This window comes from Protomyctophum bolini (assembly GCF_963924005.1).
Source record: "Protomyctophum bolini genome assembly, chromosome: 7".
Taxonomy (NCBI): Eukaryota; Metazoa; Chordata; class Actinopteri; order Myctophiformes; family Myctophidae; genus Protomyctophum; species Protomyctophum bolini.
Window position 1 is genome coordinate 50,137,145 of NC_137868.1, and position 72,089 is coordinate 50,209,233.

General features: G+C 45.2%; 2 protein-coding genes across 2 annotated transcripts in view; one reads left to right on the forward strand and one right to left on the reverse strand.

Moving 5' to 3' along the window:
- Positions 1 to 21,294: 21,294 nt before the first annotated feature.
- LOC308318786 (uncharacterized protein) lies at positions 21,295 to 53,553 on the forward strand (the record flags this gene model as incomplete). The annotated part of the gene is made up of 5 exons (XM_080768417.1): positions 21,295 to 21,325; positions 22,137 to 22,454; positions 52,002 to 52,156; positions 52,759 to 52,833; positions 53,377 to 53,553. The coding sequence occupies 5 exons, from the start codon at positions 21,295 to 21,297 to the stop codon at positions 53,551 to 53,553; spliced, it is 756 nt and encodes a 251-aa protein (XP_080624543.1).
- Positions 53,554 to 59,777: 6,224 nt separating this feature from the next.
- The window catches only part of LOC308319183 (F-box/WD repeat-containing protein 12-like), a 17,709-nt gene continuing 5,397 nt past the window's right edge, over positions 59,778 to 72,089 (reverse strand). Inside the window, exons 2-10 of the mRNA XM_080769098.1 lie at positions 71,081 to 71,118; positions 70,364 to 70,530; positions 68,151 to 68,275; positions 67,692 to 67,898; positions 67,076 to 67,252; positions 66,624 to 66,828; positions 64,550 to 64,719; positions 62,736 to 62,860; positions 59,778 to 60,528 (exon numbers count right to left, since the gene is read on the reverse strand). Of these exons, the coding sequence (XP_080625224.1) occupies positions 60,420 to 60,528; positions 62,736 to 62,860; positions 64,550 to 64,719; positions 66,624 to 66,828; positions 67,076 to 67,252; positions 67,692 to 67,898; positions 68,151 to 68,275; positions 70,364 to 70,530; positions 71,081 to 71,118 (1,323 nt within the window). The 3' untranslated portion in view covers positions 59,778 to 60,419. The remainder of the gene's footprint in view (positions 60,529 to 62,735; positions 62,861 to 64,549; positions 64,720 to 66,623; positions 66,829 to 67,075; positions 67,253 to 67,691; positions 67,899 to 68,150; positions 68,276 to 70,363; positions 70,531 to 71,080; positions 71,119 to 72,089) is intronic.

Sequence of the window (72,089 nt, forward strand, 5' to 3'; positions counted from 1 at the left end):
AGATTGACTTGTAACCTTTTCTAATAAACCATGGTTACTGAAGAGACGTTACGACTTGAGTCTCCCTGTTTCTCATTCTGCAATATCGCATCAAGATCCTACAGTACAATATTTGGAGTATAAGTGAAAGTATAATATACACACACTGCCATACTGGGGGCAGTATCAAACTATATGAAAATTGCAGATCTACAAGCTCACAAAGCATGTATTTTTGCACGTGCTGTGAGCTTGCAGATCAGCTTGGGTCCATTTGGTTCCATTTGTAACACTTGCAGAGTTACAGACTCAGTCATTCAGGGCTATCTCTTCATGTGTATTATTGTCCACTCACACCTACAGTATAGGCCATATCATGTTCAGTTATACCATGTGGGGTCTCCGGGGGGTCCCCGGAACATCCAGACCCACAGGAACGTACCCAGGGTGCCGGCCCGGTTCCGGCATGCTACCCGTGTCCGAAACAGTTGAGGAATTACATAGTTACAGTGTGGGGGTCCCTGTACTGTACTGTACTGTCACACCCAAAATCATCATATATACAGTTAATATGTGCGTGTGTGTGTTGCGCACGAATGGTGAAAAACAACCATGCTGTTTTCGTGCTCAGACCCAGCCAGCCAGCCACCCAGCCACACACATAGCTCCGTAAGGGTTGCACCACTCAAAAACAGGGAATAATTTCATTCGGAACAGGTCATTATAATCAGTTACACTGCTAGAGAGTATATGAAGAGTGGACGGCATACAGCTAAATACTGAATAGGTTCAATGTGACATTTAAGCAAGGTGATCTAAGAATGGCTTCCAGGGTAAGAAAAGCAACGTACATCCTCCATTGGTGTTGAGCCAAAACTGTAGAAACAGTGAACAATGAAAAGAAAAGCAACGGCTCGCAACTCACTTTATGATGCTCCAAACTTTATTTAGCGACAGGCAGGCAAAGAAATACAACGTTTCGACCTTGCAGGTTTTGTCAAGTATAGACGAGATAACAGGACATTGCGTCTTATATACATTGTGTGAACAAAAGGCTATTAGGTGACCTGGGGTGACACCAATAAATACATGTGAACAAGATTGAATAAGATTAAATACATGATTTGCATGATTAGAGGCAATGCCAAAGATTATTTACAACATGATATGACGATTATAAGAATAGAGAAAAGTAGAATCATCATAAAGTGAGTTGAGAGCCTCTGCTTTTCTTTTCGATATAAGAATGGCTGCCATATGATATAGAACTTGCTTGAATTGTCCATCATATCATAGCAAATTTTCTCCATATGTAATATACAAGTAAGTTCAGTTAACCAAGTCTTGAAGTGAGGTACAGAGGTTTCAGACTCTTAGAATATATATATATATTTTTTTTGCAATTATTTTGTACAGAAACATTGTGATTTCAGTTTTCACAGTATTTGAGAAGAACCAAAAAGCCATGGTTTCTATTCAGTCATTTAGAAGCCATGGTGTCTAAATAATCAGTCATCGCCGTGAACAATGAGCTGCATTGTTTCAGCATCCACAGCAGAGGCATGTTGTCTGGGTTTCGGAAAACAAGATGCCAGCTAAAAAAAAATAACACACACAGGCTATTCTTAAGAATACCCTGTAGGCCAGGAGTCACCAACCTGGGGTTCGCGAGCTACCAGTAGCTCGCCGAGACCTTTCAGGTCGATCGCGAGGTGTCAGCCAGCCATCACTGCCTATACAGAGCAGTACCTGTATAACGTGTATTTACAATAGCGCGCAGTGATGGCCCGCGACACACCCACTGCCGTATGCAGAGTTCTTTTGTTCCATTGTTTCACTGCTATCTCCGGTAAGCGGTTACGCCCGTGTTGTGCATAATAGACATGCATATCAAAACATTACAAACAGTATAAAGACCCACAGAGCTAAATGGCCTCACTCACTCAGTCACTACTAGACCTGCACAGGCGAACAGTGACTACTCTCTTACTATGGAAGGTCCAGCGAAAAAGAAAACCAAAACCTATCATTTCAACCAGGAATGGGATCATGATTTTTTTTTCACATCAGCAAATGGGAACACTATATGCCTCGTATGCCAAAAGTCGTTGTCTATGCCGAAACGTGGAAACCTGGAACGCCATCATTCTACCACGCATCCTCAATTCAAAGACCTTTTTCCACTGAACAGTCCATTAAGATCCAAACGAATTGATGAACTGAAAGGTGGACTACGAAAACAACAGCTGCTTTTCACGGCACCGCCGACAACAGCAAGAAGCAAGCTGGCGACAGAGACATCCTTCCGAATTAGCCATGCTTTGGCTCAGCGCAAGAAACCATTTACGGACGGGGACATGGTTAAAGACATCATGAATCTCGCGGCGGACTGCTTGTTTTCTAACCTTAAAAACAAGTCGGAAATCAAAGATTTGATCCAGTCGTTGTCGCTTGGTGCACCTACTGTAGCCAGGAGAGTGGAATCCCTGTCTGAAGATGTATCCCAGCAAGTTTTCAAAGACTTGTCAAACTGTGAATACTTTTCACTTCAGTTTGACGAGTCCACTGATGTGACGGACACCGCGCAGCTAATTGTATTTGTCCGAATGGTTTTCGCTGATTTCACCGTGAAAGAGGACTTTCTCACCCTTATTCCATTGAAACAACGTACCCGGGGTGTGGATGTGTACAATGCATTCAAGGATTACGTGCGTGAGTACAAGATTCCTCTTCGTAAAATCGTGTCAATGACAACAGACGGGGCCCCCGCCATGCTTGGTGTTCATTCTGGATTTGTTTCACTGTGCAGAAAAGACGAAGACTTTCCGCCGTTTGTAAACTACCACTGTGTGATACACCAGCAGGCACTGGCTGCTAAAGCAATTGAAAAGGGCTCTTGGGCTTGAAAAGGTTGGTTACCAAAACTGGTTAGCTGCTCTTGAAGAATAACCTAGGCTATAATGCATGGCAGGCAAGCAGGCAGGCAAGGCAGGCAGGCAGGCAGGCAGACAGACAGACAGACAGACAGACAGACAGACAGACAGACAGACAGACCTCACTCTACGCTTTTAGCTCTGAGATGAGGTTCTGTGTCAGGATATCCCTGCATCGGTCGAGCGGGGGTTGAGCCGTCCAAAAACATTGGTGAAAACCCTTTTTGCAGTATCGTTTCCAAAAAGGTATTTCTGGCTAGCTACAGATGATAAACTTAAGGCATGTGACAATTTTAGACAGTGGTGAAACAACCACTTATACAAAGCTTATGAAGTCAGTACCATGTTTTCCCCAATGCAATCTTACGCATGCGGATGGGGGTTGACTGGCCACAGGCTGACTAAATATGCAATTTAAGCGGTTGTTTCACCCCTGTTTAAAAATCTTGGAGCTAAGAGCATAGAGAGAGGTTCCAAATGGAGCTAACAGGCGGGCGGGCAGGCAGGCAGGCTAATATGAAAGCTTTGTGTGAAGGGATGGTACTAAGTGATACAACAAGGGAACATTGTCTGACAGATGACGACTTATTCATGCTGAACTCCTGCTTGTTTCTGTTCCAATAACTCTCTCTCTCTCTCTCTCTCTCTCTCTCTCTCTCTCTCTGTCTCTCTGTCTCTCTCTCTCTCTCTCTCTCTCTCTCTCTCTCTCTCTCCCTCCCTCCCAGACCATGCTTCCGTGGGTGTTGGTGTGTGCCGCTGGTGCTCGTTTTGGTATGTCTAGGCTGTAAGTAGTAATAATGATGTGTGTCAAAGGTCACCCCACGTCTCACCTATACACAGGATCCGATTGATCAGGATTCAATTTATCCCCTGAGCAAGCAGGCGGGCTCTGTGATTACAAAAAAAATTACTTGTCTGAGGGGTGCACTTATCATCATACGTACATCACATTCCGTGCTCAGCCAATCAAATCATCACAACAAAAGTCATTCCTGCCAATCACTTTTGGCGTCTTCACTTTTATGCCCTCACTTTTACCATATAACCAGGGCTGCACATAAGTGGTGCGCCAGCGCGCATGCGTCGCAAAAATTCAAAATGCGCTTTCAATCAAGCGCCGGGAAGCGCTTCTGCGTACCAACAGCTGGGGCCGCCTAGAATGATTATTATGGCCAGAATACTAGTCAATTCTGTGGCGAGAGCATTTTCCACCGACTGCCACTCAAAGTGGCTACTGGCCAATCACAGCACGTCTTGCACAAGTGCACTGGCCATTGTGGCCAATCACAGCGCGTCCTTACTCAAAAGGGGGAGGATTCAGCAGGAGGACAGGACTCGGAGTTTACTACTGAGAGAACCTGACACAAATAGTTTCGTCTTCTCTATTTAGATAGCAAACTACTGTAGTCCCCGGTGTAAAAGGGCATGCTCACTCTTCCCATTTGCCGCTATGCGTGTTTGTTTCCCGGGTGCTGGAGCAGCATGGTTGCTCGTGTGCTATGCCGTCTCTCACAGCCTAGGCACCGGCCACCGACTTTTTACGGGTACTAAGTGTTATGATATACTGTATTCTACGTATTGGACCCTCGTCTGGTTCTGGTGTGTGATGACCCGGTTGGCATTTCCATGGTTCGGCGGCGGACAGACAGACAGGCCGGCCCGGGAGAAGATTAACATGACACGAGACTTGGTCACATCAAAACGTTCACAAGGTTTATTCCACTTACAGCAGCATATATCTTGGATACTTCATGTCCTAATGACGTCACAGACTAGACATCACAATCATTGCCTGCCAGCAGCTCGGCCTTCAGCTCTAACACAGCTCCACTCTTATGTTACCATTTCAGGCAGGCAGTACACCATACATACAAGTACATATCCGAACACAGTACCAAGTATCAGAACACTATAATACAACAGCCCACTCTTTTGTCCTATAAGGACAACGTCATCTGATACTGTATTTATAATGCGGAAAAGTGTACAATCACGTATTGATACCAAAAAACCTGGCCTTAATGCCAGGGAAATTGTATCAAGCCTCTCGTTTATGTGATCTCTTTGCTTAATCAATAATCATTGATCAATCTCTGAGCAAGCACGCGCACGCCACCTGATTGTACACTTGAAACACAGACATAGGTGTAGAGAGAGAGAGAGAGAGAGAGAGATAAAATAGGAAACACAGAAAGAAAAGAGGAGGAGAAATCAACAATAAATACAATATATAATATATACTATATAATATACAACATATACACGTGGGGATAGGACAGGGTACATTAAAATATACACTCAACCTGAAATCATCCTGAAATCACTGATTATGTTTAAATTAGTTCATTTCTAACTAATGAATAATCACACTGAATAATGAATAATCACACTTAATTTCAACACCACAGGATTAGTTCATTCTAATCTATTCTCTCAGTCTAGCAGGCTTAGCCTGTATTACTCAACATTCTCTCCCAGTACATCTTGTCTCTCCTCAGTCGTCCTATCTGGCACATGTTGTTGATCTGTCTGGGACGGAAGTACAGCCTGTCTTTACCTGGACTGGAACAAGGCAACCATCTCTGACATTTATAACTGACCATTGCCCCTACATCTAACCACTCTTTTATACCACTCCACACTTGCATTATGCCTGCCTCCCTTATCTCTGGAGGCCCTCATTCCTACAGGGGAATGTGTGGGTGTCATGTATAGGGACAGTGTATACCAGTAAATAAACACATATTTGACATTGAGACACAAGAAACCAGTCATTAATCTAATAAAAAGAAAATGTTAGAACATATGTTCCCATCGTCCAGGAACTCCGTCCAAGAACCATCGCATGACAAAACTGAAAAGGTTCCAACCGTCCAAGAACCTACTCCCAAAATGTTCCCGAACTGGCTTACTCAACAGAAAATGTTCAAGACTTACTCCACCAGTCCACTCTTACGACCCTACTCCACTGGAACCGATATGGCACAGAGCCCAAGCAACAGTTCGCACAGAGCCCAGGCAACAGTTCTCCATTTTGGCGACCGCGCGCAATTGTCCCGTACCGCATCCATCAGATAGTGCGCCGATGCATATGGACTTGTCCGCGCCAGCCTGCGTCATATAGACCTGGCCGTGCATTGTTGATGATATAGCATCCCGCTTACTCCATAAACATCGCGCGCAAACAAATCTCGCGCTCATTCTGATCCAGGATCAGAATCCATGCTTGTCTCATATTGTCTGAGCAAAATAGGTCTTCGTCACAATGTGACTACTTCCTATTTCCTTCATGAGTTCAAGACCTGGAAAATGGTCATAGGACGTTGTTCAAATGGCACACTTGCGTCACTGCGGTCTAGGCCGACACAGACCCTCCTGGCCTGCCGACGTGTGACCTGTCAGATGCAGACCCTTGCAGGACGCGGCCTGCGTCCGGTGGCTGGTCTGGCCCTCTTGCAGACCTACCGGGGGTCTGCAGTACCGTCATGCTGGTCTGCTGTAGGCCGTAGTGGCGATGTGATGGTCCTGCTGTAGGCCGTGGTCTGGCCCTGCTGTAGGCCGTGCGCAGGCCCTTCTGTCAGACCCTTGGTCGTGTTCTATGCCCGAGGCGATCTCCCTTCCCCGGCTGAACGCTTAGGCCTTCTGGACCTGGTGATACACCAGTCCTGGGGCCGGAAACCCACTCAATTTCTGTATTTTCCCGTCTGCTGTCCGTCTCCTGTGGACAAAACTGAAAAGCACTGGGTTCCCCCCCCCCCAAACAGAACAAAGATACACACGCATACTGTGTGTGTGTGTGCGTGGGAGCTTCATATCCCATCCTCATACTATATTGATTTTACTTCATCAATATTCCGTCAATCAATCAATCACCCATCCAAGGGGAATAATAATACAATTAAAATTTCTAAATGTGTATTTTTGAGCATGTGATGTGTATAATACTTACATGAATGACCCCTGCTACTGGTGCTTCCTGCACCTCCGCCTCGTGTCTGCCCACCTGCTCTGTGTAAACAATTCCTACAGAGCTCTGTGTTCCCACCACAAGATAAGCCACTGGGCCTTGCTTTACCACAACAAGACACCAAGCACAGACACTCAATTGTTATGGGTTAATTGTTAATTCTTTCAGACCATTGCGTCACACTTGCACATGCAAATAAAATTTGTATTTGCCCTCTTGCAACACAATTAAACCAGACACATTTCATGAAAAATGGCGTTTGGGGAGATAGAAACATGAATGATAGTTATTCAGCCGACTCAGGTCCTGATTCAGCATGACTGCATTCCTGTGTGTTTCTGTGAAAATAGAAATATATTAGGGTTAGAATTGTCCACTCTTAACCACGCTTGCTAAACCATGGTGGAGCCCCCTAATATTACCAATGCCCAATTCACTCACACTAGTCAGACTCTTGACCATTATTTTTCCTCTCTGGTCCTTTATACCTTGACTGACCTGACACACTGTCGATTTTCTATCCTGAATAACATTCATTTAACTCCTTGTTTCGCTGCTATCAACACTGTCGCTATTTATCACTGCTATTTATTTATTTGAACTGCACGCGGCTTCTCCCAACTTCACAACCATGCGTCCATGTGTGAAAATGCAAAGAAACACCCGCCCAGCCAAAATCTAAAGACTTCTCTCAACTGAACTCTTCTTCTCTCACCCAACTGGGGTTTCCCTACTAATTTAGTGTTTAATACAAATTATTTCAGGCCTGTTGCCTAAATTAGTGCACTGACTATATTACTACACAAAACTTGCACCCCTATTTTGTCTAAACTTAATAACCTTGTCCCAAAACACCAAAACAAAATCGTCTGTCTCAAGATCGATTTATTCGTGAGCAGCTCTGCTCCTTAACAGGTGTATCTACTGACTGGGACCTACCGGTATCTGTTATATAAATATAGGGTGTGTGCTGTGCTGCAGCACCGCATTACATTTTAAAACACTGTCTATTGTCCACATGTTGTGGTCATAATTTAAACTTTTCTCACTTAGGTCCTTCGGACTTCCCTGATGAAGGGCGCTGTCCAGGGCTGGACCCCTTTCCGCCTGAGGTCTCCCCCCAGGCAACCCTGGACAGAGAACTCAAGCCTCCTTGCTTCCCGGCCCCTTCTTTTCAAAGGCAGCCGATCACAAAGAGCGCTGCTCGCCTACTAACTCATTCGCTTTCGGCTAACAAGCGGCTTGACTGTACATTGAGCGGAGCACGGAAGCCACCAGTTCTATCTTTCAAGCAACTGGCTTGGACTTAATTCCATTGTGACCCCACCGGCCAGAGACGCAGTCGATAGCGAGCTCCTTGGTCCCGTAGTGATGATTAGTCACCCAGGAGGAATCCGACGGTCTTATCCGAATCCCACGTTGCTATGGGCTATTCGAACTTTGACCGTTTTCACTGGCCTTGCCTATTCACAGAGGCCGTCTCGTACGAACCTCTGCTAGGTGTGGGCTGTCGCCCACGTACCACGCATCGCCTGCGAGTTACTGCCGACGAGTGCGCTGACTAGAGGATACCACGGTAGGGTGTACTCACCCTTCATCAGACACGGAGGCCTTCAGTAGATCTCCCCAGCACTATACTAAATATTTAACGTGCCCTCGGAACCTCACGATTCCACCGTCCCCTGTTGACAACTAGGTTTTAGGGAGCCCAATCCCCTTCCCTAATTGTCCTTAGTGTTCACATTTGCCCTTACTTATTCAGACTTTATAGGACTAAAGTTGGTCTAACCCAATGAGACACACTTACTTGTAATTCACTATTGACTGGGCCTAGGATCTATACAGTATTGGTTTTATATTTTATTTTATTATTGGAGTTCCCTTCCAAATGGATTACAGCTGAGCTTATAAATTGCATCAACACTTCTGGGCTAAAGAATGAATTAGCCCTTCCTTACTTGAGTCATAATATACTTGATTTATTGACTTTTAATACTGAAAATGTCAATTCTACCCTGATGCACACACGTACGCGCGTACCTCCCTTTGAACAGGCACTTCTTCCTAGACCAAACAACCCTGTTGTCTATCTTTCTGTGTGTGTGCGTGCGTGTGTGCGTGTGTGCACATTAGTATGCGCCTCTGAGCTGTTCTACCTCTAAATGTGAAAAATAACTTGCCACGTTTTTCCGAATTCCACATAAAACTGGTAAAATAAATATTTAGCATTCCCATTCCACATCGTACTTCGCTGTTGCTGTAGATATGACCCCAACACTTCCTGTAGTCACGTGATGGAAGTGACATGCAGAAGTGACATGCAAAAACACCAAATGTTCATTGTTCAATTTAGTGTGGTCTCAACACACAAAACGCATGACATCAATGTGTCCCCCCGACACAACACTTCCTGTAGTCACGTGATGGAAGTGACATGCAGAAGTGAGATGCAAAAACCCCAAATGTTCATTGTTCAATTTAGTGTGGTCTCAACACACAAAACGCATGACATCAATGTGTCCCCCCGACACAACACTTCCTGTAGTCACGTGATGGAAGTGACATGCAGAAGTGAGATGCAAAAACCCCAAATGTTCATTGTTCAATTTAGTGTGGTCTCAACACACAAAACGCATGACATCAATGTGTCCCCCGAACACCCATGTCCCCAAAGTTCAGTGCCAAAAACAAATGTTCAGTGGTAAAACTCCACAAAATGTCTTTCGGCATCCACTCTTAGGACAAAAAGTCATTGTCACTTAGGTCCTTCGGACTTCCCTGATGAAGGGCGCTGTCCAGGGCTGGACCCCTTTCCGCCCTGAGGTCTCCCCCCAGGCAACCCTGGACAGAGAACTCAAGCCTCCTTGCTTCCCGGCTCCTTCTTTTCAAAGGCAGCCGATCACAAAGAGCGCTGCTCGCCTACTAACTCATTCGCTTTCGGCTAACAACGGCTTGACTGTACATTGAGCGGAGCACGGAAGCCACCAGTTCTATCTTTCAAGCAACTGGCTTGGACTTAATTCCATTGTGACCCCACCGGCCAGAGACGCAGTCGATAGCGAGCTCCTTGATCCCGTAGTGACGGTTAGAAACCCAGGAGGAACCCGACGGTCTGATCCGAAGCCCACGTAGCTATGGGTTATTCGAACTTTGACCGTTTTCACTGGCCTTGCCTATTCACAGAGGCCGTCTCGTACGAACCCTCTGCTAGGTGTGGGCTGTCGCCCACGTACCACGCATCGCCTGCGAGTTACTGCCGACGAGTGCGCTGACTAGAGGATACCACGGTAGGGTGTACTCACCCTTCATCAGACACGGAGGCCTTCAGTAGCTCTCCCCAGCACTATAGAAAATCTTTAACGTGCCCTCGGAACCTCACGATTCCACCGTCCCCTGTTGACAACTAGGTTCAGGGGAGCCCAATCCCCCTCCCTAATTGTCTTTCTGGTTGAAGTTCACCCCCCCTTCGGCTGGGTGGGTGCTGGCTGGGTGCTGGTTGCATGGGCAGATGACGATTCAGCTTTTAGATGTGACAAAAAATGGGAACAATAAATATTTTTAATACACTGGGTATATTTTTGAATGTGGCAGTTTTACTAAAATGTTTTTTTTTAACATAAATGTTGACTACACTTACACTTCCTTTTAGTGTGTTTGTGTGTGTAGTTGTATGAGAAATGTACACACATGGCGTGCTTTGACTGCACCTATAATATGAACTGACCTACCAAGGCTGACTGTTGCCTCGAATATCCACTTAACAGGCTGAACTACACATAAGATATGACCTGACCTCCCTGAGTCATTTCCATTATGGTCTCTACTTAGGTTGATAAACTCCCTATCTGTTTCAGGCCTGTCTGATTCATATTCAACACACCCCCTTCCATATGGGACACTAAATTTGGGATCTTATTTGGTGCAACCTAAAAAGCTGTCTAATGATTGTATTTTGACTGGAACTCCACCACATTACTGCATTATAACGGAATAATTACTAATTTTCCTTCCTGTATTAGCTTACATTTCTTGATACATACTACTTAAACTTGAAGTAAATGTACTTAACCAGGCCAATTTTGAGCTATGACACTTAGTGAACGAGGCCCTACGGCCATTATCGAGCTTGTAGATCTGCTATTTTTTAGTTCTCTACTGATACCTCAGTTGGGTCCCTAATATGTTCTATCTACCGTGACTTTTTAATACAAATGATCAGAGTGTAACTGTTTGCTGTGAGAAAACACACCACAGGCTTAGTACGCACTCTGTGAATATCCCTGTATTACAGACGTACCCCGTTAGAAACATCTAACAGATTAAATGAACCAAACACAGCAGGGACAACTTTCAGCTGCTGTGCTATACCATATTGCTGCGTCAAACACAACGCAGTCTTCTTCCAAACTCTGTCAAGTCACAAGAACTACCATTCCAACTTTCTTTTACTGCAGATCTATTTTACTCCTTTTATTTGGTTGCTTCACTAATGTCCAGTGGATGATGTCTCATCCACTTCTGTTCTTTGGCCTAATGCCAATATATGTTATTTTTCCTGTCATGTCACAATACTCGTGCCTACGCATCTCAGCCCTATACATTTAAGGCGGGATCATTAATACTGTCACCTTATTCATGTTTATGGCTATAATGTGTTTTATTCTGTCCCATTTAATATCTTGACTGAATTCCATTCAGTCTCCTAACTTGGCATAATGAAGGGTCTATTATTGTCTGAGCCTACATGTATATGACCTTGGCTTAATGAGATAAGAGATAACACACTCCGTGAAGGGACTCATTTGATGTGTGTGGTGAGTTATAAACAGTTGGCTGCGTCAACGCTCTCCCGGCTTTTCTCTTGGCCCATTGAGAATTTCTCTTCTCACTGTGGGTCAGAGAAATGCTTGTCTCTGCTGATAAGGTCTCGACAAGTTACCATGGCTACGCCATCTTGAGCGCCCGAGGTGCGGGACAGAAAAGATGAGTTCTACGTCTCCGCTTCTATGCTACAGCGTTCATACTGAGTTGCAAACTTTTCTCAAAAAAACTTTATAGCACTTCTTATCCTTATTTTGAGGATCACTTTTTATTATTATATTATTTCACTATACGCACAATACATGTGCCCAATCATACCAGGCCTATATTTGCTTTTTTAGTGATTATTAGCTCTCATACTGAGAGCTACATATTGACCTTGGGCTTCGTGAGGGAGTGATTCTTACTAGCTGACTGCTGTGGGGGAGGTTTATAAACAAGTTCACAACACTGCTGTTTCGGCTTTCCTCCCTTGGCCCAGTGAGAAAAGAGATAGCTTCTCCTCTTCTGATAAGGCCAGTGTGCTGGTGAAAGAAATCACCAAGTTGCTATGGTTACGCAAGCCTCTGCGCTCTCCCGTCGCGAGAGTATGGCCCGTTGATCAGAAAAGATGAATACTCGTCTCTAACGGGCTCTACCAACCAAAAACGCTTACAGCTTTCTCAGAACTTTCTATGCGCTTCTGGTCCTTACTTTAAGGCCTTCCTTTTCTTTCGAGTACGTTTGGTGTACTGACTTTTCCAGCTCCCAGGGCAGGCTAAATAGACACTTTACACTAATCAAACATTAGATTACTATATTTCTGATCTTTCTTCCCACACAGATTTTGGCTATTTACATCTTGTAGATTTGCTATTTTGCACACTCATTTAAGTGAAATGAAACAGAAACTACTCATTGTCTCACTGAATACTGATTAATATTTAACTTATTCAATCCATCAGCCCCCTTAGGTTAGGGGTTGTTTTAAGTTTGTAATCGCTTAACATTCAACTCAATACACAGAGTGTAGCTCAGCAGCATGCCAGTGTTATATGAAAACCCCAGGGATAACACGTTAAACCACTCTTATATGCCCATTTCCTTGGCATATTTGGATGAATGTAGCAACTACTGTGTATTCTTAAAGCGTGACAGGGAAACACAACGTCACTTTACTTGCACATGTCCACCCCTCTTTCTGGGGGTATCTTAACTTTGACTGTCCATTTGCGACAAGACACAAAACACAAAACACAAAAGAATTGACAACCACATGGAATGCACAACGATGTCTGTTCACACACCAGCCCTTATCTCTGCTACCTTGAAATTGGTAGCTAAATCTAGCAGTGACTTTTGACTATGACCAGAGTGTAACTAAAGTTTGCTGTGGGAACCACACCACAGGCTTAGTACGCTTATCTCACAGACGTACCCTGTTAGACAACATCTAACAGATTTATAAAAACAACAGACTGCAGCGTATACTGCCAGCTGTTGTGCGGACGGAAGCATTCGTCCGGCTTTGTTAATCCTAGCATGAGGGCATGCACTAGGACCACTGACCTACTACAAGGAGAGTGTAATAAACCCTGCTGGCGTACCAAACGTCAGGCTGAATATGGACTCTAACCATATTGCTGCGCGTATCTAACTCTACGCAGTCTTTCTGCTAATGAACCTCATTAGGCTTATATATGGACTCTAACCATATTGCTGCTTGAACCCAAACAGTCTTATCTCTTAACTCTGTCACGTCACTAAAAAAAAAACACAAAAACTGTATAAGTCACTTAAATGTTAAATTACCACTTAGGGTCTATACCAATGAAATTTGGAAGCATGTAATCTTGTGGGAACGAAAAAAAAAAAAAAGACAAGGTTTAACTAAGGTAAACCCTGCATCATAACCTATATATTTCCAGGTAAGAGGAGAGACACTTTTCTCTAATGAAGAGTAAAATATGAAGTGACTCACCTCTTATCTGTCCCGTTTCTGACACCAACTGTTATGATATACTGTATTCTACGTATTGGACCCTCGTCTGGTTCTGGTGTGTGATGACCCGGTTGGCATTTCCATGGTTCGGCGGCGGACAGACAGACAGGCCGGCCCGGGAGAAGATTAACATGACACGAGACTTGGTCACATCAAAACGTTCACAAGGTTTATTCCACTTACAGCAGCATATATCTTGGATACTTCATGTCCTAATGACGTCACAGACTAGACATCACAATCATTGCCTGCCAGCAGCTCGGCCTTCAGCTCTAACACAGCTCCACTCTTATGTTACCATTTCAGGCAGGCAGTACACCATACATACAAGTACATATCCGAACACAGTACCAAGTATCAGAACACTATAATACAACACTAAGGTTTTAGTTCCGACATAGTGGAGTGGGAAGAGTTTAAAGCATTGCGGACTGGCACTGCTGCTGCCCAACATGAACACCGTGTCTCGACATACTGTCCCTTATTATCGTAAAGTCGGGTAGTGTTATGTACACTGTTTATTTTTGCACCGAGGAGCCATGTGTGTCTGACTGTCTGACTACGTCGCCTCAGCTAAAAACAAAGCCTTCGCCGTACGATGTGTCGCATGTTAAAAAAAAAATAGCTGATCTGTGATCTGCAAGCTCACAACATGTCGCAACACGTTGTGAGTAGTAGATCGGTAGATCCGCAATGGGCCCCCCTCCAAGTCAGCCCTTAGAAGCTTCCCCCAAAATGGTCAACAAATTTGTCTCCCACTTTGTGGAAAACATAGAGGGCATCAGGCTGAATATCTCCTCTGCACCCACAGTCTCCCCGGATTGTCCCCTATTAATGACCAAATTCCCCCAGTTTCAACAGATTTCCATGACAATCCTGGAAGATATAGTCTCTCACATGAGCGCCACCTCCTGCCAACTCGACACCACTGGATGTCAAATAACTTTTTACAACTGAACGAAACCAAATCAGAAATCATAATCTTCGGTCCCCCTAACTCCACTCAGCCATTCATCTCAGAACTCGGTAGCCTATCCTCTAATGTAAGGTGTGCTTTTTGCAGGTGGAGCGAGATCAATTCGTGGCGGTGGAGACTCGCCACGACCTATTGTTTTACGCCAAGGCGTATTCTTCATTATCCGCCATGGCAGAACAGAATCCGCCATGGCGAGTTGATCAATTCGTGGCGGCAGCGACTCGCCACGACCTATTGTTTTACGCCATGGCGTATTCTTCATTATCCGCCATGGCAGAACAGAATCCGCCATGGCGAGTTGATCAATTCGTGGCGGCAGCGACTCGCCACGACCTATTGTTTTACGCCATGGCGTATTCTTCATTATCCGCCATGGCAGAACAGAATCCGCCATGGCGAGTTCTTCATACGTCGCAGCGTTATAGGAGTTATAGGCGTAATAGTAGTTTTGTTTATTTTTTTTTGCGTGCCGTGGTGCAGGTTATTTGTCCTAGTAGTACAATTCTCGGAATTATTCCATCCTCTGCTAGCGTAACGGTTAGCGCTCTCGCCCCTATAGTCAAGGCACCGTGCGGACCCGGTTCGAACCTTGCAAATAGCAAACTATTTTTTTTTAAAGTTCTTTTTTTACCCGTACCGGTATGTATACAGTGTGTGTGCGTGCGTGCGTATACAGTGTGCGTGCGTGTATGCGTGCGTGCGTATACAGTGTGTGTGTGTGTGTGTGTGCGTGCGTGCGTGCGTGCGTGCTTCATCGTATTTATTATTATTACCTGCATATTAATAATAATAATAATAAATACGATGAAGCACGCACGCACACACACACACACACACACACACACACTGTATACGCACGCACGCATACACGCACGCACAATGTATACGCACGCACGCACGCACACACACTGTATACATACCGGTACGGCTAAAAAAATAACTTAAAAAAAATAAAAGTTTGCTAATTGCAAGGTTCGAACCGGGTCCGCACGGTGCCTTGACTATAGGGGCGAGAGCGCTAACCGTTACGCTAGCAGAGGATGGAATAATTCCGAGATCTGTGTGCGTGTATGTGTGTGTGTGTGCGCGCAACGTTTATAAGAAAGAGAGAGAGAGAGAGAGAGAGGGGGAAAGTATCGGTGTGGAGTGATTGATTAATTGATTGCGCGGTGGCGGCAGCCGGTCACTAACCCCCCCCCCCCCCCCCATCCCCTCTCTCTCTCTCTCTCTCTCTCTCTCTCTCTCTCTTTCTTATAAACGTTGCGCGCACACACACACACATACACACACACAGATCTCGGAATTATTCCATCCTCTGCTAGCGTAACGGTTAGCGCTCTCGCCCCTATAGTCAAGGCACCGTGCGGACCCGGTTCGAACCTTGCAAATAGCAAACTTTTATTTTTTTTAAGTTCTTTTTTTAGCCGTACCGGTATGTATACAGTGTGTGTGCGTGCGTGCGTATACATTGTGCGTGCGTGTATGCGTGCGTGCGTATACAGTGTGTGTGTGTGTGTGCGTGCGTGCTTCATCGTATTTATTATTATTATTATTATTATTATTATTAATATGCAGGTAATAATAATAAATACGATGACACACGCACGCACGCACGCACGCACACACACACACTGTATACGCACGCACGCATACACGCACGCACACTGTATACGCACGCACACACACTGTATACATACCGGTACGGGTAAAAAAAGAACTTAAAAAAAAAATAGTTTGCTATTTGCAAGGTTCGAACCGGGTCCGCACGGTGCCTTGACTATAGGGGCGAGAGCGCTAACCGTTACGCTAGCAGAGGATTGAATAATTCCGAGAATTGTACTACTAGGACAAATAACCTGCACCACGGCACGCAAAAAAAAAATAAACAAAACTACTATTACGCCTATAACTCCTATAACGCTGCGACGTATGAAGAACTCGCCATGGCGGATTCTGTTCTGCCATGGCGGATAATGAAGAATACGCCATGGCGTAAAACAATAGGTCGTGGCGAGTCGCTGCCGCCACGAATTGATCAACTCGCCATGGCGGATTCTGTTCTGCCATGGCGGATAATGAAGAATACGCCATGGCGTAAAACAATAGGTCGTGGCGAGTCGCTGCCGCCACGAATTGATCAACTCGCCATGGCGGATTCTGTTCTGCCATGGCGGATAATGAAGAATACGCCATGGCGTAAAACAATAGGTCGTGGCGAGTCCCTGCTGCCACGAATTGATCTCGCTGTCTCTCGCTTTTTGACTCCGGCCTCACTCTTAACCCCCAAGTAACACGAGTAGTGCAAACCTGCTACTTTCAACTGAGGAACATAGCCAGGATCAATGTAGTGGAGAATAAGTACACTATTTGCCTCTGAAATGTAGTGGAGTAGAAGTAAAAGTACAGGAAATGTGACATACTCAAGTACCTCAAAATTGTAACAGGAGAGGACGCTGAGGTCTCACTTGTCCTTCCGAACCAGTGTTGATTTTGATTTTAGTTTTAGTCATAGTCTCTTGAATAGTTTTAATTTAGTTTCAGTCACATTTTAGTCACATGGAATGTTTTAGTCTTAGTCTAGTTATAGTCGACTAAATATCATACGATTTCAGTTGACTAAATCTACAGGTGATTTAGTCGACTAAATTTTTTTTGACGGTCCTTGATGTCGTCGTAATGGCTGATTGGTTCTCTTGTCCACTAGTCCCTTCCTAACATTTTAGTCTAGTTTTTATTTATGGATGAAATTGTCGGTATATTTAGTCTTAGTTTTAGTCATGGTAGCTTAGTTTTAATTTAGTTTCCATTTAGTTTTCGTCAGTGAAAAAAGGTAGTGGATTTTTGTGAGATTTTTTCAAGTGTTTTGACTTGTTTTTAACTTGTTACATGACCTGTTTTATTGCTTTTAATTCTTATCTTTTACATGTCTTTTCCTAAAAAATATGTTCCCTCCCCTGGCCCCCACACACGTAAAGCGTCTTTGAGTACTCATGAAAAGCGCTATATAAATCCCAGATATAATAATAATTATTATTATTATTACATTTCCCAGACTGCACCAGGGCACTGATCTACTGATCTATAAACTTTATTTCCCAGACTGCACCAGGACACTGATCTACGGCGACACAGCAAGCTTTGCAGTGACGGAGCGACCCGCCATGCTGATGTTCTACGCCTCCGCCAACCCCGCCCGTGGGGCGGAGCTAAGCGTCACCGCGTCCTCCTCTCGGAGCGGCACAGCGTCGCCGGCGGACGGCTGGCGGGTGGAGGAAGGACAGGGCCCCTTCTATGCAGACAGTGCTGCCGTGTGGTACGTGGTCGAGAAGGCCGGCGTCACCCGGAAAGACGCGGGCGTCTATTCGCTGAGGAGAAGCGACGGAACACAGGTCCACAGGACACGCCTCTGTGTGCAAGGTACAGCCCACTTACAATTTAGGCATTTAGCAGACGCTCTTAATCCGGGGCGATTTTAGTAAGCAAGAACAACCCATGATAATGCATCAAATACATAGAAATAGTCATCAAGGATCAAGCTGAGAACCTAACATCCATCTAACAGTAGAATATCTGTACAATTAAACTATGCGTATACACTACCGTGTATAGTAGTTGTCATAACCCGGCCCGTTGGGCCATGACAAATCGAGGAGGACACAGTAGCGGTGTTGAAATAACAATAATTTATTTGTAAGAGAACTAATAATAACTTACCGGTATTAAAGCTTATAAAGCTTCAGAATGTATGAGATGTGGTAGTCAGTAAGATCAGTGGTGTCAGTGGATGTGTGGTTATGGTGAAGGTGTGTTGTAGTGTGCAAATTAAACAGTGAGGAGCAACAAACAGAGAGGTGCTGTCATCTGGAGTGGGACCAAGAGAGTGGCTGGCAAGCCCTCTTTATAGGGTTTCAGGAGCACTGATCAGGTGCTCCTAATGCACCTAATGAGTTGTCTCAAATTGGCCGACGCCCACATGATCTGTGGGAGAAACACACAGACAGGGCAGTACACCATATACACAGTATAGGCCCTACATAAAATACATAATTTAGCCTGTAAGGTTGTCGAGGTTAGGACAAGTGCTACGGCAAGTGCTGCGGGCTAAGATGGAGTCTACTCTGAAGAGGTGGGTTTCCAGACGACGGCGGAAGATTGGGAGTCAGGCAGAAGGCAGAAGAGTTTGGGACTATAAATGGATGAAAATGTTCATCCCCAAGTTAACACATATGTCTGTTTTTACTAACCACCGTTTCAGTGGTTAATTACCATATCACCTCAAACTGGAGTATGGAATACTCTAATAGATCATTAACCCAACTCTGTGTTCAAGGTACTCACAGCACTGATGAGTCTAGGCCGGTGGTTTTTGGCTCAAGTCAGGTCCCTGGCTGTAAATTACATTTTCTTCCATTTATAGTATACTTTATACCTATCTTTCAACCTATTTCATATCAAGGTCCATTGTTTATTCAGCATTTAAGCCATGGACTACCATTTGATGAGATTTATCCTCTCAGACCCAAAACTAAAGAATATGTTGTAAGATTTTGTCCTGCATTGATGTAGTAGCCTACCATTAGGTAGGCTTACCATACGTCCTCTTTTGCCCGGACAAGTCCTCTTTTGGGGAGCTGTCCGGGCAGTCCGGGGGGGTTTTATAAATTCCTTCAAATGTCCGGGGTTTTACACGTATCGCCTGTATATGTATCTGCTCACAGACCATTCAAACCAATGTGTATTACAATGCACGTTCAATGGTTCTTAGTGGAAAAACACTGTGAGAGGTGGACTTTCAGGCTTGCTGGCTGCTCTGCTGTCTGCAGATAGACTGTTGTGCTCTCCGTGAGGAAAGCTTGACATGCCAAAGAACTATCTCATCATCATTGACATGTAGAAAAAGTAGGCTACTGTTTTCTTAGCTTTGTGACTGACCAATGAGAAGCAGATTGTATTGTCTGCAAAGGAACTATGTGTCTGTCACAAATAAAAGTTCTGTCCTGCAAGCTCATGTCAACAACACAGACAAGGCAGCTGTGCGTGAGGTGAGTCCTGCAAATTAAATTGACCCAATATTATTTTGTACAACCTACAGTAGCAACGCATAAGATTATGGTTTGGAGAATAGGCTGGTCTCTCTTTTTACAAGAGATAAGCCATTGCATAGGCCTACAGGTTCTTAAACCTTTTAATTTCAAGGACCCCCATAACTCTGAGAGTAAAACCAGATGGACCCATAAGAGTCCCATTTGATTCCATTTGTACAGTATCAGAGTTAAAAGTTATAAAAGGGTCCATTTGGTTCCATTTGTACTAGTACACTCTCAGAGTTACAGACCTGTAAGGGTCCATGATTTGGTTCCATTCGTACACTCTGAGTTACAGACCTGTAATTGTCCATTTGGGTCCATATGTTACACTCTCAGAGTTACAGACCTGTAAGGGTCCCTTTGGGTCCATGTGTTACACTCTCAGAGTTACAGACCTATAATGGGTCCATTTGGAACCCCCTCAAGGAACCATGAGGGTCCCTGGATCACACCTTTGAGAGCCACTGCTTTAAATAAATACATAACTAACTAACTCATCTTGACAGCTTGTTTACAAATGTTTGTAAACAAATTACAAATAGTTTATAAACAAATCTCAAATTTTTGTAAACAACTACCAAAATGTTTGTAAACAAATACCAAAATGTTTATAAACAAATCCCAAATGTTTATAAACAAATACCAAATGTTTATAAACAAATCATATATGTTTATAAACAGATATTAAAATGTTTATAAACAAATCATATATGTTTATAAACAGATATTAAAATGTTTATAAACAAATCCCAAATGTTTATAAACAAATCCCAAATGTTTATAAATAAATATCAAAATGTTTATAAACCAATCCTAAATGTTTATAAACAAATACCACAATGTTTATAAACAAATCCCAAATGTTTATAAACAAATATCAAAATTACAGTAAACAAATCCACAATGTAGGTAAACAAATCACACATAGACAAACCCTGAAATGTTTGTAAACAAACCCTGCAATGTTTTGTAAACACATCCTTGAACGTTGGTGGTGATACAGTCCAGGACATCCCTCAGAGTTCTCCTCAGGAGACTTGGGTCAGATCTGAAGCCATTTTATTTGGCGTTAGGAACCCGTTGTGACAGCATGCCCTTGCTGACGTCCACGATATCCCATCTGAAGATATTTAAGGCCCTATTTTGGAAGAAAAACATTTTTGAATAGTTCAACTAGCCGATTTACAAGCTCACGTGTGGATGTAGATCAGCCCCCTCAAGGAACCATGAGGGTCCCTGGATCACACCTTTGAGAGCCACTGCTTTAAATAAATACATAACTAATATAGAGCATATTTGATCAAATTTAGGAGCCAAACTTTTTTGACAAATTAATTTAATTTAAACGCGCACGACACATGCACATCCACAACACGCACGCGCGCATGTGTCCTCTTTTTGGTAATTCAGAATATGGTATGCCTACGTTGATCAAAATAAGAAATATTTTACATGCTCTAATTGTGCAGACTTAGCGATTGGAAGCGAAGCAGAAACCCCCGTTTTTGGTCGAAGTAGAATGCGGTTATTTGATGCGCATTAGGATTCGAATGAGCCTTCACACCTGCCAAATGAAGCACAGTTTCTGACAATGTGCAGCAGGATTCGTTTTAATCGCAGTACAGTGTTCTGGTGTGAATGTCACCTTATTCTCAATTAAGTAGCCTAATGCATGTGTTTAACAATAATGTGTGTAAAATGAAACCAAATGGACAGGAGTTAAAGATCTCATCATCATCGTTTTCCGACCGCGGTCGAGATCGTGGATTTCACAATATCATGCCAGTCCTTCAAAGATTTAATAAGGATCCATTTGCTTAACAACTGAAAACCACAGCCTTATACTATAAATGTTATAGAACCTTACATGTATGTCATGTGCATAATGTAAATCTTTCCCCCTAAAGATACAGTCCAAAGTGAAATTTAAAGTTTTAAGCATATCGATTAGCATATCATTAGCATATAGATTATCGAAAAGCTATACAAATAAGCATGACATTGTAATTCTCATTAGGGTTAAGGGTTCACATTTTCTTTTTAATGTAATCCATTTTTCTTTCACCTAGTGTAAATTGTCTAATGTAATCCTGGGCGCTACATTCCCTCTGCCAACCTGGGAAGAACCCTGAACTGAGCTCATGCTACCTTACCTTCAGTGCATGAGGAGTCCAAGCCGCTTCTTTTCACCTGACAGGGGGGGAATTCAGGGGACACAGGGAGAACATGTGATGGTACCTACCCTAGTCTAGGAAACACGGGGAGAACATGTGAGGGTACCTACCCTAGGGGACATGGGGAGAACATGTGAGGGTACTTACCCTATAGGGACACAGGGAGAAAATTCAAACGTGTTTCTAATCCGTTCTGATTCTTTTCATTGGTCAATAAGGGAAGGCGGAGTCCAGGACGGTCAACACCAGTCAGAACGTGGTCATAACCTTCGATCACAGCGTGGATCATTTCCGCCTGACCTTCCAGCCCAGGGACCAGCCCAAGGACCGGCTGGAGGGCAGTGTCGTCATAGATCTGGTGAGATCAGGCTGCTCGGTGCCCTCGGGCCGCCGATCCGTGGGCAGCGTAGCGCCGATGGGGCTCACCCTGACGGACGTGCAGAGCGCCAACTCGGGGACATACCGTGCCTATGACCGCCACGGGAACCTCTTCCTCACGCTAGAGCTGACCGTTGACCACCCACTGGCACCACCGGGTAAGCATAATAATAGCAATAATTTTAAAGAAGCATATTTTTATTGACACGAGTGCAGCGCAATGTGCTTTGCAGAAAAGAAAAGAAAGCTAAACACATCAAATAACAGAATCTAAACAAAGAGAAACCTAAAAACATCAAGCAATATCAAACTACCGGTGGTTCTCAAACTTCTTTATTTCAAGGACCACCATAACTGTAGGAGCCATTATGATAGTGGTGTATTATTTCTGTGGTTGGCGATATTGTTTTTGAACACTTGGTGGTGGGCTTTAGATTTTACAGCACTGGGTGTGTATTTAGAGGGCACACAGGTGCTGTGATTGAGTTGGGACACCGACTAGGACACAGGGTCATGGGAGCACACCGTTCCTACCAGCACTCAGCGAAAGACAGAAAGAACAATTCAATACAACTGGTATGTTTATAATTTCAACTGCTCACTTCTGTTTCGAAAAATAACACTCAAACTGGATCAAAGACTGGGCTATCTATCTGTACCTGTTTTCTGTGTACTGCGAATAGGATCACTCCCACCATGCCTGTGACAGTAACGTGCCAAAACTGAGACTTCACTTAGTAAGAGACCACACCTTTGCTCAAGTTCAACCATTTATTGGTAAATTGAATGATGAAAGGGGGGAGGGGGGGGGGGGGGAACCCGGGATGGATGAGACTCAGGATGGGGGTGTAGTCTCGGGAGAGGACGCCGTGTAAGCGCGCTCGGAGAGCGGGCGTCTCTGCTCCGGAACTGCCCGGGTTCCTGAAAGAGAAGGAGACAAGTGTGATTATTGAGGTGGAAGTAGAAGGGGTGGATGGAGGGTTTGTTCTGGATCACGTAGTGAGAACAGGTAGATGTTGGCGCACAGGTGTATTTATACTGTGGTGATTGTGGCAGGATTGGCCAGGTGACAATGACGGGCAGGTGGATTTGATAAGGAGGGGAGTGATTGATAAGGAGGGGGGAGTGGTTAAGGTCGAGCGGAAGGAGGCCTCTTCTCCCGAAACTACGTTGTATAGTACAACTTCCCTTCACTTAGTAAGAGTCCACACCTTCGCTCAAGTTCAACCATTTATTGGTAAATTGAATGATGAAAGGGGGGAGGGGGGGGGGACCCGGGATAGGTGAGACTCAGGATGGGGGTGTAGTCTCGGGAGAGGACAACGTGTAAGCGTCTCTGCTCCGGAACTGTCCCAAAAAGAGCTGGCTGGGAGACGAGTGCGGGACTGAAGGAAGGGAGCGAGTGAGGACCCTCGAGAATGGGGAGAGGGTTTATAGGCGGCCTAGGTGGAGATGGGCGTTTTGGACGTCCGTGATGTTGGTCCTGATGTAGGACTGGTAGGCCTGGGAGGACCAGCGGCCGAGGATTCGGATGAGGTGGTCCGAGAGGCCTCGCCTGGATGCGGTGGTGGCTGCGCCGATGCGGACCGAGTGGCCGGAGTAGAGCTGGGGGGGAAGGCCAGACAGAGTGAGGATTCGGCGGAGGTGCTTGTGGAACCAGGAGCGGGTGACGATGGAACCCGTCTCCGTCGTGAACAGGGGGTCGTGTGGTGAGGCGTTGAGGGAGCGTCTCATGGTGATGTAGCGGAGAATGGGTTCGTAGGGGCTGAGAGGGGGATCTGTACGGAAGAGGTGGATTGCTGAGGAACGCCCGAGTTGGTCTGTCTTGCTGCGTTTGAGGGTGAAAGTGAGGGAGTCGGAGGAGTGGAAGGTGATGTCTGAGAGGCTAGGATGACAGGAAGGGTCGTAACGGGCGGAGGAGGACGTGAATTCTGCGCAGCGCAGGAACCCGTTAGGTCGACCAGGGGGGGACAGGTAACCTGAGCGGAGCGTGGCCAGGCATTTGAGGAGTGTGTCGGAGGCGAGAGGCTGGAGGCCGGAGGGAGCCGGGGCTTCGGTGCGGCGAAGGCCTCGGAGTAACATGATGATGTGGGGGTGAGTGACGGACGGGCATGGGGTCCCGTGGAGGAGTTTGAAGAAGAAGTTGAGGCCGCTCAGGTATACTTGCGTGGTGGAGGTGCGAAGGCGAAGGTGGGAGTGGGCGTAGGTGACGAATGCTGCGATGACCGGGAGGTGAGTGGAAGGGAAGGTGATGCCAGAGATGGAGTGGAAACGCTTGAAGGCGTTCCAGGCGGAGAGGTAGGTCGTGAGGGTAGCCGGCGAGAATTGAGGATGTGGTGTTGGGCTTGGATGGTGAGTTGACGGATGAGGGGGTTTAGGTGAATGTTGTCGCTGAAAAGGGAGGAACTGGCGTGGGTTGGGGGTCCGCCCCGGGGGCGAGCTGCCGAAATCTCTGAAATGAGAGAGGGAGTCAGCTATTTGGTTGTGGTGACCTGGGACGTGAGAGGATGAACTGGTGAGTGACGGAGGTCCAGGTGAGGCGGCGGAGGAGTGGTGAGATGTCGGGGGAGTTGGAGCGACCTTTGTTTATTATGGCGACGGTGGCAGTGTTGTCTGAGTGAATGAGGATGCTCCTTCGGGACCATTCGTGGCCCCAAAGAAGCGTGGCTATGACGACTGGGTAGATTTCGTGAAGGGCGGAGGAGGGGTGAGTGGCGGAGTGAGACAGGGTGGTGAACTCTGGTGGCCATGCTGAGGCGAACCAGCGCCCTTGGTAGTAGCCGCCAAAGCCGATGGAGGGTGCTGCGTCTGTATATAGCTGGATGTCTTCTGGGTGGGTGGTGAGGGTGTCGTAAAACAGCGTGATGCCGTTCCACTTGGAGAGGAGGTGGTACCAGAGGCGGAGGTCGGTGCGGCATGGCTCGGTGATGGTGATGAGGTCGTGGAGGGAGCGTACGGAGGATGCTGTGGTGAGGAGGTGGGATAGGAAGGGGCGGCCTTGTGGGATGATGCGGAGGGCGAAGTTGAGGTGACCGAGGAGGGACAGGAGTTGGCGTTTGGTGCAGCGGGGTGTGACCAGGTAGTTCTGCAGGAGGAGGGTGATGCGATCTAGTTTCTCCTGGGGGAGGGAGGCTTTGAACGTCACGGTGTCCAGGGTGATGCCGAGGAACTCGAGGCGGGTAGTGGGGGCCGAGGGTCTTTTCCTCTGAGAGGGGGACTCCGACTTCTGCAAAGACGGACCTGAGGATGGAGAGGCCGGGTGCGGGGTGGGGGGGAGGGGGCTCGACAATGAGGAAGTCGTCCAGGAGGTGCACGAGGTGGGCTATGGGGTGGTTGTTGATCAAGATCCAGCAGAGGGCGTCTGAAAGTGCGTTAAAGATTTTTGGGCTGCTTTTGCACCCAAAAGTGAGGCGGACGGCGAAGTAGAAGGAGTCCTTCCACTGGACTCCGAAGAGGTGCCAGTAGTCGGGGTGGATGGGGAGGACCTTAAATGCGTTGGTGATGTCGGCTTTGGAGAGGAGGGATCCGCGGCCTGTGAGGTGGATGAGGTTGATAGCGTGGTTGACTGTGTGATATTGCATGGAGAAGTCGTGACTGGGGATGAGGCTGTTGATGCTGGGGATGTGTGAATTGTGGGGGGAGGAGAGGTCTACGACCAGGCGCTTCTTCCCCGAGTACTTCCGGGTGACTATACCGATTAGGCTGATTCTATAGAGCGGGAAGGGAGGCTCGTGGAAGGGCCCCATCATGAAGCCCTCCTTGACCTCTTTAGCGAGCAGGGTGTCGACCGCTGCTGGGTCTTGGGTGGCTGACAGGAGGTTGTGGGAGGTGTGAGAAGTGGTGGGGATGGCTAGCAAGCCGGGGTGGAATCCGTTGGTGAAGCCGTTGGTGAGGAAGTGTACGAATTGGCGGTCGGGGTAGTTGCGAAGGGCGTGGGAGAGGGCTAGGACTTTGACGGGGGTGCTGAGGTGGTGGGCTAGTCACGTGGGGTTGTGAAGGCATGCTGCACGGCCGTGGGCTCCCCCGCAGAAGGAGCAGGCATGCAGCATCCTGCAGGATGACTGAGAGCAGCCATGGTGGTTAAAGTTGTTACATATCATCCGCCGGATTGATAGTAGATAGGCCTACCTTGCTTGTCTGTGGCGGTGGAGGGGGAGATGAGGTTGTTAGGAGATTGTTTGGGGACTATGGGGGGGGGGGGGCTGCGGAGTATGGGGGGGGGTTGGCTGCGGAGCGGGAGCGGGTGGATTTGGCTGGAGTGCGGGCGGAGTAGGTGGATGTGGTAGCGGATGCGGGTTTGGGGTGTGGCTTCTGGACGGCCGTGGTGCAGGCAGAGGCGGGGTGGGAGGGGGCTCCGCAGACCTCGCAGGAAAGGGAGGCCCTGGACGCGAATACCCTGCAATAGAGTTCGTGGTCCAGGACCCCCCAGTACAAGGTCTGGTTGAACTGCTGGATGCATGCGGCCGCCTGGGTGGTGAATAAGACATGGTATGTGTAGTACCCCGTGCCGCCGAACCGAATCGCCAGCTCCAGGACCAGGGTGAGGTACTGGTCCAATTCGGCTCGGCGGCTAGGCTACGCGGAGCATACCACGTCTCTATAGAGAGAAAATGCAAAAGCAAACTCGGTGGAGGTGAGGTCCCGTGACCGTGTGGGGAGGGGTTGGCGGAGTTGTGCGAGGCAGCCGAGGGGGGTGATGAGTTCTGTGTTCCTTAGGGGGTCTGTGAGTGAGGGTTGGATCAGCGGTCTCTGTGAGCCTGGCGGGCGGGGGGGGAGACGGGGAGGTGGGGGTCGAATGCCTACTTTGCGTTGATGAGGACGAGGGTGGGGAGGAGGAAGGGGATCTCTTGCGTCTTTGTTGCTGAGATCGACCACGGCGGGGAGGCAGGGGGGGAGGGGGAGACGGTGTGGTCCTGTGGTGCTCGGCGATGGACTTGAGGGGGGGGGGGGGAGGTGCTTGCTGGTCTGAGGGAAGAGAACGGGAGGGGGGAGGGGAGTTGGAAGAGGGCGAGGTGGGACGCCGCGAGCCGCTGCGTGACGCGTTTCCGCGACCGCCTGCGTGGCGCGATGCCCCACCTGCCAGTGTGCTCGTAGGGAGGGGGGGGGGGTGTTTGGAAGACTGCCTATGTGAGGAGGGGGAGGGGAAGGAGTTTGGAAGAGGGCAAGGTGCGTCGCCGCGACCGCCGCCTGCGGGGTGTATTGACGCACGTGCCAGCGTGCTCGGGGGGGGGGGGGGGGGGAGGTTGGAAGTGGGCGAGGTGCATTACCGCGACCGCCGCCTGCGGGGTGTATTACACGCCCGCCTGCGGGGCGCATTGACGCACGTGCCAGCGTGCTCGGGGGGGGGAGGGGGGGAGGTTGGAAGTGGGCGAGGTGCATCGCCGCGACCGCCGCCTGCGGGGTGTATTACACGCCCGCCTGCGGGGCGCATTGACACACGTGCCAGCGTGCTTGTGGGGGGGGAGGAGAGAGGTAGGAGGGGAGGAGGGGGGGTTTGTAGCAGGCGTAGCGTGCGCCGGCCGGCGTGAGTGTGAGGGAGGAGGGGGAGGGGAAGTGGGCCGGACACGTGCCTGTTGTAGCTGCATGGAGGCAGGAGGGGGCGGGGCCGTGCCGCGTCTGGATTGGCTTGGTGGTTTCGCCAGCCAGAGAGCGAACAATGTCGCCTTTCTATCGGTCCTTTGGAAGGGGATCCCTCTAGCCGTTAGCAGGCGTTGAAGCCCAGCCACCGTCCAGTCGGCGACAGATAAATTTAATTGGCCAAAGCTGGCAATGACTGGGGCGACAGAGGTGGAGGATCGGGAGGACGAGACGCTGCTGCTGCTGCTGCTGCTGCTGCTGCTCGGTTCCGCCGGCCTTGGCTGTGCCGGCGGGACCGAACGCGAGCTTGACATGCCGGTGTCGGGTATAGCCGACATGGCACGGCTGGAGCTTCCTGACGAAAATAAAACGTCTTCGCTGTCTGAGGCGTGAAGCTCCAGCTCGCGCTTATTGCTAGAATCCATTTGGTGGATATTTTCCGCCGCAGCGGTGCTGCGATTTCCTCTCTTTCTCTTTGAGTGAAGATAAGAAAAGAGAAAGAAAACCAGCGAAATGCGCCGCTGTTAAGCAGCACTTGTTCGGTGTAGGACACGAACACTGGTATTAGGATATACACGGCTTAAATCACAAATCAGGTATACAATTAAATGCAACGAGTGAAAAATGATTTAGCTTTCGAATGTGAGCAGTTTGATGGCAAGTGAAACGGGCGTGGATGAGTGACGGGTTGTCAAACAGATTGAGCTTACGTTTCGTATGCAGGCCGGGGACAGCAAGAAGATACTTCTGGCTTGTCGGGTTCTGGATCACGTAGTGAGAACAGGTAGATGTTGGCGCACAGGTGTATTTATACTGTGGTGATTGTGGCAGGATTGGCCAGGTGACAATGACGGGCAGGTGGATTTGATAAGGAAAGGAGTGATTGAGGAGTGGGGGAGTGGTTAAGGTTGAGCGGAAGGAGGCCTCTTCTCCCGAAACTACGTTGTATAGTACAACTTCCCAAAGGAAAGTGATGGATGGCCGTTACAATAACTCTAAAATTGTATAAATGGAGCTGGTCCATCTGGTAGTGTTGCCAGTGCCACCCGTTCCGTAAACGACCGTAATGAAGGGACGCACTTTGTTCCGTAATTTAAAGTCGGAGAATAAATATGAGTGACGGGGCGATTTATTTGAGACACTGATGTAATTATGCTGTCCTCCTCCTCCCACTCTGCTTTCGCTCTCATTGCTCTGATTGCTGTGTAACTGCCTGCAGTCAGTGCCTGTGTATGACTGGAACTCACCTATGCTTTTTATGGCATAGGCAGCTCCCGGCAGGATCCACCGGGAGAAACTATGCGCAGCTGCTGGACATGAGACTAATTCATTCGAGCGACAGAGAGGATTGTGTGTGTACATGTGTGCGTAAATTTAACAAAGGTGCAGACGATCAGAAAGAGAGTGAGCGATATTTGCGCTACTCTATGCTGAATTGAAGTGGACTCTGCCCCAGACTGCCCCAGATAAAAACGTCTGGGTTTCCGAGGCTATAGTGCCTGTGTGACTGTGACCTGCTGTGTAACTGCCTGCAGTCAGTGCCTATGTGACTGTGACCTGCTGTGCAAAATGCGAATGTGGTGTCTGAGGTCACATTCTCACCTAATACTTCGGTAGACTCGATGCGAATGGGCGGAGAAGTTGGGATTCTTGCATATTTAATTTACTGCGTTTTGCCTTCACACTGACTGTGTCAAGCGTAGCAAGGAAACGCAGCAGGGAATTTTACCAATGTGTTCCATTCATAAACTAGCCTACACAGTGAAATCTATGCTGTTAAAATTATACTTATAACGTGCATGTTTCGTGCAGTCTGGGACTGGACCTCTCTCTCTCTCTCCGCCTCCACATGCACTGTTCCTTTGGGCAATTTGACAGTTTCGGCCACAGGGGGACCGTGGCACTGGCAAAATACCACACATTCAGTATTTGACTATGTGTAAAAGACATTCATTCCTGTAGTCCAGAGTTTATCTGGGTCATAGGAATAGGAAGGTCGTCACACATTGGCCTCGGGTACATGCACAAAATGTATTCAGAATGAATGAATTCATTTTGAACAGAGATTCATACCCAACTGTTTACATGGAACCTGAATACAAGTATTCATATTCCTCAATTGTTTACATGACCAAAGCATTCATTCAGAATCGAACTTTGGACTAAATGACGAACACTAACAGCACATATTTTCTTGCATGCATAAAATGTCTCCATCCCTGCTTTGGACATGGGCAAAAAGCACTATAGTCTAAGGGCAGACTTAAGCTCCGTTCACATTGAAGATCCCATTGGTCTTGGTCCCATGTTATCTCTATGCAGAACAGCTTCTGCGTTTAAAAGCTGGAACAACAGCTTTTTTTTGTTTTTGCGTTTTTTTTTTCTCACCGGACCTTAACTTTAAAGCAGCTTTTAAAAGCTGGAGCTTTAAAAATCTGCGTGTAGCCAATCAGAGCACAGCGTGGTTTGAGGAGGCGGAGTTGAGCTCATTTTACGAAACCAAAAAGCCTTGGAAAAGCTGTCCGAGCCAATTGTCCGCATTAAAAAATAAACTTTTTAAATATGGGCTGTATATGAAATATGAATGGATATTTGGCAAGACCATAGCATATTTTGTGATAGAAATTAAAGTTTATATGAGAAACAAGTTGTCGAAGCGGTGAAAACAGGTTGTGTTCCGTGTGCCGTCGCGAGTGTCACGTTTCTGGGGACAAGTCATCGTGCATTCACCCCCCCCTCCGGTTCTCATCGAAGCTATGGATGGACTACTGAACTGAACTCTCCAGAACGCTATCCGTCGCTTGTGGACTGTTTGTGGACTAAACAGTGCACGCACACACACACGGTTGATAAATTAGCAGATATAGATAGATAGACAAACAACTAAACAATAGTTGTGTCGGAGTTTTCCCCAAAACCTTCCCCGAGAAGAGTGGAGGAGCAGCCGCTGCCGCTCTCAGCGCGTTTCTGTGCCGGTCCTCGTGTGTTTTGCTGGACGTTTCCTCGCACTAAAATTAATTGCCCTTGTCGCGGGACCTCGCCCTGAGCACAGGGAGTTGACCACTGGTGTACGCTCCTCGACACCCAGTCTCAATTTAGGGGGTCCTCCGCGGGCCGGGCCACAGGGTCCAGAAGTCGGTCCACTTTCGCTCGAGGTTTCTCCTCGACGACGGGGTCTGGCCGCAGGTCACCCGAGGCACTATCACCGTGCCCGTGGTACAGTGTTTAGTAATGTACGTACTACAGGAGTGGGGCCTTGATCATACCTTATATCAGTTGTATGTACCCCCTCTATTTATGCAATATGTTGCCCATGTTTTGTGATTGGTTTGCTGCGTTCTGAATCGATAAACCAATCGCATATAAGATTTATTTGAGGGAATCATTTAAATTGGTCTATTGCGTTCATGTAGGCCTATCGATGAACCTCATACCAAAAGTTGAAAGATAGTAGATAGCCTATATTTATAGATAGATAGAACACGTGTGTGTGTGTGTGTGTGTGTGTGTGTGTGTGTGTGTGTGAGATATTGAGCACCGTGGACGGTGGAGGAGCCGACACGGGGCTCACTTGCGAGCCAGTTCTCTCTCAGTGCCCCTGCAGTAATTACCCCCTCCCGGTTCCCACCGAGGTGAACAACTGAACCCCGTAGCTGTCTCTGACCGTGGACTAAACACACACACGGTTTATAAATGAGCATATATATATATATATATAGTCTATAGACAAAGAACTAAAGTCCAGAGTCCCCAGCGCGTCGTATGCACCGCGTGTGTGTGTGTGCGCGAGAGAGATCAATAATTAATAGCCTTTATTATAAAGGCTATTAATTATTGATCTCTCTATGCACATGCATATCATACAACTGATATAAAGTTTATATCAGTTGTATGATATGCATGTGCACATGTCCGTTGCACTGGACTCCGTTCCGGTGATAATATCACCGTGATATTGATTATTAATTAAGTAATTAAAGTATGCATAGCCTACTACTAGTTGGCACAATGTTTCACATCATCTGCTAATTAAAAGCAAACTTTAAATGTGCTGATGCTGTAGTCAGTGTAAACGGTGAGGGTCCGTGGGGGTGGTGGAGGAGCGGTCTGACTCTAGGCTACTGCCACATATAGCCAGCCGAGGTCAGTGACAGACAGACAGCGCCGAGATGGGGGCTCCCTTCCACGGGAGACTTGGGACTGAATGTCCGGAAATCGCACGTAAACATAAGCTGTTTTAATTGCTTTTACGACGTGCTGGATATATACAATTGTATTTCTACGGTATGCTCTTTCTAAATCAACATTAACATTACATACAGAGCCGCCATTTAAAAAAATGCCCGGAGGGTTTCGCTCGTGGCCAGCTGGGGGAGAGGAGAGCGGAGTGGGGGGGAGACATGAGCGCTGAAGACGGGGAGGATTGAGATCCGGTCCGTTCGGTTATTTACAAACAAGTTTACCAAGATTATATTATTTATTCATCCATACATAGGTTATGATGTAACTAAATATATAAGTATGTCTCCTCTACAGTCGCTATTTTACATTTTAGACTTTCAAATGCGCATCTGCTCAAACTGCCTGTCTCTCGTCTCAAAGCCAGACAGCCAGTCCAGGCAGCTTGAGTGACAGGTACCTTGTACACGCCCACTTTCTCAAAAAAAAGCTGCGTCTTTTAGATTATGGAACTGACTGACTGGAACTCACCTATGCTTTTTATGGCATAGGCAGCTCCCGGCAGGATCCACCGGGAGAAACTATGCGCAGCTGCTGGACATGAGACTAATTCATTCGAGCGACAGAGAGGATTGTGTGTGTACATGTGTGCGTAAATTTAACAAAGGTGCAGACGATCAGAAAGAGAGTGAGCGATATTTGCGCTACTCTATGCTGAATTGAAGTGGACTCTGCCCCAGACTGCCCCAGATAAAAACGTCTGGGTTTCCGAGGCTATAGTGCCTGTGTGACTGTGACCTGCTGTGTAACTGCCTGCAGTCAGTGCCTATGTGACTGTGACCTGCTGTGCAAAATGCGAATGTGGTGTCTGAGGTCACATTCTCACCTAATACTTCGGTAGACTCGATGCGAATGGGCGGAGAAGTTGGGATTCTTGCATATTTAATTTACTGCGTTTTGCCTTCACACTGACTGTGTCAAGCGTAGCAAGGAAACGCAGCAGGGAATTTTACCAATGTGTTCCATTCATAAACTAGCCTACACAGTGAAATCTATGCTGTTAAAATTATACTTATAACGTGCATGTTTCGTGCAGTCTGGGACTGGACCTCTCTCTCTCTCTCCGCCTCCACATGCACTGTTCCTTTGGGCAATTTGACAGTTTCGGCCACAGGGGGACCGTGGCACTGGCAAAATACCACACATTCAGTATTTGACTATGTGTAAAAGACATTCATTCCTGTAGTCCAGAGTTTATCTGGGTCATAGGAATAGGAAGGTCGTCACACATTGGCCTCGGGTACATGCACAAAATGTATTCAGAATGAATGAATTCATTTTGAACAGAGATTCATACCCAACTGTTTACATGGAACCTGAATACAAGTATTCATATTCCTCAATTGTTTACATGACCAAAGCATTCATTCAGAATCGAACTTTGGACTAAATGACGAACACTAACAGCACATATTTTCTTGCATGCATAAAATGTCTCCATCCCTGCTTTGGACATGGGCAAAAAGCACTATAGTCTAAGGGCAGACTTAAGCTCCGTTCACATTGAAGATCCCATTGGTCTTGGTCCCATGTTATCTCTATGCAGAACAGCTTCTGCGTTTAAAAGCTGGAACAACAGCTTTTTTTTGTTTTTGCGTTTTTTTTTTCTCACCGGACCTTAACTTTAAAGCAGCTTTTAAAAGCTGGAGCTTTAAAAATCTGCGTGTAGCCAATCAGAGCACAGCGTGGTTTGAGGAGGCGGAGTTGAGCTCATTTTACGAAACCAAAAAGCCTTGGAAAAGCTGTCCGAGCCAATTGTCCGCATTAAAAAATAAACTTTTTAAATATGGGCTGTATATGAAATATGAATGGATATTTGGCAAGACCATAGCATATTTTGTGATAGAAATTAAAGTTTATATGAGAAACAAGTTGTCGAAGCGGTGAAAACAGGTTGTGTTCCGTGTGCCGTCGCGAGTGTCACGTTTCTGGGGACAAGTCATCGTGCATTCACCCCCCCCTCCGGTTCTCATCGAAGCTATGGATGGACTACTGAACTGAACTCTCCAGAACGCTATCCGTCGCTTGTGGACTGTTTGTGGACTAAACAGTGCACGCACACACACACGGTTGATAAATTAGCAGATATAGATAGATAGACAAACAACTAAACAATAGTTGTGTCGGAGTTTTCCCCAAAACCTTCCCCGAGAAGAGTGGAGGAGCAGCCGCTGCCGCTCTCAGCGCGTTTCTGTGCCGGTCCTCGTGTGTTTTGCTGGACGTTTCCTCGCACTAAAATTAATTGCCCTTGTCGCGGGACCTCGCCCTGAGCACAGGGAGTTGACCACTGGTGTACGCTCCTCGACACCCAGTCTCAATTTAGGGGGTCCTCCGCGGGCCGGGCCACAGGGTCCAGAAGTCGGTCCACTTTCGCTCGAGGTTTCTCCTCGACGACGGGGTCTGGCCGCAGGTCACCCGAGGCACTATCACCGTGCCCGTGGTACAGTGTTTAGTAATGTACGTACTACAGGAGTGGGGCCTTGATCATACCTTATATCAGTTGTATGTACCCCCTCTATTTATGCAATATGTTGCCCATGTTTTGTGATTGGTTTGCTGCGTTCTGAATCGATAAACCAATCGCATATAAGATTTATTTGAGGGAATCATTTAAATTGGTCTATTGCGTTCATGTAGGCCTATCGATGAACCTCATACCAAAAGTTGAAAGATAGTAGATAGCCTATATTTATAGATAGATAGAACACGTGTGTGTGTGTGTGTGTGTGTGTGTGTGTGTGTGAGATATTGAGCACCGTGGACGGTGGAGGAGCCGACACGGGGCTCACTTGCGAGCCAGTTCTCTCTCAGTGCCCCTGCAGTAATTACCCCCTCCCGGTTCCCACCGAGGTGAACAACTGAACCCCGTAGCTGTCTCTGACCGTGGACTAAACACACACACGGTTTATAAATGAGCATATATATATATATATATAGTCTATAGACAAAGAACTAAAGTCCAGAGTCCCCAGCGCGTCGTATGCACCGCGTGTGTGTGTGTGCGCGAGAGAGATCAATAATTAATAGCCTTTATTATAAAGGCTATTAATTATTGATCTCTCTATGCACATGCATATCATACAACTGATATAAAGTTTATATCAGTTGTATGATATGCATGTGCACATGTCCGTTGCACTGGACTCCGTTCCGGTGATAATATCACCGTGATATTGATTATTAATTAAGTAATTAAAGTATGCATAGCCTACTACTAGTTGGCACAATGTTTCACATCATCTGCTAATTAAAAGCAAACTTTAAATGTGCTGATGCTGTAGTCAGTGTAAACGGTGAGGGTCCGTGGGGGTGGTGGAGGAGCGGTCTGACTCTAGGCTACTGCCACATATAGCCAGCCGAGGTCAGTGACAGACAGACAGCGCCGAGATGGGGGCTCCCTTCCACGGGAGACTTGGGACTGAATGTCCGGAAATCGCACGTAAACATAAGCTGTTTTAATTGCTTTTACGACGTGCTGGATATATACAATTGTATTTCTACGGTATGCTCTTTCTAAATCAACATTAACATTACATACAGAGCCGCCATTTAAAAAAATGCCCGGAGGGTTTCGCTCGTGGCCAGCTGGGGGAGAGGAGAGCGGAGTGGGGGGGAGACATGAGCGCTGAAGACGGGGAGGATTGAGATCCGGTCCGTTCGGTTATTTACAAACAAGTTTACCAAGATTATATTATTTATTCATCCATACATAGGTTATGATGTAACTAAATATATAAGTATGTCTCCTCTACAGTCGCTATTTTACATTTTAGACTTTCAAATGCGCATCTGCTCAAACTGCCTGTCTCTCGTCTCAAAGCCAGACAGCCAGTCCAGGCAGCTTGAGTGACAGGTACCTTGTACACGCCCACTTTCTCAAAAAAAAGCTGCGTCTTTTAGATTTCTGCTTCTGCTTTTTAAAGCAGCTTCTTCAATGTGAACGGAGCTTTAGACTTACATGTAAAATTATACATGTATTCCAATCATAGCATTCGTAATAATGTTTATATGATCTATTCTATACCAATGCAAACGGTGGGAATTGGGATTCCAAAATGGGATTCCAATTGAGGTGTTTACATGAGCATTTTTATTCTGATGACTGGAATGAATCCATTCATGCCGAATGAATTTCTGCATGTAAATGGGGCCATTGACAACTGAAAAGGTGTATGCTAAATATAGACCGAATATTTTATTAAGATTCTGTCATCAGAACAATTAAGGCTGCATGACAGGAATCACAATATTGTAAAATTTCTAACTATTCAAAGCCACCAAAATATTTTTTCCAAAACAAGGGGTCCCAATATTAAAAACCACACCTGTGTGAAGTGAGGGGCGCTAATATATTAAAGTCTACAGTATCAAATGTTGATTAGGTGATGTAATGCTGATGTAAAACAAACGGTGCAGACACAGACATTAATCGCCATTAACCCATTCTGACCGGGAACCCGTTTTGGTGTTAGCATGCATGTTATGCTTTAGCTATTGAAAAATAGCAGATCTACAAGCTCATAGCGCGCCACCGAGTGGCGCGCTACGAGCTTGTAGGTCTGCTATTTTTTGAAAAATCGAAGAACGACTGTCATTTTTAGAATCTGATCTCAGGTCAGAATGGGTTAATCAGACCAGTGTGTGTCCAGTGAAAACCTCGTATGAATCTGATCTCAGGTCAGAATGGGTTAACTATAAAGAGACAATATGACGTAAACGACACATTATGGCATACATTTTCCCTTCATTGTTGATGCGTTTACTAAACAAACTTTGAACTAAAGACAAACATTAAACCTGTGTATAGGCGCCCCTCAAAAAGTGAGAACCTCTTCTCTATAGGCTCTACACTGGGGAAAAACTAAGTATATACACATGACAAGACATGGCTCAGTTTGTGCACGTTTATTTTGTTCCTTTGGCCCAAAATGAATTATGTAAACAAAAACAAATAAACATGCATTTAACATTATTCACATTTATAGAGCTGCCTTACTTAAAGTGCTTCAAAGGAATGTTTGAAACTTAACAAAGTGCTTGAAATGAATATGATCAACAGTCAAATGCTACATGTTGCAAAAATATACATTTTCCATTCAGGAGCACACCGAATGTAAACAAATACTACATAAACCAATAAAACAATAAAAAGAGACGTATAAAACATTAAAGGTGATATAGACAAGTTTCCAGTGTTTGTACACAGAAGTAGCCTGATTATCAGACTGTAGCTTTCTTGAAGCTTCAGTCTGACATTGTCTCCTGTCTGAGCGATTCCAAGGGGGAGGGGATTAGAATTTCCCTCAACCAATAGCCATTGTTGTTGTTTTTCCCTCCTTCCTCGTGTGTGTTGCACTGTGTGATGACGCTGAAAACGGGCCTCTGCGCTGATTGGTTGTTCGTTAGACCCACCCCCACCAACAATTCTCATTGGATAATACATTTTTGTACCGAATAAATTATAGGTTCACAGTGCAACACCAGACCAAGAGATGCAGTCCACTCAGAGAGTGGGCGGGGTCTTTGGGCTGGATCCAGGCTAACACAGAAGTGAGTCAGTGTTTCCAAACAAATTCAAATCCAGCTCCACCCCCCTCCCCCCCTCATTCTATTGGCTGAGCCAGGTCACTTCAGGCTATGGGATTGTTGTTGCTGCTGGGAGGGACACTATGGATATTGCGCTCGTATGGCTAAATATGACATTAAAAAAATATGAATTGAGTTGACATGTTTACCTACATTTAGTCCCGCAAATGAGGAAGTAGGAAGTAGAGGAGACTCACTGGCTCTCAATTAAATTCTCCTTTATTTGTAATCGTGCATATAAAACATATTGCCCCTCAAATGCCCCAGCCACTACAGCATCGTTCATGTGAATTACTCTGTCCACGGTTATTCATTGCAATGAAGAAAAATCACTATGATGATCCGCGACGGCTAGCCTGTCACCGTTGGCGAGCATGGGTTGAATGCATGCTTCAAGCCGGCCGGCCGGCCGGCATGAACGAGAACGATATTGATGTAGGCCTAACCAGGAGATTTTATTGGGGTCCGAGTCGTTCTGTGACTAAGGATCCTCCAAGTTCTGAGGGGTGCTTGCTGCTGGTGTTGTTCAGTTTCACACCACCCAACCATGCACTATACATAGCGATTCTCATAATTTCAATAGGCTTACATATTCAATCATAAACATACTATTTCACATGAACAATGTTAGTGAAAATAAGATATGGGGATAATAATATACATTGCAATTGAAATCGCATCGCGTTTTCATTATAATACTACTGGGTTGAACACACCGTCACTGCCTCGCGCTGCAATTGGCTAAAAGTTTAAATCCCCTCCGACGTCCCGACTAGTAAACTGTAGTGGATATAAACAGTGCATTAAGCCACAGGGGGCCAAAGGGAGAGTGTGTTGTTGCAAGAGAACACCTCAGCATCATAATATAGGGAAAGATAGAGGGGGAAAAGGCCAAAAAAATACATTTATATAATTATTTTTTATTTAGCTGAAAACTTGTCTATATCACCTTTAACAAATACAATCAAGACTTAGGTGGCATATGTTATACTGTAAGTGCTTGTGGCCTTCTTTGAAGCCTTGATGAGCTTTTGGGAGGGCTCCCACTTGAAGCAGGGCTGAAGTCAGCCATTTGTATGGCCATAATGGCCCCTACACACTGTAGGAGTTTTAAAGTTGTCGGTGAGTCATCAGATCGTTATGTATTTCACACTACAGCCTGTCTTTTATTGAAATCGACTGTCATTATATCTGTGTGGTTTTCACACTAAACGATTGGTCGCCGACTAGGCATCCAACACTACAAGAGTTTAGTTCACCAAGATGCGATCCAGACCCGATACATACAGTAGGCTACATAATTTGTTTTTTATTCCAATTCATTTTGACATCTCACGTACGTACGAGTAGAATGTCATGATACAAGCGCGAGACCCGAGACCGACACAGCTCGCCTCTCAATTCAATTTAATTCAAAGGAGCTTTATTGACATGAGAAAACATACGTTTACATTGCCAAAGCAGAAGTGGAACAAGACAATCAAAATAGAACAATGCATTTACAAATAAATATTGGATATATAGGAATTAAATAAAGGTGCTGTGTTATATTAGCACTTTGAGTAATACTATCTTGTGAAACTATAAAAAGATTGTGCATTTTCTGTCAGAGATAGTTATAGAAGACGCCTCTCTCTCTCTGCACGCGCACACACACACACACACACACACACACACACACACACACACACACACAGCACACAAGGTCCAAAAGTTTGCAGCGTCGATTCCGATTCTGTTTATCAACATTATTCAATGCATAACAGCAATATTGGGCTGCGACACAGGGATTTACCGACGGAATAAAGGTTATATATCTTATCTGATCTGATCATCTATCAATAGTCGACAGACAGACAGACAGACAAGGTTCAAGGTGTTTTATTGTCACATAGATGTACAGGTACAGCATTGTGAAAAACTTTCATTGGGTGATGCTCCACAATACACATAAGTAAAAATTTAAATAACATGCTAAGTATAAAAAGTTTTAAAAGTTTTAAAAGGTTTTAAAGGACTCAGGTCAGTATACAAGGCCGTACCCACGGAATGTTCAATGTTCATTTTGGCTTATTGAGCAGTCTCACAGCCTGAGGGATGAAGCTGTTCTTCAGTCTGTTTGTGTTGGCCTTTATACTTTGGTATCTCTTCCCCGAGGGCAGCAGCCTGAAAAAAACTGTATGGGGGTGTGTGGGGTCCTTAATGATCCTCAGGGACTTCCTGAGGCATCTCTGGGTAAACAGTTCCTCCATGCTGGGCAGCCGACACCCAGTGATACGCTCGGCTAAGCGCACCACCCTTCTGAGGGCCTTGTGGTCCCCGTCTGTGCAGCTCCCATACCAGCTGGTGAAGCTGCTTGTCAGAAGACTCTCAATCGTCCCTCGGTAGAAGTCCCTTATGATATGGGGGCTCAGGCCGAACTTCTTCAGGCGTCTGAGACCATATAAGCGTTGTTGCGCTTTTGCAACAACCACAGTTGTGTGTACCTCCCATTTCAGCTTTTCATGGATGTTCACCCCCAGGTACTTGAATGTTTCCACCCTCTCCACCACAGCGCCGTTGATCGTGACAGGAGGATGTGGGTCCCTCCCCCGCCTGTAGTCCACGATGACCTCCTTGGTCTTGGAGACATTCATCAGGAGATGATTCTCCTCACACCACTGCTCTAAGTTGGTCACTTCCTCCCTGTATGCTGCCTCGTCATCTCCGGTGATCAGCCCCACCACCACCGTGTCATCAGCAAACTTCACGATGGTGTTTGTGGGGTGTGAGGCCACACAGTCATGTGTGTAGAGGGAGTACAGGAGTGGACAGAGGACACAGCCCTGTGGTGCTCCTGTACTGAGAGTCAATGGGGAGGAGGTGCGGTCGCCCACTCTCACCACCTGGGGGCGGCCCGTCAGGAAGTCCAGGATCCAGTCGCACAGAGCTGCGTGCAGACCCAGATCCTGGAGCTTAATGACGAGCCTAGATGGTATTATGGTGTTGAACGCCGAGCTGTAGTCCACGAAGAGCAGTCTTGCATAGGTGTTCTTCCCCTCCAGGTGGGAGAGGGCAGTGTGGAGGACATGCGAGATGGCGTCCTCCGTACTCCTGTTGGCACGGTAGGCGAACTGCAAGGGGTCCAGGGTGGGGGGGAGCATAGGGCATATTTTTGCCTTAACCAGTTGCTCAAGGCATTTACTGGCTATGGGTGTGAGGGCTATGGGGCGCCAGTCATTAAGACTGGTCACTTTCTGCTGTTTGGGGATGGGAATGATGGTGCTGGACTTGAAGCAGGTGGGAACGGTTCTGAGGGAGAGAGACTCATTAAATATCCCTGCAAACACCCCTGCCAGCTGGTGGGCACAGGCTCTCAGGACACGTCCCGGGATGCCGTCTGGACCGGCTGCCTTGCGTGGATTAATCCGACTGAAGGAGCGGCGGACGTCGGCCTCACTGATGGTAAAGGGACAGTCAGAGGGGGGTTGCGGGGGGGTCTGTTCTCCCACAGAGGTGGAGGTGAGGGAGGGAGCAGTCGTGCTGACAGAGGGTTCAAACCTGGCATAGAATGTGTTAAGTTCATCTGGGAGGGTAGGTGTTATTAATGGGGTTTGGTTTGTTTTCCCCCTGTAATCACTAATAGCCTGGAGTCCACACCATAGGTGCCTCGGGTTGTTAGTGTCGAGCTTGGATTCCATTTTTTTGCTATATTCCCTCTTTGCCAGTTTGATTGTTGCCCTAAGAGAATAATTTGCCCTTTTGTACTCCTCTTGAGAACCAGACCGATGTGCTGTAAGCCGAATATGGAGAGCTGTCCGTACTTCGGCATTCAGCCATGGTTTCTGATTTGGCATGATTTTTATTTTTCTCAAAGGGACAACATCCTCTGTGCACTTTTTTATGTAGCTGGTGACAGTGTCAGTGTAATCGCTCAGATTTCCTGCAGCCTTGAACGCACCCCAGTCTGTGTTGTCAAAACAGTCCTGGAGGATGCCTTCTGATTGGTCTGACCAGCGGTGTACCGTCCTATAGACTGGGGCTTCCCGTTTCAGTCTCTGCCTATAGGCGGGGAGGAGCAGGATGGAGCAGTGGTCGGATTTGCCAAATGCCGGACGGGGGAGGGCTCTGTAACCATTGCGGAAGGGAGAGTAGCAGTGGTCCAGCGTGTTTGCCCCTCGGGTTCCGAAGTGGATGTGCTGCTGGAGTTTGGGCATAATCTTTTTAAGATTTGCCTGGTTGAAATCACCAGCCACGACAAGTGCTGTATCTGGCTGATTTGTCTCCTGCCTGCTGATCGCGTCATGGAGTTCCTCAAGCGCTGTGTTTGTGTTGGCGTGTGGCGGTACACAGCGGCGATGGTGACCGAGGTAAATTCCCTTGGGAGCCAAACAGGACGACACTGCAGCATGATGTACTCGAGGTCGCGGGTACAGGCTTTTCCGATCATTACGATGTTCCCCTGGTCACACCAGGCCCGGTTGACCAAGAGACAGACACCTCCTCCCGTCTTCTTCCCGGAGAGAACCAGGTCTCGATCCGCTCGGTGGACAGAGAAGCCCGGGATATCAATGGCATGCTCCGGCACTTCAGCTGACAGCCAGGTTTCCGTAAGGCAAATAATGTTACAGTTCCTGATGTCAGGCTGGAAGTATATCCGCGCGCGTAGGTCATGCAGTTTGTACGTCTGTTTGGACAGACAGACGTGCTGTCAGCACAGCTGTCCTGTGCTCTCATTGGCTGTAATACAGGCCTTCCCGGGACGCAGTCGCAACCCAGTTCATACTGTATGATGTCCATTCGGCGAGAGAGTCAAATTCAAACCTGCTATATATTCAGAAACGCTCGGGAAGGCGTCGGCGAGTGCTTTCATCAGCCTTTAAAAATGCTCCTGTCATGCAGTGTGTACGAGCCATAAATGGATGCATGGTTCCATCCAGGGACAAGCTGTTCCTGGTCTTGGTCTTGTTCAAAACCACCACTGAAAACACCCTGTCTGCGTCTGCATTGGAGTGGGGGAGAACCAGGACTATAGCTTGGCAATGGTGGCGAGCCTGGAACATGCTAACCCTCAACATACCTTAAACATAAATTAGCAGTTCATTTTTCAAAACATTATCATATGGCTTTACTAGTTTAATCAAGTTGTGAACTGTGAATTACTGTGAACATGAGGCAGGAATAATTCTTACCTTGTGTTTTCTGGTTGCCATCTCAGCCCAGAAGCTGCCCATCTCCATCGGATCCTCTGGGTCCGACTGCTACTGCAGAATGCTCTGGTAGTCCAAAAAGTCATTGGCCAGTTGGTCATGCTCCTCTGGCCCATTTTGAGGGGCACTATCCCCTCCTAGTTTAATGTTTGTTTTGTCACTAACACAAACATTAAATGCCATTAACAATGAGCAGTGTTTAATGTTTGTTTTCTCCATGTTTGTTTTGTCCTAGATGTTGTAAAATGATAAGAGCGCCCCTCACTTCACACGGGTGTGATTTATTTTTTTAAATAAGCTAGGTGGCTAGGCACTTGGAGGTACTACTTTCCTAGTGTTAAAGTGTCATTGTATAATTTAAGGTATTTCTTCAGCCAACAAGCAGAGCTGTCTGAAAAATACTAACCTCTCCTAACCTCTCTCACTGACTGACAGACAGATAGACAGACAGAATACCTCACAATGACATGTCAAATTGTCGTTTGCGCTGCAGCGCTTTGAGCTTGTAGATCAGCTGATTGTTATTAAAGTAATATCAATCGCCCAGGCGGTGGCGTAACCGTCTGGGCACCCGACTGGTGATCCAGTCACAGTGTGCCGCGGGTTCGACTCCCGAGCCCGACACGGCCTTTACTGCATGTCATCCCCCCCATCTCTGTCCCGTTTCCTGTCAGCCTACTGTCTGTCCCTTATAAAACCAATAAAAGGTGTAAGCCGCAAAAAAAAATCTAGTAATATCAACAAAATGTGATACAATATGTGGGTAACACATTTATATAACATATAAATGTGGTGCCAACAATGCCCCATTTATGATGCTTGTGGTTTTAGTCCTGGCACACATACAATTTACAATTTAGACATTTAACAGACACTCTTATCCAGAGTGACTTCCAATAAGCAAGGTAATCACATACACAGAATAATAATGTACTGTACTATCAAAACATACCTGTATTCTTGGGCTGTCTTAGAGTCTTTGGGCCGATTCTATTTTACCGCTGTTTCGGACGAAATGATTTCGGCTCGTCAGAAATTTTCAGTTGCACCAAAGAGCCGACTTTAGGACGGTACCCGCCAGGGGGTGTACTTGTACATCAAGCTGCCTCACGCTACAGAAACAGAAGATAGGCTCCTGCCCTATGGGCCTCATGGCTCGGCAAGGCTACTTACTTTCAGGCCCACCTGTATGTTGAAGTTCCACTCAAGACTTTGCCTTTCCGTCCCTGCTCTCGCTGTTGGTGGCATTCAAGAATGTTTATGTGTCAGTACTTAAACAAGTAGGCTACAAGTGGTAAAATGCAATTGTGTGGTCTAAAAATAAAAAACAACCCTGCAACATCAACATTACAGTAACAATAATAGAAGTAAGACAAGAAGGCTCATCATGATGAATTTCTATAGTATCAGTGCAATGCAATAAACATAGGTGCAAAACAAGGCATAATCATTAGGTACAGATACCGTATATTACCAAATAGTAGCCCGGGCTGTTAATATGCTAAATCAATTCGGACTCCGGTCATTTATAAGGAACCAGGCCGTTATTTGCAGTACTGTTATTTATTTTTGGACCGGCCTGCACAGGGCCATTATTTGGTCACAGTATAAAAAAACAGTATTTGGTCCTGCATTTTAGTGCAAAATTACAAAACAAGATAATACTGTACACTGCATTAAACAAGAGGAACGACATGCCAGCAGTGCACAAACAAGGTTACTGTCTGTAACTGTAAACAAGAGGTAAAGAGGTATAAATATCAACATGTTCAAATGTGCAAATATTGTCTATGGACCAGGTAATAATTATACAAAAAAACCTAGATTATGCAAAACTGCATAACTGTATAACACTGTTTACAAGTATACTGTACAAAACAACAACCCCACCACCATAAAAACAACATAATAATACTGGGTTCCTATACTGCCATGACATTCAGGGATTCTTTTTTTATTTAAAAAACAGGCCTAGAACAGCTTTGGAATTAAAATGTTTGGATATAATTTCATAAATAATAGAGCTACAACATGGTGCACCGTGTTTAGTTTGTTCTTTTTTCATCTTAGTCTGTTCTTTTTTCATGTTGAGTCTTGCTTGTGGTATCCTGGGATAATGGTTTAGCCCATATGTTGGTTTAGCCCAGACTCATGTGAATGACGTCAGTTACGGTGCCCGCCAGATTTATGTATGCAACCTAATGTGTGGAAGTAAACAAGAGAACCTTCAGCTACATTGTCATCGTGTGGACATTCGTTATTTCTGCTAGACACTAGGAGTGACGGCAGAACAGAAACATTACATGGTGTCAGAATTTTAAGCTTATATATTGTTTTTTTTCTCGATCGAAATAGAAAAGAGGAGAAGAGAATGGAAAGTTCGGGCGTTCCGATGCCAAGAATGGACTGGGACTCGTCCAATCTATCCGATGCATGGAGAAAGTTTTGCCAGCATGTGGAGTTAATGTTTTCGGGACCTTTGTCTGCAAAAACAGAGGAGGCGAAATGCAGCTACCTACTCCTGTGGATAGGAGAGAAGGGCAGAGACGTCTTCAATACGTGGACTCTGTCGGCAGACGAAAGGAAGGTACTGAAGACGTACTATGACGGTTTTGAAGCCTATGTTATACCCAAAGCTAACCCCATTTTTGCACGTTATAAGTTCCAGGAACGGATGCAAGGCGACAGTGAGAACTTTGACCAGTTTGTAACTGAGCTGAAGCTGCTAGTGAAGGACTGTAATTACGATAAAAGTGACGAAATGGTCAGAGACAGAATCGTGTTTGCCACCAACTCAGCGAGAGTGAGGGAAAAGCTACTATGCTACGGTCTAGATTTAATGCTGGAGAAGACTATTGACATTGCAAGATCACATGAAGTTTCACAGCAACAACTAAAAACAATGGAGTGTTCGACTGTGAGTGGAGCTAATCAGTCTGTCCACGCAGTTAGCAGCAGGAGACCATTCAAAACGGACCAAGCACGTTATGGTCGCAAAGCAGTAAGCAAGGCTGACGTCATGCAGGAGGACCGTGGAGCATGCAGGAGAGAGCACAGCCGTGCTGAGGAATGTCCAGCTAAGGGACGTCAATGTAACAAATGCAACAAATTCAACCACTTTGCTAGGATGTGCAGGTCAGCACCACAGCGACGTCAGAGCAAGCCACAGGCAAAGAGGATGCATGCTATATCTGACACTGGTGAGCAGCAAAGTGATGATGAACTGTACATTGACACTATAACAAAACAGCATGCAAACACAGACAAAGAACAAGCCTTTGCAGAATTACAAATTGGAAAACAGAGGCACAAGCTAAACTTCAAAATTGACACAGGTGCCCAGGCTAATGTAATACCAGCAAACACATTCCATGAGCTATTTGGAAATGTAGTATTAAGCCCACAAGCCAGCAAGCTCTCAGGCTATGGTGGGCATGTGCTTACTGTAAAAGGAGCCTGCAGGCTAACATGCAGATATAAAGAGAAGACAGTCATGCTTGACTTTGATATAATTGATGCCAACGCTCCACCTGTGTTGGGCATGAGAGCATGTCTAGACCTGAATTTGGTCAAAATAATCCATACGGTCGATGCGCAGCCCGACCCACAGCCCAAACCACACATGAATATCATGGATGAATATGCAGATGTGTTTGAAGGCATTGGACTGTTTCCCGGTGAGTGTACGATTCACCTCAAACCTGACGCAACACCAGTGGTGTGCCCACCTCGCCGCATACCATACGCCCTACGCAGTCGGCTCAAAGATGAACTGGATGAAATGGAGAAAATGGACATAATCCAGAAGGTCACTCAGCCAACAGACTGGGTTAATGCACTGGTGGTTGTAGAAAAGCCCAAAACAGGATTAGGATTTGTCTAGATCCCCGCCCCCTGAACAAAGCCATCCAGAGACCTTACTACCCGCTCCCTACTCTAGATGACATTACTCCAAAATTTGCAGGTGCACAGTATTTCAGTGTGCTAGACGCCAGGTCTGGGTACTGGACAATAAAACTCAGCCATGAGTCATCCGTTCTCACCACGTTCAACACCATCTATGGCAGATATAGGTTCAATAGACTCCCATTCGGAATCATATCTGCACAAGATGAGTTCCAGAGACGAGTGGATGAGGCCTACGAGGGACTCCCGGGCGTCGCCGCCATTGTCGATGACATCATTGTGTATGGCCGCACAAAAGAGGATGCGTGCCATGCTAGAGAGAACCAGACAGATAGGAATAAAACTGAACAAGTACAAGAGCACCATCTGTGTGACAGAGGTGAACTACTTTGGACACACACTGACACGTGAAGGTGTCAGACCTGACCCCAACAAGGTTTCGGCGATCAAGGACATGACCGTGCCACGGAGTAAAGCAGAGCTAGAGACAATATTGGGCATGATCACGTACTTGTCAAAATTTGCCCCCAGACTCTCAGAGGCAACAGCCCCGCTCCGTCAACTGTTGAAAAAGAGCAGTGAATTTGTATGGGACTCGAACCATGATGTTGCGTTCCAGCAAGTGAAAAGCATCTTAACACAAGAGCCAGGCCCAGTACTTGCCTACTTTGACCACACAAAGGATGTGAAACTGCAGGTCGATGCCTCCAAATATGGATTGGGAGCAGTCCTACTGCAGCAAGAGAAACCAGTCGCATACGCGTCCAGAGCACTGAATGAGACTGAAGTAAATTATGCTCAGATCGAAAAGGAGCTATACGCCTTGCTCTTTGGATGTAAGCGATTCCACCAATATCTGTACGGACGTCAGGTGATCGTCGAGTCAGACCACAAGCCACTGGAGACAATTATGCGCAAACCCCTTGCAGCTGCACCGCCGAGGCTCCAACGCATGATACTTCAGTTGCAAAGATACAGCATTAACATTGTTCACAAGCCTGGAAAGCAGATTCCAGTAGCGGACACACTGTCTAGGAAGCTGCTAATGTGCCGTGATGACTCACTGAGTGAGGGCATGGACTCACAAATACACTCCGTTGTAAGCAGTGCTCCTGTGAGTGACCGGAAAATGGAAGACATCAGAACTGCTACAGCCGAAGACGAGCAACTCTCAGCCTTGAAGAAGATTATCCAAGCAGGGTGGCCGGACACTGCAAAACAATGCCCCCCTGCCGTCACTGAATATTGGAACCACCGGGATGAAATAACAGAAACAAATGGCATTCTGCTTAAAGGTGAGAAAATCATCGTGCCACACTCACTCAGAGCTGACATGCTTTCACGCATACACACAGGCCACTTCGGCATGGAGAAGTGTAAGCAGCGGGCGAGAGATGTTATATTCTGGCCAGGGATGTGCAAACAAATAGAGACACTAGTTGGATCTTGTAGCATTTGCCTCGAACGACGCAACTCCATCCCCAAAGAGCCAATGCTGTCACACCCCATTCCAGACCGACCTTGGCAGGTGACAGCCACTGATCTGTTCAAATGGAACAAGACTGACTATATAGTTGCAGTTGACTATTATAGTAGGTATTTTGAGGTAGAGAAAATCACTAGCCTCACATCCACCGCTGTGATCCAGAAACTCAAGGCCATGTTTTCCAGGTTCGGGATTTGTCAGAAATTGCTCAGCGACAATGGACCGTGCTATAGCTCGCAAGAGTTCAAGAACTTTGCGAATACATGGGATTTTGAGCACATCACAAGTAGCCCTCTGTACCCGCAGAGCAACGGGCTGGCTGAGAAAACTGTGCAAACAGCCAAAGCCATCATGGACAAAGCACATGCACAGAGGTCAGATCCATATCTCAGTTTGTTGAAATACAGAAACACACCAGTAGACGGATTCAAGTCACCAGCGCAGCTGCTGATGAGCCGATGTTTGCGCTCAATCCTTCCAACCACTGAGAAACGGCTGCGACCAGAACTTGCCTGCCACAGTGCAGTTCTAGGTAGACGAGAACTGTGCCAAAAACGACAAAAGCAATACTACGACAGAAATGCCAGACCACAGCCTGCACTGCCAGTAGGAGCCACGATCCGCTTCCAGCAACCAACAGGGTCGTGGAAACCCGCCACAGTCGTCAGATCAGCAGGGACCCAGCGATCCTACAACATCATCACAGATGAGGGCCACGCGCTCCGACGCAATCGGCGTCACCTCCTACGGACCACCGAGGGAGATGCAGGTCACAGAGTTGCAACGGATGGTCAACAGGTCGAGCCTCAGGCCACTGAGACTTTACAGCAGACTGTTGCAAATTCCCCAACTATGCTGCCACAATGCACTACTACCAGGTCAGGCCGCTTAGTTAAGCCAAGAGCCATTTTGGACCTGTGACTGTTATTTCACTGATGTTGTTTAAAAAAAAAAAAAAGAAAAAAGAGGGAATGATGTGATTTTCACTGATTGAGATTGATTGATGTTATGGTGTATAATTGAATGCACTTATTTTGTTGCCTAACCCATTTGTTCTTCCCCAGTGAGACTGTCTGAAAAGTTGATACGTTTTGTGCTTTGATTTTCAGCTATGTGTCATGCTTCTCCTTTAAAAGAAGGGGGATGTGTGGTATCCTGGGACAATGGTTTAGCCCATATGTTGGTTTAGCCCAGACTCATGTGAATGACGTCAGTTACGGTGCCCGCCAGATTTATGTATGCAACCTAATGTGTGGAAGTAAACAAGAGAACCTTCAGCTACATTGTCATCGTGTGGACATTCGTTATTTCTGCTAGACACTAGGAGTGACTGGGCAGAACAGAAACATTACATTGCTTGGGGGATTGATAGCATAAAATAGCCTCATTAATGCACCATTGTTATAGGCCTGGAAATGGGGAAAATAGAAATGAAATAGAATATGAATTGTTAAAAGAAATTGTGGGAACTAAACTTGTGGGAACCCTGACTGTAGCAATCTCAATGCTACAGATACTCTTCACCCTTCTCCTCCAATTTAGTGCAACAATACCATCTACAGTAATAACTTACAGGATGGTAATACAAAAGAAATTACCAGTACTAGTAAGTACTAGGTAATGAAATGTTATAAAAAATACCTTTTAAATATCAGAAACAGTGTATAGAATTATGATATCAAATGTATAAACAAGAACAACCCCACCACCATCAAAACAACACAGCAGCAACTGAGGCCATCTCTTCTCAATGCCACTCATCCTCCTCCTCCTCGTCCTCCCCCTCCCCATCATCATCATCATCCTCTATCACAAGTTAATTGCGGAACTCTTGTCGCTCTCATGATCTTGATCACACACACACACAGACAGACAGACAGACAGATAAAGCCCGATAAAGTCTGACAAAGAAAAAAAAAGAATGCCACTTTAATCCATGGCCAGCGCAGCGGCACGCGCCGTCAGTGGTTCAGTGTGTGTCTGTGTGAGAGAGAACGGAGTTCAATGGACTTATCTCCGAAATAAAGGATTTATGTAGCTCACGTTAGACTGTTAATGTATACATTTCCATATCATTCTAATGGATTCCATTTCCAGTGGTGGTGAGTAGCTCCCCTTAGTTTCCTCTGAAGTGAAGCTATGTCCAAGACCCCAAGTATCGTCCAAAAGAACAAACATAGCCTACAAAGTTTACATCCACGCACCCGCTCATGGCGTGTCTCGACAGCTTAGAGATCTGTTATTTTAAATCGGCACATATAACGAGGAGCGCCGCCGCACCGAGGGACGGCGATTATAATACTAATACATTTGTAAATCAAATAGCCTGTAGCCTGCAGTGGACTGTAACATTGCGTGGTCATCATACACTACAGAATTATATGGATTGGTTGGTGACTATATGACGTTGATTAGGCCTAATGATTAGGTTATTCATCGCAGCCAGCTGGGTTTAACGAGATGGCTCAGTGCAACTGTTTTCGTCATCTTGCAGTCTATCGTGTGATAATCTGATTGATTTATAAAACATTTAGCATATGAACTGAAGCTCATTATGTGCGCCGCAGGCCAGCCAGCGGTATAAACATTAAACAACCACTCCACTGTTCACTTGGCGTGACCAACAAGGAAAGGAGAGGAGGATAGCAGTGAGAGCAGCATTTCTGTGCATTATTGGCGGAACATTTTCATGCATTTAAAACTTTGTTCGTCAATCCACTAACATTTTCGTCTAGCCTCGTCTCGTCAACAATAACACACACACATCTCGTCATCGTCATCAAACAGAGCTGATTTAGCTCGTCAGCGTCAGTCTTGTCCCGAATTATTTTAGTGTCGTTCGTCAACGTCACGTCTTAGTCCTGGAAAAAGGGGCGTTGACGTCGTCATTTACGTTATGCTTCCTCTCTAGCCCTCACAAGCTGCTCTCTACCTGTCCGGCATGGCTGTCCCTCCTTGAGGCAGTGAATTAGCTGGTCTTCACTGCTACAGTCAGCCCACACACCTTGTGAGGATACCAAAAATCAGCAATTAGCCATTGCACGCATGCACGCACGGCTGCACACACGCACGCTCACACGCACACATACACCTTAAATGAGTTGACGAGAGTGTCCCGATCCAGGGCGTCCCAGGCTCTCAGGACCCAGTCGACAAGGATGCGGCGAGAAGGGGCTCTCAGGTTCCCTGACTTGGTGTATCTGCCATCCAGTTGTCGTAGGTGTCACAGAGGTGTGCTTTGAAGGGGCCATAGAGTAGCGCAAACATCACTCACTCTCTGCTGATTTCTGATCGTCTGCACCTTTGTTAAATTGACACACACACGCACACATGTCACACAGCTGCACATAGTTTCTCCCGGAGGATCCTGCCGGGAGCTGCCTATGCCATAAAAAGCATAGGTGAGTTCCAGGCTACTTCAAACCAGGCTACGGACACACATTTAATGGCATTTCTATCTCTGAGACCCCCAATTTATATTGTAAAAGCAATGTTAATTTGGGTCCATTTGGTTCCATTCGTACACTCTCAGAGTTAGGCCTAAGGGTCCATTTGGTTACAAACTATCATTTAGCTGGGAACCCCCTGGAACTCCCTCAAGGACCCCTGGGGGTCCCAGGACCCCAGTTTGGGAACCAATGCTCTATGGAAGGGTTGAGAACCCCATGCTTTACAAAACTGCCATTTGTCATGAGTTTTCATGTGTTTCACTCTCCTCTCAGATGCAGAGTCCCTGGTGTTCTTCGGGAAGCGTGTGTTCACCGTGTCCTCGGCCGTCCTGCTCGTTTGTTTTCTGCGCCAGTGCTGTTGTTCCTGCAATGATTCCAAAAGGCCGGCGGAGGAACCACGTCCGCTTTACGACCGTGCTGGAGACGAGGTATACACACTTTTTACTTCTGTGTCAAAACATCAACCGCATGCTGGTGTTTTCCTGTGAGTCGAGGTACAGTTTGCAAAATTAGGCATTTAGCAGACGCTCTTAATTAGAAAATAGCAGATCTACAAGCTCACATAGATCAGCTATTTTTCAAATGATTTTTTAAATACATTTTGAACTTGGGAAATGGGACATTCTGCACAGTGAGTGCTTTTACTTTACATTTTGAAGTATATTTTGATGCTGATACTTTTATTTATTGTTTTACCCTCACTCAAGTACATTTTTGAGTGGTGGAACCACTCCTACAACCAGAGAGAGATAGTGATCTTTAATATGGGACTTGATACTTTTACTTGATTTGATTAATTGATCGAATAGTTTATTAGACACAAATGTAAAAAGAGCAGCCAAACATCCTTTCATCATCAATGTTTGTGTTTGCACAAACACTCAAAATTGTCCATTCATTGTCAATGGCATTTAATGTGTCTGTTGGGACAAAAATTGTGTTACGTACACCAAAAGCTGGACAAAAACTAATCTAGTCAACATGGGTTCTTGTGTAAACTTAACTGGTCAATGTGGTTCTTGTCTGCTAGGAATTGAACCAACGCCATCCTCCCAGCAAGCCTCCTGCCACTTCAGATCACATTCAGCATGGAGTCAGCCTTCCAGTAAGACATTCTCTCTCACTGCTGTCTGAATATAATTTCCCCTCGCTCCAGAGGGCCACTATATTTCCACACTCACTCCAGAGGGCCACTATAGTTTCACACTCACTCCAGAGGGCCACAATAGTTCCACACTCACTCCAGAGGTCCACTATATATACACACTCGCTCCAGAGGGCCATTATAGTACCACACTCGCTCCAGAGGGCCACTATAGTTCCACACTCGCTCCAGAGGGCTGTTAGATTTCCACACTCAACTCATTAACCCATTATCTCCACACTCACTCCAGAACGCCACTATAGTTCAAACACTCGCTCCAGAGGGCCACTATATTTCCACACTCACTCCAGAGGGCCACTATATTTCCACACTCACTCCAGAGGTCCACTATATATACACACTCGCTCCAGAGGGCCATTATAGTACCACACTCGCTCCAGAGGGCCACTATAGTTCCACACTCGCTCCAGAGGGCTGTTAGATTTCCACACTCAACTCATTAACCCTTGATGCTGTGTGTTTCATTCTCTGTGTGTCCACTAGGGGCCAGGTGTGGTCCAGATGCCAGGTGTGTTTCAGATGCCAGGTGTGGAGGACACCGGGCCCCGCCCCGTCGTGCCTTCAGGCCCTGCCTCCACCTTCCAGCTGGGGGACGTTCTCAACTCAGACACACCCCCCTGTGACGTCGTGTACGCCTCAGACAAATTGAACTTCCTGTGAGAGGTGGACGCCTCCTTCAGCTCTGTATCTCCATAGACATAGAAAGGTGGACGCCTCCTTCAGCTCTGTATCTCCATAGACATAGAAAGGTAGACGGCTCTGAGGCGTCTGTATCTCCATAGACATAGAAAGGTAGATGCCTCCTTCGGTTCTGAGGTGTCTGTATCTCCATAGACATAGAAAGGTAGATGCCTCCTTCGGCTCTGGGGCATGTGTATCATACAGTGGCTGCCATTTATTTTTCCACTATGGCGGAGGCCACAGCACGCTGCCACCCATGTGACTACTGGCCAATCACAGCGTATCTTTTTCAATTCAGTTGTTCATGAGATGATGTATTATTATTTGTTTCTCTTTTGACCAGGCTGTTATACGTTTCCTCCATCTTCAAACTTCTCTTGTAACTGTTGGGGAGCAGGCTGTTATAGATTTCCTTCATTTCTATTAATGATACAAACAAGGAGCTTTATTTAATTAATTTTTGAGGGGCGCTACTACGCTAGCCCTCCTACTGTACATACAGGTTTAATGTTTGTTTTTAGTTCATTGTTTGTTTTAAAAACGCCATTGAAGGGAAAATGTACGCCATCTTGTCTCTAACACAAACATTAAATGCCATTAACAATAAAGAGAATTTAATATTTTTTTTGTCACCGTTTGTTTTAAGTCACCATTACGTCACCTAATCATAGCAACATGAGTTAGACTTTCATATATAAGCGCCCCTCACTTCACACGGGTGTGATTTCTTTAAGGGGCGGTAGCCCCTCCAATGCATTGCTTTTGAAGATGACGTCATATGGCAGCAAAGTCTATGGGGTTTTTAATGTTTGTTTAGAGTACTTATGACGTAAATCTTTTGCCAGCCAAGTCTGTGGACTTTAATGTTTGTTTAGGGTACTAAAAGACGACGTAAGTAGTCATGCGGCCGATATAAATACAGTGGGCTCCCCTCAGTTCACACAAGTGTGATTTTATTTTATTTTTTTCTACTTTGAAAATGCAGTACGAAGTGACGCTCCTGTTTGTTTTACATGTGAGCCAAACTGTTACAGTGATAAACATGCCTATGTGTAAATGATAATAATACATAAGCTAACAGACTATGTCCGTCCGCCTCCATGTGTTTACACTCTTTATGCTTTTATTTTAACCCAGGGAGATTCTCTACATGGACTAAATTCCGGTGCCAGCCCTCCTTCGACATGCCGCCACTCCGACATTGACTTCTAATTGCTGGAGTGGCAGTACTTTCCTTTTTGAGTGGTGCAACCACTCCAAGGAACAGCAATGTCCGTTTTAACCTATGTGACTATGTGACTATGTATGTATGTGACTTTATGAGTACCAGTAGGGGCACTGTTGTGCCAGAAACAGAGAGAGATAGATAGTGCTGCACTGCTGCCTGCTAATGAGAGAGAGAAAGAGAGAGATAGAGAGAGGAGGGGGAGAGGGGAGTTGCACCACTCAGTTCACACAGGTGTGATTTATTTTGTTAATAGTACCGCCATCCCGACGCGGGACGTCGCGGCCACATGCATATTACTTTGAGTTCAAAGTGTATTTTAATGTCCTATGATTATGATATGGGATTCTGTCGGGCTTGCATTACCACGGCGTGCTCTTTTCTCTTTTCTCTCATGGGGTCCACCTGCTCCTCCATCGAAACATTAATGACATAAAAATATGCACGCACGCACGCACGCACGCACGCACACACACACACGCACACACACACACACACACACACACATTCAATTTGCAAATGTGGCAGCTGAGCAGCTGTCTCTCTTCTCAATTTGGCATTATCGGCAACACAGCACAGGGTTCTTGATTTGCAATTATGTTGCATGATCCAAGTAAATCCAACGTGTGTAAAGTCCAGCCCATGTGTGCAAAACTGTTTTTGTATTTAAAATATACAGCTTAAGCAATTCATTATTATTTATAATTATTCATTTATTATTATTTACAGGGCGGAAGATGGTCCTCAATGCGCACTCAACAAGGGCTTTGATCGTTAACGGGAGAAGAATGAGGATTGGGAATCCTTCATATATAAATTAATTGATCTTTCCATCTTATCAGAATAAACCATGGACCTATTTTGCACATGCAGAACATCCCTGCCTGTGTGCCGTGACTGCTGTGTTATACAGCCCAGCAAACTGAGCAAAGTTTAAATAGAGGCGCATGATGGAAAATGTATACGCAAATAGCCAACAGTCGGGGTGGGAGAGTGCTCGTCATCGGCGATTATACCGTTACCTTAGACATAAGGTTAGAAATTAGCGAATTACGGGAGAAGAGGCTGCCAGGTCTATGTGACCACCAATTAATTTGACGTTGTGGCGGACGATCCCCACATCCGCATCATAAATGGACCTGGCCAACATGGTCATGCAGAGGAGGTGGATTTGGTGCAAATATAGATATAGAGAAAATGCTTCGCCAAGTGACCGCCGATCCGTCCCTCCCATCCAGAAGGGTCTATGACCAGGTAATGACATTTTCTGTATAGCATAATGCTTGTCATAATTCTCCAAGTCAATATGAACAAAACATAACCCTATAATGTCATTAAATCAGATCCTGGCCCATGCAGGCGACGTTGCGGCTATGCCTCCATTTGAGGCCATAAGAACGCAACCGGGGGATAAAACGGGCCAGCCTCATGCCCCCCATCCCCTCCGAGACCTGGCCGTTGTGGGAGAATGGGTCATGAGGTTGGGAGAGGGCGGGGGTGGGGGGGTTTATCTCGAAGCACCATCCCCAACGGCTACGTTGTCTTAGGAAGTTGTCCCAGTGCCGCCAGGTTAGAACGAAACTTTGTATCAGTCAAAATCCATCCATCCATCCATCTTCACATCTTCAACCGCTTATCCGTAGTCAGTTCGTGGGGGCAACAGCTCCACCAGAGTGCTCCAGACGTCCCTCTCTAGGACAACATTAGTGACTTCCTCTTGGAGGATCCCGAGATGTTCCAAGGCCAGTGAGTCGATGTGTTTCCTCCAACTGCGCTTTGGTCTGCCCTGGGGTCTCCTCCCAGTGGGACGCATTTCCCATTTGCTCAACAAATGTAAGTTAGCATCCTGCAGTTGCTACATGCTGGGGACCCATACTCAACATTTCCAACATAAAACCTTGGTGTACTCAACATGCCTGGGTTCACATACTGGCAAGTGGACTATAGTCTGTATAGTCTCTAAACAGTGAAGCAAAAGGCCCTACATTTCCCACTTTAAACAAAAGTAAACTAAAAAGTAACTAATATAAAATGAACCATGATACTTCACAGGTTGGTTACTGGCATTATAACAAACACGTTTTGTATTACAAGTTGTCATGAAATGTATGTTAACACATGCAAATTAAATGAGGCCTCATCCAATTTGATCAACTTGTCTTAGTATTTCATGGTCAAGTTGATCAAATCGGATGAGTCCTGCCTCACTGGCAGATTACAATAACAACATAGGCCTGCAAACTTCTAATACAGATATTTTTTTTATTGATCAACTTGTGAAGTTTTATGGTGATATCCATAAGTTAATTTGTATTACAGAGGAGATATTCTCTTCCAAATGACGGGCATACAGAGCCAGGTCCTGACCTAGACTATACATTTTTGGATTTTTTAAAATTGTGTCCACATAATACTGCAATCCAGTTTGCTTATTTACAAATCCCAGCACAGTATTTGTGTATATGTATGAATTACATATTTGAATTTTGTTTTAGATCTATATGGACGGGACTTCTAAAACGTGCCCTAGGCCGTTTTATCAGTTTTATAGCATCCATGGCCTGTACATCATGATCCTCATGAGTGGCAAAACAGAGGTGATGTAACGCAGTGTGCTACCACGGCACATATAGCAGAAGTTCCGCCGAGTCACTACAAGAGTAGGTTATGTTTGTGTGTGCGTGCGTGTGACGCATTTGTCTGTCTGTCTGTCTGTCTGTCTGTCTGCCTGGGTCCGTATGTGTGTGAACATTCACTGCCTGTATCATTGCTTTATATTTTTTGTGGGAAATAAAGAGTAACCCATTTTTCTGTCTGTCTGTTTTACTTTCTATCTATCCTTCATCCATCCTGTCATAAATCTACCAGATGGATGCCAGACAGAATGGTCACAGATGTCGACAACGCAGCAATGAATGTGTTAAGCGTTGCGCTGAGCTCCGAGGAGTCACCAATGGCTATTTCCATTTTTGTCATGAAAATGACCCCCTATAGTCTAAAACTAAATGTACCATATTTGATAATATTCAGAGGTCATTTTCTGAGGTGAGGTGCGGCAGGACAGGAGAAACGATTGACAAGAATATAATCTTAGAGGCTGGAATAGGCCTAGACCTAATAGCCTATCTCTCCTGTTGGAAGAGAGGCTGGCCACAATATTTAGTGTATTGTAAGGTGTTCATAATATGCAATTTAGTACTTTGATCTCAGTCAATTTTCAGGGACTTCATTTATATTTCTTTACGCAACTTTCGCAGGTCCATACAGGCACAACGAGGTGCTTAAAGAGTGGATCAGGAAGGCTGTCCATAGGATTCCTGCCTCTTGCGGTTGTTCGTAGAAACTTCAGACTCCCGGCCATGTTACAACAGATCAGGCGGCTTAAAAATAAAGAAAACAGCTGTTCGTCCTTTTTCATGATGCCATTTGTTTCAATATAGAAACATATGGCATCTTGACAGAAAGTCAAAAGTAAGAGGTTACATCTTTGCATCTTCTCACACAGCATTGCTTCAATTAGCTAAATGTCACTGAGAAATGTATTTAAAAAAAAAAAAAAAAAAAGAAATGTGGGCTGTATTTACACATCTATGATTGTTCCAGGTTTCCATCACAGGTGGAACGCTGGTATGGATCGACGTCACCCATATGGGTCTTCATTCGCCGGCTTAAGGATGATCAACGCCTGGTGGAGATACCGTGTGTAGGTTGGCAGACTCCTAAAGCTAAATGAGGATAAGACAGAAGTTCTCATAATCGGTTCTAGTGGGCAGAAATAATCATAAGCACTTGGCAACCTGACTGTAGAAAGTAACAGTACAGTTAAGAACTTGGGGGTCATTATTGATTCACACATTAATCATGTTAAGCTAAATGAGGATAAGACAGAAGTTCTCATAATCGGTTCTAGTGGGCAGAAATAATCATAAGCACTTGGCAACCTGACTGTAGAAAGTAACAGTACAGTTAAGAACTTGGGGGTCATTATTGATTCACACATTAATCATGTTAAGCTAAATGAGGATAAGACAGAAGTTCTCATAATCGGTTCTAGTGGGCAGAAATAATCATAAGCACTTGGCAACCTGACTGTAGAAAGTAACAGTACAGTTAAGAACTTGGGGGTCATTATTGATTCACACATTAATCATGTTAAGCTAAATGAGGATAAGACAGAAGTTCTCATAATCGGTTCTAGTGGGCAGAAATAATCATAAGCACTTGGCAACCTGACTGTAGAAAGTAACAGTACAGTTAAGAACTTGGGGGTCATTATTGATTCACACATTAATCATGTTACCAAGATTGCTTTTTTTCTGAATCATTTTTCTTTTCTTTTTCATAGTGCATTCGGAGACATTGCAACCACTAGACATCTTAAAACCTATCTTTTTTTCTCTGCATTATGGTTCCCCCTAGTTCCCCCAGGTGCTCTGCCCCGTGGTTTTAAAACCCTATGCTATTTTAATTGTATATTCTTAACACATTTTTACCTATCTCTGTGTCCTATCTCGTTATTGACACATCATATTATGCTTATTATTGTGTTATTCTTTTTGCTGTGTATTGTTGTGAAGTGCACAGAGATCCCTTGGGGTGAAACTGAAACATTGCAGTTTTTTGGTGTAATAAATATCTCTACCTGCGTCAGGTAGTTCAAGTAATGTAGTCGTGTCATAGCTCACAGACAATTCATGTATGGTAATATTCATGTTGGGTAATACTCGTTTGAATAGTAGTCAAAAGCAAGTAATAAACGCCACAAACGTAATGTCCAAACCACCCCAAATTTGAATCACAAATTTGGTGATTTGGCGGTGGTTTAACACAGAGCTAAAAGCAATTATATTTTCATCCATAGAATTAACCGTTTGTTGCAAAAACATACTTTCTGGGGTGATAAATCACCTCCGAATGACTTACACATGATCATAGAAATGCATCTTTCTAGTTAATATTTTTAATTTTATTTGTTTGAACAATTACAAACAGCTGTGTAACAACAGAATATTTATGAAGGTAAACACTCATTTTACAAACAAAAATACAAATTAATCAGAAAAAAAGCAAACTTGAAATTGAAAATTAAAAGAAAAGAAAATAGTATAAAAGTAGAAAATATTAGTAAAAAATGTAAAAAGATAGCTGTTCCATTCTGTCCCACTGTTCATTGACATATTGAGAAATAAGGTATTACAAAAAAATAAATAATAAAAGAACAGTTATTACGTTTGAGTGTTCAAAGATTAATTATATCACTGCCCGTCTCATCAGTAGGGTAGCATTCTCTTAGCCTATTCTATAATGTTGATTTAAGCTGGTAACGCACCATAAGTCAGAGCAAGGTGGTCATAAGAAAGTTTTCTCTTTGTAAAAATAGGACATCTCACTGTTTAATAATTCCTAAAGAGGAACATAAACCATGATCTTTGTGAGGAAGACATTGAGAAATTACTGTAGAGAGCGAGTCCTAGAAAAGAACACAGTTCCAACAGACAACGCAGCTACCAAAGCTGTCTCCAAAAAGACCAGTGTGTGTGTGTGTGTGTGCAAGCAGAAGCAAAAGCTACTGTAGTGGTCAGACAGTGTAAATAGTTTTTCATGAGGTGCATTTTGCTCTTCAGGGGGTGAAAGAGAAGGCCACGAGCTCGTCTTTCCCACTGTTGCATTGTACTGCGCCCACAATGCTGGAGTAGTCACAGACCACGTGAGTGAAGGCCCAGTTGTGCCTGACATGGATACAAAACAGGGACGTGCGGAGAGTGTTAGAGAGGTAGGGGCTGAAATCCCGTAAGAGGGCAATTATTGGACAAAAATAGTGAAAATAGCAGATCTTCAAGCTCACAACGCGTCACGCTGCAACGCGTTGAGCTTGTAGATCAGCTATTTTCGGGTCGCAATCCAGCACTCTTTATTGCGGTGTAACGACATGGACTTCGAAACAAATTTGTTCGACGCAAAATGCGGTGTTCCAAGTTCAGCAATTCTCCTAAATGCGGCATGGAAAGGAGGGGCATTTCTTTCACCATAGTAAATGCTGCATTCAAGGTCTGGAAAGGGCAGTTGTTTTACAGACGGGTAAAAGGGCAGGGGGTGAAGCCCCCTTTGATGTCTATATGTGCACATCCCTGACACAAAACAAGTAGGCCTATGTTAGGGCTGCACATGGCTGATTAATGTAAAAAAAAAAAAAGGAGTCCCGTAAAGCACATCTTGATTTGAGAAGTCTGACTGAAAATAGTCAGCAAAGAAAATATGTATTTACTAACCAAATTCAAACATCATTATTCATTACATCATTATATTTTGGAAACATTTACTCAATAATCACAGTACGTTTGGCAATGTTTTAATGACTTTGGGGAAAATGTGTATACTGTATGTAAAATCAGAAAATAAAGCCATTAACAGAAGATGAATAGGCCCTCATTTATCAATCGAGTGTAAAATCTGCCACAGATTCGAGTGCAGGTTTCGTAGTACACCCACGTCGCCACGGCATTTATAAAGTGATCGCAAACAGCTGATTCTTCCTTAATTTCGTTCTGACGTTAATAAATGTGACGGCTGAAATCTATCTGGCACGCCCTATGAAATCAAGCCTCGCCCTCGTTTTTGCGACATGAAAACGGCAATACGTTTCCTGAAACCATGGTAACATGAAAAAATAAATTTCTCCCGTGCCTTGCTGCTGCCCGCCTCACCCCCCTCTCTCATACACACGCACAGACGCACAGCACGCACACGCAACTTGCAAGCCCAACTAACTGGTGTGTTGTTAAATAAATAAAGCACGAACACCTGCATGAATTAAATAAAGTTGTAGGCCTACCCTGTCTGTTTCCCTCTCACCTCGCTTGCCTTGCTGTCATGCACGCACGCACCTACATGACACATTAAATAAAGCTGTCTGTTTCTCCTCTCGCTTCGCTTCCCTTATTGCTGCACGCCACGCACGCGCGCACATATCGCAATTTGCAAGCAACTTTCACTGTGTGTTGTTAGTTGTATATTAAATTATTAAAGTATTTTTAATTTAATATACAACAAGATATATTAGTGAACGAAAACCTGAACCTGAGCCATAATTAAATAACAAATTGGCACACACACGCTGCTGTTTTGCAGGTGCTCCTCCTGTCCTGTCTGTCTCTCTCTATCACTGTGGTCCGTCCGTGACCACATAGTCCATAGGGCCATAGTCTGTATTTATGTGTGCAATACAGCCAATGAGTTCATACTCTATCCTGTACTAGGTAATCTCTAATTATTTTTGCGCCATGACCCCGCCGCTAGGGGACGTCATATCCCAGGTCCGTATATATACAGACCCCGGCCCATATATATACTCCGTCTATATAATGGTTGAGTCCCACGGCAGCTTTGGTCCGGTTGCTATGGCAACGCGGCACTGCTCCAGCTATGGGATTGAAAATGTAATAACCGTGTAAAGCAGTTGAAAGGAGGATTTTCAAACGTCCATAAATCGTAATCCAGGAGAGCAGTCCTTGGTGGATCTTCTGCCATCCACATTTCTGATTGAATCTGTGCCTTTGTACCACAACGCTCCCGCCATGTAAAAGCTTCTGACGAAAGGTAAACAGTGTGTGCTTGTGCCAATGATACTAAAGTGTGTGTAGCGAGTGTGTGTGGGGGGGGGAATCCGACTCTTAAAGTGAACGCGTATGGTGGCACCTGGAACTGGGATTTATGCTAACAGCTAGCAAAAGAGTTAAGGTAGGTTTGTAATAATACAACTCAATGCAGATTTCGTAGTGACTGAACCCTTGGTGGCCACCTGGAAATACTCGAACTGCGCGTGCGCAAAAAGGGACGTATTCAGTGCTTAAACCACTGGGTCGGGTTCCCAGGGAGACATACAACTTCTCTTTTGGGTATCCAGCTAAAACGTGTGGGAACCGCTGGTCCTCCATACCTGAACAAATGCAGAGAACCTCCTAATTGGTATCGTTCATGCGGTTGCTCGTTCAAATGAGTTTCCCATTTCCATGTGAACACCTTTAGGTAGACGTGAGATGCCACCACCATACGGAAGCGATCCTATAAAACACAAATTGCATGTAAATACAAACCAACAATTAAGTGCATTGTATAATAGCGTCTGTTGGGCAGAAACCTTGCATGTAAAAAAATAGTTGTTTGAAGCTCTTGTTAATACTTTGTATTGGTTAAACATGTGTGACTCTTTTTGATACAGAGACAGTCATGGCGGCAAGACTAACTATTCAGGAGAGGATGCAAAATGAATTCACATACTGTACTAGAGCATGTCTGAAATAAATGTCAGAGCTTATATTGACAAGTAAATATGAAATACATGCTTAAACATGTAGCTAGGTGTAATGTAAAGAGTTCACAGAAGTGAACCTTTCAAGTTTCAAGCCCGTTTTCTCAACTTGCTCTTTCCGCAAGACATTACTCTATAAGCAGGGCTGCACATAAGCGGTGCGCCAGTGTGCCGTCAAAATTCATAATGCGCTGTCAATCAAGCACTGGGAAGCGCTTCTGCGTACCAACAGCTGGGGTCGCACAGAATGATTATCATGGCCAGAATACTAGTAAATTCTGTGGCGAGAGCATTTCCCACTGACTGCCACTCAAAGTAGCTACTACTGGCCAATCACAGCACGTCTTGCACTGGCCATTGTGGCTAATCACAGCACGTCCTTAGTCAAACGAGGGAGGATCCACTCTATGGGGAGGATTCCATGCTGCTCACTGCTTGTTTTCCGGGTGCTGGAGCAAGTTGCTCGTGTGCGATGCAACTTGCTCGTGTGCGATGCCGTCTCACGGACTGGCACTGCTGCTGCACAATATGAAGCTTATCAACATGACAACAGCGTGTCCTGACATACTGTACCTTATTATCGTAAAGTCGGGTAGTGTACACTGTTTATTTTGCACCGAGGAGCCATGTGTGTCTGACTGTGTTGACTGTGTGTACATCGCCTCGGCTAAAAACAAAAGGGAAGCCTGACGTATGCTTCGCCGTACGACGTGTCGTATGTTAAACAAATAGGCAATAGCTGATCTGCAAGCTCACAACGTGTCGCCTCCGCAACACGTTGTGAGCTAGTAGATTGGCTATTTAAATAAAAAAAAGTATCTAAATATTGCTTTGATGCTCATATTATCCTTAGGAAGTATTAAGAAGTTTGTATTAGAATAATGCATATTTGGCTGGAATACACATGGACCTATAGCTGCAATTTGCAACTCTAGATTTTTTTTCGTTTTGCTATAAGTTATTCATGCATCCCTCTTTTATCCATCCGGCGAGACGGGTCGCCGCATTTTAGGAGCACCAAGTAACTCCTCCAGGTGCTCCTGAGTACTAGACCAAAGAAGTTGTGTGCAGCCCTGTCTATAAGCCATATCTCCAAAACTGGTTGGCCAAACTGAACAACCAATATGTCAATCTGAAGCTATGATTCCCTGCTTTCACATGACATAAAAACACGAACATTAAAAAACAAAAAAATTACTTATTCAGAAACGGTGACATTTATATACCCCACAGGGTATACATGATGTCACGAGCCGCGGTGAAGAGCATACCACCGCCACCGCTCCAGCCCTTCTGTGGTCCACCTCACCACCGAAAATCCAGACTATGAATGAGCCTTAAGTATTGTCGATCAGCTATTTCCATGCCATTGAGGTACAGTACCAGGTTTCTGCCAGACAGGCACCAACAATATAATATTACACAATAACAGAAGAGCCTACCACAGACATGGACAAAATGTCTCTGTGACGGAATTTGGTGCACATCCCCTTAAAATGGACCTGGAACTCTTCGCCATCTGACAGCACTAGTGTGTCGCTGTCCTTGGCCTCCAGCAAGATGTTGTGTACTTTGTTGTTCAACCACAGGCTAGAGTTCCTCAGCTTCTTCACTACAATTGGGAAGGTTCAAAATGAAAAGCAAGGTGTGCTTTCAAATGCATACAATATTAAAAGCAGTGATTCTTAACTGTTCAAATTTCAAAGACCCCCAATTTGATAGACATTAGGGCACGGATCCCCATTTGATACCTTATTTGAGTGGTGCAACCACTCCTAGGCCATATTCAGACTGCAGCCATCTTGCCAGTGATACTTCCCATAGACAGCCCATTCATCTAAACAGATAAGTCCTATCTAATCATATTAAACAACGTCAAAATCACCTCTTTCAATCTGCAAAGTGTTTGTTTCATAAAAATCCACTGTAGACATTTTATGAGCTACTTCCTTCTGTTACCATGGAGAGGGAACCACCCATAAAGGTGGCAAAGGTATAGTATCTTATACATCCATAGTAAAAACTATGACACAAATACATTTGCAGCAGTCAATAACAGAATATTCAGTCTATTATAGACACTACTGGTTGTCTATATAGGCCTATAGACCAAGTGGGTATCTGGGTCTGGCCTATAGGGGGACATCAGGAGCGGTCAATAGAAATAATTTGGGCTGTTGAGTAAGAAGAAATAAACAGGAAAAAACAGCATAGCAAACAGTATCACAAAGGAGATAAATATCACAGCATCACATTCAATAATAATTCGTCATTTAAACCTTTAGGGTCTAGAGTATTTAGATGGGGGGTCCAGAAAGCCTCACGTCTCTTTAAAAGGAGGTGGCAGAGGAACTGCCTCGATGCCAACAAAACGCAGAGATGAAATGTCATGTTTCTTTTCATGTTAGATTTGTCATCTAATAAAACTACCGGTACTACTCTACAAGTGAAAGACAGTGTGCGGGACCCTTTTCTTCCCATGATTCACATTTGGTTGCCGGCTCCGACGCACCTGTCCTTGAAGGAGTGCACAAGGCCTTTTCGTTAAAATGAGCTACTTCCTGTCAATAAACTCCTTGCAGATTATTCTTTTCTAAGTGCTGGAGTTTGGAAGTGCTTGTTGACTATCACTCAACAGCCCATGCATACCACCTGTTTTGAATGTGAACATAATGCAGGAGGAAGCAGGAGGTTGCTTTACTGATAACGAGCGCTTCCATACTCAACAAACACTTTGCAGATTGAAAGAGGATAATTCAAGCTTTCCCTATACAGCTGCAATGTTGGTGATTCTGACGTTGTTTAATATAATTAGAGAGGACTTTTCTGTTTGGATGAATGGGAAGTATCACCTTGCTGGCAAGATGGCTGAGGTCTGAATATAGCCAATAGACAGCTATGTGTGTCCCTGGCTGGCTGGGTCTGTCCCGAGCACGAAAATAGCGTTGTTTTTTACAACCAAGTGTCACTGTTGCACAGCACACATATTAACGGAATATATGATGATTTGGAGTGTTACAGTACAGTAGAGGGCAACCCTACACGGTAACTCTGTCATTTGTCAACCATTACGGACGGGCGGCTCGCCGGAAACCACTCACTTCACACGGGTGTGATTTTTATCTCTGGGATCCCAATTGATCAATTGAATAATTAGTCAGAAATGTAAACATGTACAATGTACAGTCAGACATAAAGGCTAAAAAAAAATAAAGGCTAAAACGATAACACAAAAAGGTCCTGAGGACTTGTTTCCATTGAGGTCCGCATTCAATTCATCAATCTACACAGAACATCCTCATGGGACCAAATGGACACTCTCAGTGTTACAGTGTGCCCAGACCCAACATTGATCACCAGTGGTTTTAAGTAACTTCAGATTAGCTACTGAAAGAACAAAAATGTGTCATGCCATGGGACACATTTTTCGGTTGAAATTAGGCTTAATGGTTCACAGACTGATAGTGGACTCTATAATGTAGTCTCTATAATGGTTGAGTTGAAAATCATTCGTACCCTGAATCTCTGACTTGGATTTGGATTGTTTCATGCTGATATCCTGCACAATGAGGCCGTAGTTGTAGTCTTTATAGACAACAGCCAGGCGAGCAGGATGGTCGGGCATGAAGACGGCTGCGTGGCACCCTATGATCGACTGCATTCTTCTGTGCAGACTCTGGCACAGAGGATCTTCCTTAGTCAGGCTGTCAGTCCAGAAGACCTGCCAGGCACATCACACAACAGAAGCTTGTAACAATAAAGGTAAACTTTTACAGTACTGTATATAAGCAATGTGACTAATAATGTGCTGCACATCGGCCGCCATTTCCCTTTTGTGACGGCATAGGTAGTTGGCAATTATGCAGCAGATGTGTCGCATGTCGTATGTCTAAAAGTTAAATGTATGTGCAAGAATTAGAGAGCGAATTAGAGCGCTTACATAATCAGGAAACACAGACTACAATTACCTTTGGACTTGAATCACGATTGCCTTTGGTTCCAGCAAAGATCCATTTCTTGTCAGGAGAGAGTACTAGTAAATTGACTTTGACAAAGGGCTCACACACCACTAGACTGGACCGTTTGGACCAAACAGGACCAGTTATACCAGTTAGTGTTTCCACAGTTCCTGAATCGGTCCCCACCTGAAAACGATTTCAATCAAAGAAAGTGCTTAGTGTTATTATCAGGGCTGGGACTTTAACTGATTAATTTTGATTAATTCATTACAGAAACAGTAACTTTGTTTTTGCATCACATAACCTCTCTCACTGGACACATAGTCGTACATCATATGTACATCAGCCGATCAGATCTAGCTTTGCTTGGTCCAGTGGATGGGACATTTTTATTAAAAAAAAAAACTCACTCATTGATTCACTCGTATACCGAAATCAGTTTTAAATAAATAAAAACTTCCCAGGTCATATATTGATATGCGATTAAAGGCAGATTAATTTTGCTTATTACAATTGCAACGCCTCAAATTGATTTATATTTCATTATTACATTTTAGAATAGAAACCCGAGAACTAAATAAAAGCTAACGTAAGCAAAGATCCGAGGAAGTGGTTGGCAACTTGCCGAGATAAAGTGGCTGTTGTTAATGGTGTACAGTAGTAATGTGCAGTGTGTCGATGCAGTGGGGTAGGACGCCATCTCCTGTCCAGTGTGAGCGTGCCAGCTCTTGATGAGCCCGGAGGAGTCGGATGTGAACACTAGTCCATGCTCCATGACACTGACGATGCTTGTTAGGGGACTCTGCACGGGACTGCACCACAACTCCACTCCCTAAACAAAAGCACATTCAGTTCACTTTAATGTCCACAATACATCATGAACTACGCATTTTTGACAAAAAAAAAAAAAAAAAAAAAAGAAGCAATAATGGTAAGCTGTTGACATTATGTCATTACTGGTTGTGTTTTACTTTTAGTACAAAAACATAATTTAGCATGCATTCTTTCTATATACCCTATTTAACTCTTTTTTCTGGTGCCAGTGGAAAGCTACCGTATGAAATGTAACGTTATGTTTACTAACATCTTTGACATCCCAAGCTCGAACTGTCCCGTCAGTGGAGGCAGTGCAGAAGGTGCTCCTGAAACTCCAAGGGTCCGCAGTGGTGGGGCTGTTCTTCTGGAGGTACACCAAACCAACCACTCTGCCTGGATGGTAGACAGACAGACAGACAGTGTTGGGGCTGTTCTCTGGAGGTATATGGTGCATTTATATAGCGCCTTTATCCAAGGCACTTTATTGTGCATTACATTCACCCATTCGCGCACACATCCATACACCGTAGGGGGGGGAAACCATGCAAGGCACCTAACAGCACAATTTGCGGTTAAAGTGTCTTGCTAAAGGACACTGACTCTGGGGGAGCCCGCCGGTTCGAACTGGCAACCTTGCGGTTACCATCCGGCCACTCTACCCCTGAGGCACTGCCGCCTCAAGTACACCAAACCAACCTACTCTGAATTGATGGTGGCAAACATCCCACAAATAAAAGATGAGGTTACAGCGGCAAAGGGGCGCGTCACCAGGTTTTCTTTACATAATAAATAAATGAACACAAGCGTAAATGTAATCGAGCCGTGACTTTAAACCATTCTGGGCGGGAACCCCTTTTGGTGTTTTAAGCATTGTGTTACACTTAAGCTGTTGAAAAATAGCAGATCATAGAGCTATGAGCTTGTAGGTCTGCTATTTTAGAAAAATCGTGAAATGTGGTGTAACTCTTTGAATATATATTATTTCAGAGCGAACGTTTTTAACTCAAATCTTTGCTTCTATGCAACATATTTTCAGTTGGCGGTCGGTGGCCAATTACATATCATTTGTTGGGTCCTTGACATGAAATATTGAGCACCACTGATATAGAAATAGGTATTTCAGAAAATGTAAAGGATTTAGAAGATTTTTTATTTTTATTTTGACGTCATGCCTAAATGGGTTAAAAGAAAAATTATAATTGTTTTTAAGAAATTGAATGGTTCCTGCTTCACAGCAGCTTGATATATATTGTTCTTTGTCACAGGCTCAGCTCCAGGATGAAATGACTGAAGGCTCATACATAGTCTGTATTTTCGGTGGTGGGGTGACCACCGAACTACAACATGACGTCACGAGCCTCGGTGAAGAGCAAACCACCGCCACCGCTCCAGCCCTTCTCTCTGTTTTTACTCGCCACCGCTCAACGTTATTTCAGCTCCGGTGGTCAGCTCACCACCGGAGCGGTGGTCACCTCACCACCGAAAATCCAGACTATGAATAGGCCTTCAGGGGACAGTTGAAAACGGCGAGGGGGCACATCTCATTTATATTCACTAAAACACTTCATAACACTTAAACGGAGGGGGCAGAATTTGCAACCGAGGCCCCTCTGGCACCCCTGTGGCGACAGGCCTGCTACGTCATTCAGCAGATACATACGTTAACGGAATTGTACATAATGTGTTTCACTGCCTTCCAATCTACTAGTAAAAAGGAATACTAAAATACTACATTATTAAAATCCACTTATAAAAACAAATAAAATAAAAAGCACCATCAGTCCTGTAGTGTAGAGAAAAAAAATCATAGAAAGAGACTTGATATGAACAGTGGGTATAGCACTTGCTATGCATCCAATGTCCATAATGCACGCTTTATAATGTGTTATGATCATTATTATAAAGCATTATTAGTAGGGATGTCCCGATCACGTTTTCTTGCTCTCGATCCGATTCCGATCATTTGATTGCGAGACATACCGATGCAAATCTTTCCCGATCCAATCTTTATATTTTTATATAACACTTATGCCATATCACAATAGCAAATATCCTAATGTATGTCACTCTAGTCTAGTCTGTTGTGTTGCCTTTCAATTATTGAAAGGCACAATGTTCTACAGCTTATAGAACTGAAGTCAAGTTAAAACTCTTAAAAAGAGTATCTCTCTCATTCAGAGAGAGTACTACAGACACCTATGCCATCATGCATAGCGGTGGTTGCATTTCCATTGTTTTCATCATAGGTCTCTTTCACGCCTCTGACTGGGACCAAAAGGAAAACAACTAGTTTTTACAAAATCTCATTGGCTCATCTTTCTTTGAGATTTACACTAGACAAAACTGATCTTTTCTCCCCGATTCCGATCTTTTGAAAAGCATGTGATGGGAGCCGATTTCCGATCACCCGATCCAATCGGGACAATTATTAGTATGTACTACATGGGATCCATATCAAGTGTTAGCGAACAGGGTATATACCCGTGTGACCGATCAGGGTTTTGTGGGTGTAGTCGTGCTCGCTGCCTCTCGCCATCTTGCTTTCCAGGCGGATGCGACACAGGCAGTGCGTCTTCCACACGTCCCTCGCCTGTTCGCTGTCCACCGCGGCCATGTTGGAGACCCCCCAGCGCCGGACACACAGCCCCCTGAAGACATCACATAGATGTTAGAGACAATTGTTGTTTTCGTCGACAAACTATGACAAATTTATTTCGTCCAGTTTAAGTCATTTTACAAATGGTTGCATACTGAAAATAGCCGATCTACAAGCTCACAGCGTTGTGGCTTGCTGCCAAAAACAACACTTGTTAGACACCCCTCCCTGAAGAAATCACATACAGTATTCAAGTTCATACATTTATCATTTTGACACTTTTTTCAGGGATTCATTTTCTAAGATTTTTCTGCCTTAATAGAGGGTATGCACGTGACATCATCATCATACCCGGAAGTTATGCAGTAACGCCTATGAGTGTAAAAAAGAAACAACTTTCTGGCCTCGACAGCACATACTGTACAGTACATCCACAAAAAACTCTTATCCGATTGCATTAGAGTCGACGATGGTAAACTCACTATGAGTGGGAGAAATTGGGAGTTACACTCCAGCAAAGGTCGTCGGGATCGAGAATTGAACCTGTGACACGCTGTCAGGTTGCATCAGCAGCCTAGAGGTGCCCTAAAGATAAAACTCACCTCCATAACAAAGGGGTCTGTGCAGCTTCGAGCCAATCCTGAAATCACAAACATGAAATGCAGTCACATAAAGTTCCATAAAAGAACTATCGAAACAGCCATTCTCAGAGATAAACAATATACATACTGGAGATGACGCTTGTTTAATAGAAGGCTGTGCGTGACGGGGCGTCGCGCTGTGTCTGCCTCTTCTTTGGGTGTCTTACCTGCGCAGGTAAGATTCTATTAAACAAGCGCTTCCCCTCACGTCTTGTTTTACGGCACTTGAAAAAATACAAAATGACGGCTCGGAATAATACTTGTGGAATATTTTGGACAGAAAGTAACTCATAACATGTCTACGGGGAATTTTTATGAAAAACAAGCTCGGCAGATTGAAAGAGGATAATTCAAGCTTGGACTGCAGCTGCAATGTTGGTGAGTTTAACGTCATTTAATCACAAACCAAAAAAGATGAATAGGAAGTGGATGGAGGTTGTTGCAACTCTAGATTCAGCCCATTGTAAAAAAATCTAGAGTTGCAAATTGCGGCTAGGGATTCCACTCATCAAAAATCAGTAACATTATGATGAAGTACATCTCAGTGACATCACAAAAATTCCCCTCTGTCAGGTGAAAAGAAGCAGCTTGGACTCATGCATAGAAGGCGGCATGAGGTCAGTCCGCTGCCCCCCCCCAGAGGTTGGCAGAGGAAGTGTAGCGCCAAGGATTACATTAGATAATTGGCACTGGGTGAAAAGAATACTGGGTTACAAAATCGTGGGATAAAAATGTAATAAAAAAATTTAATAAAAAAATGTTACTGTTTTTTTCAGACCTCCAGTTCTAGGCAACACAGAATGGGGGGGTGGGGGACTTTTAATTATTTCCAGTGCACACAACTCCATAGAAAAATGTTGAAAATGAGTGGTATAAGTGCAGCCCAAACTAAAGCAACGCACAACTATTAATATTAAGCTATTATGTTACAGGAAAACTAGCCCAAAGTCACTAATATTAAACAGAACTG